Source organism: Fundulus heteroclitus, chromosome 1 (genome assembly GCF_011125445.2).
Source record: "Fundulus heteroclitus isolate FHET01 chromosome 1, MU-UCD_Fhet_4.1, whole genome shotgun sequence".
In the NCBI taxonomy this organism is placed as follows: domain Eukaryota; kingdom Metazoa; phylum Chordata; class Actinopteri; order Cyprinodontiformes; family Fundulidae; genus Fundulus; species Fundulus heteroclitus.
Window position 1 is genome coordinate 5,829,119 of NC_046361.1, and position 50,597 is coordinate 5,879,715.

General features: G+C 40.2%; 2 protein-coding genes across 2 annotated transcripts; both read left to right on the forward strand.

Moving 5' to 3' along the window:
* Positions 1-24,608: 24,608 nt before the first annotated feature.
* Positions 24,609-29,762, forward strand: LOC105934238 (keratin, type II cytoskeletal 8). The gene is made up of 8 exons (XM_012874136.3): positions 24,609-25,131; positions 26,722-26,930; positions 27,499-27,559; positions 27,635-27,730; positions 28,031-28,195; positions 28,290-28,415; positions 28,509-28,773; positions 28,862-29,762. Exons 1-8 carry the CDS (start codon positions 24,739-24,741, stop codon positions 29,131-29,133), a joined length of 1,587 nt encoding a protein of 528 aa, XP_012729590.1. The 5' UTR covers positions 24,609-24,738; the 3' UTR covers positions 29,134-29,762.
* A 12,596-nt stretch (positions 29,763-42,358) lies between these two features.
* Positions 42,359-50,193, forward strand: LOC105934236 (keratin, type II cytoskeletal 8-like). Its single transcript, XM_012874134.3, has 8 exons — positions 42,359-42,694; positions 46,833-47,041; positions 47,142-47,202; positions 47,310-47,405; positions 48,517-48,681; positions 48,774-48,899; positions 49,001-49,259; positions 49,344-50,193. Exons 1-8 carry the CDS (start codon positions 42,368-42,370, stop codon positions 49,541-49,543), a joined length of 1,443 nt encoding a protein of 480 aa, XP_012729588.2. The 5' UTR covers positions 42,359-42,367; the 3' UTR covers positions 49,544-50,193.
* Positions 50,194-50,597: the final 404 nt, after the last annotated feature.

Consider the following 50,597-nt stretch of genomic DNA (forward strand, 5'->3'; position numbering starts at 1 on the left):
TGATTACAGTTGAAAATCTTTTCAGATATGTGCATATCAACTTTATTCTGTTTAAGACTAAAAGTTTTGCCTTTTTTTGTTGCAAAAGACCAACAGCTCAGTCAGACTGGATGGAGAGTTAATGTTGTACCACACTCTTTCCAATTTCAGATGGTTTGAACACTGCTCTGTGTGAGATGTTTTCTATCCTAACCGTGCTTTCCCTGAACTTGTACCCCACTTAAAGCTTGGATCGGCAATTTTTCCGGAACTTTCCCCAAGTCCCTTTTTGAATAACCACGCATGCACAAGACCGTCTGACCTTGCTCTTCTGCTATTTGTTATATCCCCTCTGCTTTACAATTATGCACCATTTTATGTCAGTCAGGTCAAATCCCAATAAACAAGTTTAAGTTTGCAGATGTAATATGACAACATGTGCTGATTTATTCATAGTTTTGCAAGGCACAGTACAGAAAGCTTTTTTCTTTGTTTATGTGTTTTGATTGTTGTTGTTTTTCATTTGAAATCCCATGTTTTTTTCATCTCCAAAGCTTTGACCCAGCACAGAAAATGTTCACACAGCAGATCAACTCAGCGCCAGAGGGAAATGCCTCCCTTTCAGGCAGCCTTGGAGGGCCGGATTATAGGTTATGGGCAAGAACAAGTGAAGAATTGGACACTTCACATTCTCCCTCTAAACTCATAAATCTGGCTGTGCCTTCACACTAAGCTCTTGTTTTGCATTGACTCCTTCTCTCTCTCTCTCTCTCTCTCTCTCTCTCTCTCTCTCTCTCTAATTCACTCACACTCTCATATCCAATAATCCCATTCATGCTTATTTTGCCCATCTTACTGTTTGCAGGTAAAACAGCTTGTGTCCCTTCTCCTTCCTTCCTCCTTGTAACCCGCCTAGTCTTGCAGTTTACTTTCTGCCCATGATGCTCTGCAGCACCCCCTGTCTGTGCTACTCGTTCTTCTGTCTAAGGCAGAGGTGTCCAAAGTGTGGCCCAGGGGCCATTTGCGGCTCTCACAATTATTTTGGTTGGCCCTTGAGCACAACTCAAGAGTGGCCTAAATTTGGTTTTATCCGCTCAGACGACTGATACAGATACACACTTTAAAACATGTGTAATTTCCATTGGTACGAAGACTTCCACAAAAATAAATAAAAAAATACACAGATTAAAATATTCTTAAAATGAAAAATGTGAGGTGGAGCAAAGCTTTTTTTCTTTTATCAGCCTTTTTTGTGTTTAATTAATAGTAAATAGGACCACAGACTTTTCACCAAAAAGCAGACTTTTATTTAACTTGGCAAAATAAAACAAGAATGAACATAGATGATGTACTTGTTGCTGAAAAGACACATACACACACGCGAAAAAGAAAAAACTAGAAAAAGATGATGAACCCAATAAGTTTAGGATGTAGTTTGTTGTGTTTTGTATTTTTAACTGGGCAAACATGTAAGAGCCTTTTATGTTTTAAATCTACAATGATTAACAGATCCCTGTTCTACTGAAAACAGACTAATTAGATTGTTTCATTAAACTGTTGTGTTTAGTTTATTTCCGAACAGGTTACAATAATACATATTATTATTATTATTATTATTATTATTATTATTATTATTATTAATAATAATAATAATACTAATAATAATAATAATAATAATAATAATAATAATAATAATAATAATTTTTTGGGTGGCTCCTGAGTACTTTCTGCTTGACTTGTTGTCCCCCATGGCAATCTGTTTGGACACTCCTGGTTTAGAGTAATTTGAAACTAATGTTTAAACTATGAATGAGACATTTCCACCATTATGGCATAATTTAGCTTCAGTGAAGCCATGCCTGAAACATGGCAAATAGTTATGTTCACCTGTATATTCCTCTCCCTTTGACCCTGAACTCCTTTAATTCACTCCATGGTGGCCTAATAGTCTGTGTGACCATTAGGCCACCACTTCCCCTTATGTAGACCTATATAATACAAATTAATTTGAAAGGTCTTCACCGAGTGAAAGCAAATATCCTGACGAACCGGGTGTGCTGGAAGCAGTTCTGAAAACGTATGGTGAACATTTTTGTATGATTTCAAAAGTAGTCTATATTTTCTTCTGGTTACTCAGCTAGTTTCCTTAAAGAAACCTCAGACTGCATTTAAATCAGACATTCAGCATTATGGTAAGTCTGCAAATCATACTTCCCCATCCATTCAACCGCACAGCTTATGTGATGCTAATTTCACCAGGTTTGACTGCCCATAACACTCTACCAGGTCTTTCCGCAGAGGACCACATCCATCCAACTGTCTGTCCATCCTCTTCCACTTACCTGAAATCAGATCCCCTCTGGGGGGAACAATGTGGTCTAACCGACTGTAAATGTGAGAAATATTAGCAATGTCCCCTGTGTTACAATGATCTTATTAACCTTTTTAATCAATATAAGGTTACCTTCAGTCTTCATGTAGTAAGGGTTACTCTGTGGTTTGAGTTTGCAGCTTTCAGTCCTTTGCCTATCATAGTTTTTAAATGTATATCTGCGCCTCAGCCTTCATGCAGAGAGAGTCAGGCCCTGCTCATATTTCTTCATTATCTCGACGTACCAGAGTTTGTTCACCCTACTGTACTTACAAATCACAAGTTCATCCTGTTGCAGCCCTCTGCTGTCATCTTCTTTCTGCATTCCTTCACCCTCCGCCGGTCACTCCTTTCCATCGACGCTTGCTCCTGTTTCTTGTCTCTCTTTTGCTCCATTTGACCGTTTTAGCACATTCCGATCCTCTTCCATCATACCTGTTTTCCACACAGCCAAGATTTCCTCTCCCCTGAAGGCCAACATTTGGACAAAGACTCTGTGGTGCTACTTTGCTGTTCCTAGCTACTGCACACAGAGGAAAGTGCCAGTTAACATGGTTTATATGCACTGTGATTTTTTTTTTTGCAAGCTCATTTAGTGTTTATACTGTTTTTACTTATGCTCCTGGGTTTAAGAACGTATCAAAGCGCAAAATTCTTGTGCACCCAAAAACAGCCCAGAACCAAATCCTGTCCACATTTACTCACCATCTATGAGTCAGTTGTGGTCTGGACAGGAAGCGTAACGCCAGAACCGAGGCAAAGATTTGGAGATGTTTAGATGATTTTTAACCATATTTTTTTTTTCTCTTCCTCACCAAGGAGTTGCCATGAGGGAGTGAGTCACGCCAGCGTTATTTCCTCTTTGTGAGCGCCAGTTGTTCAAATGCGCCATTGTCTTTCTCTGTTATTGTTCTCCCATAATTTTGTTAGCGGACAATTTTTGCTTACTTTGGAAGGTGTTAAAAGCCTAAGTGCACAACCATATTTCAAGCTGTGTTTCTGGAGATAAAGCCCGTGTTTGATATGCACTTTTACTGCCTGGGAATCCAGCGACGTTTTACAAATATGTGCTGAACTGTGAAGTTTTATTGTGACAAGTTACTGCTTTTTGTGTCATTCTTTATCCAGTCAGATGAATTCATCGTACCTCTCAATCAAAATCACACCCCCGGCAGCTTAAGTGTGCATCACAGGCTCAATAAACGAAAACTAGTAAAAAAAGGAAAATTGTCTTGAAATCAGTGTATGTGCTCTTCATCTGAGCAGGTAATTATCTTAGTATCTGAGTATTTTACCCCTAAAATAAGATATTTAGATATGCTTCATTTTAAATAAGATGATGGAAATGAGTTGCTCCTTAGTTACCTGCTTAAATCAAGGACAAATACACTCATTTCAAGAAAATGTTAGTTAATTCTAGTTCATTGTTGGAGTGTAAGGCTCCAGAGAGCACAAAATAAAAGTTGTATTGTTTTTTTGTGTCAAACTGACCCCAGCGCAGTGGGAACAATAGTTGTGCGACTGACCTGTGAGTTTAACTGAAGTGTCTGATCTCTGTTGTTGAAGCTGACGGCTTAAATTGCACGTGACTAAATGGAAGCCAATCAAGTTCAAAGAACCACAGGGCTTTTCCCCCCCAGATTTCCCCAACTTTCACCCGAGATAATCGGCCACCAAACTGTGACAAATTCCTCACCCTGCAGTAGATAAACACAGCACTCCTCCAAGTTATGTAACAAGTATATTTGGACTCAAATATGTCGCTGCATAGTGCTGCTGAGGTTTATGCGCCTGTCCAACGTGAATTATGACTCTTCTCTCGCTACACTCCCAGAGTGCAGCGTCGGTCTTTCATCTCAAACTGATAGTTCAACTTGACCTCTTGGACATTTTTTTTCTCGCTTTGCTGTTATCTCTTGTCTCAGCAAGGAGGATTTTTCAGAAAGCGTGTGTCTGTAGCCCAAACCCACTGCCTAAACACTTCTGGAAGACTGCATAGAGAATACTAATAGCTTCATTGTAGCAGCTGAACATGGCACTAGTTTCAGGTCTGAGGAGTGTTGGGAGAATCCTGATCCAGGGTTCTCGAAGTTTATTGGAGCGACAAAACAGATAAAGTTTGCACAGAAATAAAGTTTCAATTTAAATGAGGGAATTGAAGGCGCGCTGTATAGAAAATGATGCGCAGGATGCGTGCTTCCTACACCTAAGGGCGATTTAGAGTTAAATAGTGCCTAAGCACAAAATATTCAGACTTATAGTAATATGGGTGTGAGTCTTTTCCATAGAGTGGACAGTAGAAAGCATGGTTGTGAAATGCTGCACCCAGGTAAAAAATGTTTTGACTTTGATGCAGTGCATGGGATTGCACGCTTGGTGCTGTGTTCAGCTCTGTGCAGCAGCAGAAATGCCATTGTGCAAGACAAAACGTTGCGGTGTGCCCCACAGTTTCCGGTGTGCATGATGCCTCACACATGCAATACATGCATATATTTACTGTCACGGCGGCTCTTGTACTGCGGTTGGCCTTTTTCTTTGTTTCCCTCGGCTGCCTTCCTGATCGCTGGCATGATGGGTTATATCAGTCTACTATTATCTATCTGCTATTTAAGCTGTCAGGTTTCCTCTCCTCTGCCAGTTTCTTTTGACTTCTGTAAACATGCCAGCTCTCTCTCGTTGGACTTCTGGATTACTCTCCTGGAGTTATGCTTTTCTGGGTTTTTGACCCTTGCCTCGTTTTTAACTATTTCTGGATTATTCTCATAAGACATGTGGTTTTTTTTTTGTGTTTTTTTGTGTTTTTTTTTACCATTTCCTCGTTTTTGACTATTCTTCAGGATCATGGGCAACCAGTTTATGGACCTGTTTTATCTGAATAAAGTTCAAGTTTATTCATTGGATTCTACATTGTTTTTTATATTTATTTTAGGAATAAAACACTAAATATCATAGATTAATAATTTTAAAATAATCTTAATTTCTCTCTTTAATTATTGTGTCAAGAGATATAAGATAAACAATTTAATTTTAAACTTTCAAGGTAAACCACATCCACACTCACCCAAGAATCATGTTTGCATGGTAACCGTCTCTAACAGAGGCTAAACAGCGTCCTAAATGCGGAAAAAACAAACTGAAACAGATAAAAAAAGAGAACACAAGTCAAGCATTGCGGTACTGAGAATAGTGAGCATGTCGTCACCGGTTTCAGTTTTCGGAAGCGATAAAAACTGTATTCTTAGATCTCTCTGCACGAACATGGCTCTGTGACAGATCCTTGGATGTTTATGTTTTTATTTTGAAGACCGTGCATTTTAGGAACTGCTTAAAACAGGTCTGTAGTCAGTTGCGCGTTTTCTGAGTAAATGGCTCTTGAAACAGTGTGTGAGGCTTTCTAAAATTGGACTGGAAACACACTTCCTGATTTAAACCGCACGTACTTCGGAAGCAAACACTTTCAGGATAAACTTCAGGTTAGCGAAATAATTGATATATTTTCATGATGAGACTCTGAGGTCGGATTCTTCTGTTGTCCATCTTCTGTTTCCTCCGCGATGGTCTCCATGTGGTCCAGTTGCTCAGTTTGTTTTCAGGGTAAATCGGAATCAAAAGGAGCCGGACCACACAAACTGGTCGCACTGTTCAGACATACTTTGTCTGAACTAACTTTAAAAGAATTTCTCTATTCCTTCCACTTCATATTTATGAGCCATTTTGTGTTGGTTTATTCATAAAATGTTAGTTTAACATATTAATAATGTATCATAGTATTAGTTGTAATAACGTGATCAAATATGTATGTATGTATGTATGTATGTATAGATAGATAGATAGATAGATAGATAGATAGATAGATAGATAGATAGATAGATAGATAGATAGATAGATAGATAGATAGATAGATAGATAGATAGACAGTAATTATACAATATGATCCACCATGTTATGTGACTCTTTGGTGTGACACACGGCACCAACACCAGGTGGCATTTCGTCTGCGAACCCAAAACACCCCCAGGTCCCACCGTCACGTCGAGGGCGTCACTCAGCAGTCAAACATTAGCGCAGGTCCAGCGTAAAACAGTACAATCAAGCTCTGAATATTATCCTCCCTGGTGTGAGTTTAAACACGGACACACCCGGCTGCCTTCATAAAGGCTGAACCGGGGATAGCGCAAGCTCGGACAGGACAGCACGTACCTGTGTTCTGAGCCTGCCATAGTAAGAACATAGTTTGTTTGATTAGAGGAGAAAAGAGGGGATTAAAAGATAATAGATGCATACAAAACCCCTCATAAGATTGTTTTTTTTTTCTCCTCCTCAGATTTCGAATACTGACTCACACGGCTAACGCTGTGACAAACTCTTTCACACACAGTGAAAACATGCAGTGGAACAAACAGGCCACTTACCCTCTGCAGAGTACTAATCTACTGTCTACTGACTGAGGCCTGTCTGCAGGATAATGTTACACAAAAATGCTTGGCTGTTGGGATACACGATTGTCTCATGCAACTTGTTCTGACACTAATCCCTCTCTTTGTAACATGCATGCTGTTTATTCTTAAACAACAGCCTTTTTGAATACATCAGTGTTAAACAGACCCCCCCCCCCACCCCTTCCAAAGAAAAGCAAAAAAAAAGCCTTCAAGGAGCAAATCTATTTAAACTATAACTACATTATGTGCTTGTTGAGATTTAATATTCTAATTTGCCCAACTTCTGGCTTTCGGAGCGTTTTATTTTCTTAGAGAGAGAGAGAGAGAGAGAGCCTGCTGTTGATCACATGTCCCGCAGTGACTCACTGTCACACTGTGTAACAAAAGTGCGCATTATGAGTTGCAAAAGTATGAAAAAAAAAAAGTTCCCCCATGGATCAGTGCGAGAAGAAGTTAATATGCAGATAGTGTGATAGTGAAGCCTAGCCGCTCATAGTGTTTGGGACTTAGTCTCCACGGCAACGTGCTATACTACCCCTATAACTGTTATCTATAGTTCAGATGCGTCAGATTTTCATCACACAAGGACGACACACACACGTTTCCGGTTTCTACACAGGAACCGCTTACTCACCACGAGCTTTTATCTCTTGACTTGTAATAAGGAGGCTTTCTCTGTAGTGTGAGCCTGAAGAACGTGGCTTACAGACGTTAACTGAGTGGTGGCCTAGTGGTTAGAGTGGCACGCTTGCATTCTGAAAAAAGGCTGCAAGTATCCAGTCTGAACCCTGCATCTGCCACTGCCCCTGAGCAAGACCCTTAGCCCTAGATTACTCCCCTGGCACTGTACTGGCTGCCCACTTCTCCCCAAGGGATAAAATAAAAAAAACTCTCACATTGTAATAATATAGTTTGTCAAATAACTATTTATATGAGTGATGGAAAAAGGGATGGATTGAAAGCCGGGGATTGAAATTGAAGCCAGACATGCCAGAGGAGCTGGAAAAGTTTTTCCCTGCTCTGATCGGCAGGTTTCGCGGTGGCAGGCTTCTCCTGCTTTTTGTTGATCAAAAAGAATTAAATCTCCCATTCATTCTCAGTAATTTGAGCCCAAATGCGGACTTGGTTCCACAAATGAGGTTACAGTATGTCCAAAGACATTCATTGACTTTCCATGACTCATCATGGGCAATGCGGGGTTTAGCGTCTCGTTCAAAGACACTTGGACATCTGGGGTGTGGGAGTTTAGGGACAAACCTCACCACCTACGTAACTAGATCACAGCAGTCTACTACCTGCCTGTGATGCCCTGTGGTACAGTCATAAAGAAACATGAGTTTAGTGACAGTCTGTATCGCTTTTCCTTAACAGATGAACTAAAGATTTCTTTCACCAAATGCCACAGAGTCAACTACAGCGGCTGTACTACTTGGAGACCTAAGGACCATGGAACCGTTTTACCTCCCACACAAAACCACACCTCCGCCCACTCCTCTGAGTCTCTCCCATGTATGGAGGAGAAAGCCAGAATACAATACTGCCTCCTCCCTCCTCAGAAAGTGCTGACGTGTTTCATCTGCCATTTATTTTGACCATGCTTCCATAAGGACGGGCTAATGCTGTCTTTTTTGTGAATGGATCTGCCACGCACGTCCGTCAGCAGCTTTGTCGTAGTAAGAGTCACACAGAGGCATGTCAGCTAGTAGACATGTTTGTTGCATGTGGCAGAGAAGTATTTATATACAGATGTGCATACTCGCAGAAGACGGTAAAAAAAGACACACACGGATGTTTTGTTCAAGATCTCACACCCGATACGGCCCAACATTGTACCAAAAAAAAAAAAGTCTTCTTCCATTTATAGCTGTCACCAGGCCTCTAGGTCATATTGTCAATAAGCTGTGAACTGCAGATGAGCTAAAGTTGGCATTTTAACACTCTGATAAATACCACCTGATGGGGTAAGTGTCACTTATCGCTACCAGGTTCTAATGTGCTTCTTGAGTTTTCCCACTGCAACCCAAAACAGCCTTTTTTTTTTCCAGGCTCTGTGCCTGTGTTTTTCCTGTTACTTTTTCCTTTCCGTGCTCTTTCTCAGCACCACTCAGACATTTGGTTGAAATGTGCTGGCATTTGAAACACACTGTAGGCATTGTTCTTGGGCTCCATGGGGTGGTCCCATTTCACTTTATGATCCCGGTGGAAAATTGCACTTTTCAGTAGTAAAAAATGACATATGCAGTGATAAAGTACAGAGTATCTAAACATCTATTTATTATTGGGTATTTCAAGAAAAATTCAATCTGTGGCTGTACATTTTCTAGTCACGATAGAAAGTTCCATGTGACAATACGTTGTGGAGGTGAAGGTTATATGTTAATGTTCCATGGCAATTTTTGCACTGGCTCCTAGATTAAATCATTTCATAATGTCCATAGAAGTTGCAGATCTGAGTTCACAGCACACCCCAAACCCGGCAGCTTATCTCTCACAATAAATTTTTTTTCTGCTGCTTGAGTAAAAGAAGGAACAAAGTCCGAGGACCACTACCTTGTTCTAGAAGTTACACATTACAAGCGGGTGCCGCCCTTCTAGGACAAGCTGCGATCCATCTCTGGACCAGATCATCGTGTTTGCACCAGATTTCATTTAAGATGAACAAATCTGGATACCGTAACAACTAGCAGTGTCCCATGAGATCTCGTGATGCTTAAAGGGCATGAAATTTCTGACCAAAGGGAAGTTGTGGTTGCTGTGTCTTTGTCTGGTGTTTTACGAACAAGCTATTATTATGGCCTCATATACCCTTTTTGCTGGAGAAAGAATCGGAAACAGAATCACACATGAGATACAAACCCAGGAAGTTGGCTTCTTTATTCATCTTTATTCAATGGACATTTTTAACACTTTTAGGCATTATCTTAGAGTCGGACAAGCAGTGAAGCCACATTATATAGATTGAATTACTCTACATATTACAGATTCTTTATGACAAAGATTGTGAATGGAAAAACATTTACTTAACTTGTGAAAACAAAATAGAATGGAATAGAACTGTCCTTTATTGTCCCTCAGTGGGGAATAATAATAATAAATGCAAATATTAATACTGTACATTTACTGAAATTACCATCTATTAAAATACACAGATTTAATAAACATTAAAAGAAACAGATTTGAAGACATGTGCAACTGAGTATTGTGATTAAATGTTTTACAAGAAGTTAATGTATTTTTGTTCATTAAAAAAAACAATAGGCTATTTACAACAAATGAAAAAACTGCAAAAATAAGGTTTGTTGAGCGCTTTGATGGTTATACAGTCTAACAGCTGTTGTGGGAAGGATCTGTGATATCGCTTCTTTGTGGGGGGATAGGAGGATGGGTTTTCATTTTCGCCCAAAAATAGTGTAAAAAAATCGAATCCCATTATGAGTTGTGAAATGTTTTTAGTGTTTTCTAGAAGCTGAAGGTGTTTACATACCACAGGAAGCAACTATTCAAAGATTTAAAAATCTGGGCCCTTGTATTCATCTGGGCCCTGGTGATTCGTTGATCAATCTCCATAAGATAGGGCAGCTATAGCAAGCATGAAATGGTGTATTTTTAATAAGAACTAGAAGGGTTTTTTCTCTGAACATTAATGTAGCTTGCCATTAATGTAGCTTTGTGAGCAGTTTTACTGTTGAGTCTGAAGCAGTGTTGTTGTTGCTGACCACGTAGCTTCTTCCACTGATGAAGAGTTAACCAACGCCTCGCTAGCTGCTGAGTTTAACAGAGAAGCTACCATAGCCAAAATAAAGGCCTGAATTTTTAGCAATAAAACAATGACAGATTATTCTCTCACAGCCTTTAAATGTTATAACTGGTGTAGAATCACTCCCAAGTCAATAGAAAAGTGTGACTGCAACTAATTATAGAGAGATTTCACAAGCAGAGATGTTGCTGTTAAATCAACAGTTTTTGGCTGCTTTTATTGTGCCTTGAATAATAACAGATTCAAAACCAGAAATGTTAATTTAAATTAGGAATTTACTCTTCCCCCAGTGATTTTATTTTACAGTAAATGTTAGCAGAAAATATGAGTTATAGATTAATTTTAAACACGGGTCTATGTGACATCTGAAATAATAATATTGAAAAACTAGGCAAATTAAAAATGCTTAACATTATCCCTTCACTACATTCCATTCATAAGTACCTGTTAATTTAAAAAGTGCCATCTTCCTACCAGGAACAAATGTTTACCTCCATAGTTTATTTTCGCCCTGGTAAACGCATCAGAGATGCATGACTGGAAGAATAAGGCCCCAGTGTCACTTTATGTTGCCAGATTCTTTTAACTAAACCAGATTCTTAACCCAGGTTCCTGGAAAGGTCTCTGGTGTGGTAACATGTATACAATTAATTTTTGCTGTTTCCACGTAGCTGTTGTCAAGCTACTTCCATTTACATTACATGGTTTCTGTTTAATATACATTAATGTGTTTACGGATCCTGTGAGTGTAGTGTTTTATGAAGCAGCACAAGATTTGCACTGTCATGCATTTAACTAAGCGCTAGCTCTGTGGTAAAAGTGAAATCTCAGCTAATCGGAAACAGTCAGAGCAAAATTCTTTTGTGCATTTAAAGATTCCCAGATGGAGTTGAGATGGTAAATCAAAAAAATTGTGAGTTCATGGAGAAATATTCTGTGCTATGCATATATTCTTTTCACCTTTCGCTGTTCAGATAAAATTTAGTGCCTGTAAATGGTTGTCCTTTTGTTAAGATAAAACGGAAATCTGAAATTGAGCTAATATATCACAGCTTAAATGACATAAAATACATATAATCATGACTAAAACACAATTCTCATAAGACGCGTTCGCCTTTGACAAAATCATTAATAAACAACGTGATTGAAAAAGATGCACATCAGCTCCAGTATTTACACATGAGTTTCCTTAATTCTGGCTTAATCCTTGGATAAACCTGATTCTTTAAAATAGAAGAGAAATACAGACAAATCCTGTATCGTCCTACAGTGGGGATTCAGGTGTATCAGAGGCAAGGGACAAATTCACAATATAAAAAAAAAAAAAACTGAACGTAAGAAATTAAATACGTTTGCAATTGAGGAGGGTGATTTTAAGAAATGCACAAACCATATATACATAGTTATACAGAAAACACACCAACAAACAACAAGAATGTACAAATACTAATAAAAATGTAAAAAATTATATTATGGATGTAAACTCTTACTGAATTTGTTAGGAGCAGTAATGGGTGTAAAGTCCAGGACCTGCTGGGAGGAAGGATCTGTGATAACGCTCCTTCGTGCACCTAAGATGCAGCAGTCTGTCACTGAAGGAGCTCTCCAGCTCTGCTACAGCTCCATGCATGAAGACATCATCCAACAGTAACGTTATTTTTTTCCACAGTCCTTCTCTCTTCCACCACTTGCACTGGATTGAGGGGACATCCTAGGACAGAGCAAGCCTTCCTGGTGAGCTTATCTAACCACTTCCTCTCAGCTGTAGATAAGCTGCTGCTCCAACAAACCACACCACAGTAGATGGCTGATGCCACCACAGAGTCAAAGAAGGTCTTCAGGAGTGAACCCTCACTTCCAAATGATCTCAGTCAGTCCTGAGTCTCAGCCTTCCCATAAAGAGTATCAGTGTTGGGACTCCAGTCCCGTTTTTTTGTTCAGGTGAACACGCAGATATTTATAAGAGTCCACTACCTCAATGTCAATTCCCTGGATGTTCCCCAGTGTTGGTGTGGTGGGTCAGCACCTGTGCAGATCTACCACCAGCTCCTTGGTTTTCAGCTGTTGATCAGGAGATGGTTCTTTTGGCACCAGTCCACTGCCTGCACCCTGAGTCATCCTCTCCTGTGGCGAGGCTGGCTACAGCAGAGTCATTAGCAATTTACAATACTAAATACTATACTATTAAATGTTCATGCTAGTAAAACTAACAGTATGTCATTGAAACACGTTTTAACTGAATAAGTCAAACTTTATAGTAACTATACCTGGATTTAAATAGCAAAACTCAACGTTCAACTTTATGATGTATGATGCAAGCACATAGATTCAGAGCAGCATTTAATCACAGTGAAGTATGAAAGTTGTGAGTTCACAAGCATCCTCTGGAAGCAGAAGGTCTGCCTGTTGCTAAGTGACGTAACAGCTCTTCTTATACATTGGCTTCATACTGAAATGATGAATAACGGTGAACCACAATGTGCACACTTGAAATATATCCCCCAGTTAGAACAGGAAAACATCAACTTTTCCCGGTTATCTGAAACATTTACAAAATGTGCTCATCACCCTTGTCCTACTATGAAAATCCTTATTTGATCAGCGTGTTTTTTTTATTCTATTTCAGATGGGTAACAGAAACCATTCACAGCCCCAAACAAGGAGGAGCACTGTGAGCGCTTAATTAGAAACAGATTCAGCACAGTTTTCTCCTCTTGCACTTTTAGGCTGTAAAAAAAAAAAAAAAAAAAAGACTTAATTTTCGTCTTCATTTGTGCCTTCTGTTTTCGAAAATGGACAAAGTCCACCCGCCCCTTCTGGCACTCACTCACTCGCCCTGACACGGTTTCACAGAGTCCCATTTCCTGTCAAAATCCGTTTATCTTTCGCTGTGTTACAGTCTGCACAGGGGCTGTTTGTCTTATGACTCAGGCTCCAAAAATGTGCAGAAGGCTTGAGTCCTGAGTCTGGCTGAATTAACATGATATTTTTGTTTCTCTCTCTCTCTCTCTCTCTCTCTCACAAAGGCTCCGCGTTTGAATCCTTCTGTCCAGCCAGTTGCCAGGAAGAGAGGTGACTACAAATCTCCAGTGACACATGCTCGAGCTACACAGTTTCCACCGCATAGCTACCCGTCCCACAATATGGAGGTACACACTGTATGGTACTGTGTATTTGCGTTTCCGTGGCAACCACGACATTTCCATGGCAGTCACACATGCATCTGCATAAGCCATTACCGGCCTGTGGTAAACCCCGCTGCCATGGCAACAGTGGGTGTGGCTGAGGGGCGGGTTGAGCGACAGAGGAGAACTGTAAGGGAAGGATCACATGAGGACACACACACACACACACACACACACACACACACACACACACACACACACAGAAACATGAGAGATGCGTGCGGTGTGAGTTGATAGAAAGAGAGCGGCCAAATTAAAATGCATCTCTGATTTAAATAAGAGGAAAAAAGGTTTCTAGCGCGCAGCCCACACAAGCAAAGTCTTTGTTTTGTAAAGACGAGGAGAGCAAATCAAGTGAGGAACCAACTTTTTCAGTGGGCATGAGTAAAATGGGCTCAGGGCCACGGAGCTAAGTGGTACCAGGTTTGTGTTTGCACAACCTCCACAGTTTGAAATCCATGCTTTATTTTACTTTGTGAAGCTCGGTTATAAATATCAGATGGCGTCTGACAGAAAAGATGAATTTAGTATTTGATCGGTGCAGAACAGATGTCTAAGATTAACATGGGATTTTTTTAAAAAGTTCTTTGTTAGGCACCCACCCCCCCAAGCCCACCCCTCTCCCCCATGAGCCTGCAAGGACAAGTGGGTCTAGACAATGGGTGGACGGATGTCTTGGTAAGGAGACATCTTAACCAAAACTTCCAAACATGTAACAGTTGAACAATAATTTACATTCCTTGAAAAAGTATGAATGAATGAATGAATGAATGAATGAATGAATGAATAATTGATTTCAGATAATCCAGTGAAATTTGCACATGCAAACATTATGTATAAATAATCTATTTATTCATATACCTTAAATGTCTTCGCATTGTATCACAGCCGTATAGTTTAATCTACTTTATTATGAATCTTTACATGGCAGACCAAGGCAATGTAGTGCATCATTTTCATATTGAAACCCCCGTATGCTTACATTTATTTGGGGATTTCAGATTCTCTCTTGGACTTTGGTTAGGATAATCTTGTGCACGAGACCTTTGATCTTTAGGGTTGCTGTCCTGATGGAGGATGAACGTTGACCAGCGTCCACACATGCTGATGGTGTTTTCAGAGTCATGTGCTATGTCCATTTCCTTTTTCTTTTTTTATTTGATATTTATTTTGGTCTCATCTAAACAGAGCGTCCAACGTGGATTCATTGAAAAGACAACAGTATTGATTTGTGTGCTCTGAAGCTGTTATTGTTACAGGATCATTTTCTAATACAGAAGAGTCAGTCTATCATTTAATTTCAGAGATATTACAGTTATCTTTGTACTTGTTGAGGTGTGTTATTCGTTATTTAACTATTCTTTCTACCCACATAGAGAAAGGTATATGTTAAAGTTAGGGCCAAGTGTTCTCTTTTTTGTAAGGCAAAATATGTTCAACCCAAATGATGGGGTTTTAGGACAATCAACTGTGGACTATAATTAGCTTTTACAAGTCTGGTCTCCTTGTACAGCCACCAAGGACAGGGATTTGTGATAAAATATTCTGTAACCACATTTATAACCCATTTTATGTCCTAACATTAAATATGTCAAAGCTAGGATGTGGGTCACAACAGGTAAAGTGAGCTGGATTTAATTCAGTTTTTGCTTCTAAACTATTTGTCCAAATGTTACATGTTTCACTACATTTTCTCCATATGCATTATTCTGAATCTTCATAAATGGAAAGATGAGATACAGTTACAGCTATGGTGCATAAGTATTTCAGTACAGCAAAACCAGCTATTAATAGCCATTCTGTTTAGAACATTTCACTTTCAATCTCTATGAATGCTGAAGAGAAATGTTCCAAATGCAGCCAAATCCTGCATACATTCGGTAAACAAGATTATTATAAAGATACAAAAATATCCCAAATTATGGCTCACCAGCCAATTAAAAGAACGTAAAACAAATAGACGAAGATGGGATACATCAGATTCAAAATAATGAGTAAGGGGAACGTAGATTTAAAAAACAGAGCACCTTTTTCATCATTATTTTTAGCAACTTCTGTCATAATTTAGAACAAACTACCAACATAAACCTATATCATTTGGCAAACCTCTTGAACAATGCTGGCAGTTTATATTTTGCACATCAAAGCAAAGATCTTTTGTTAACGCGCTGAGCGTCAATCAAGTGCCAACCGCTTCCGCATAAAAAAAAAAAGAAAAAAAATCGCAGAGCCAGCCAAACCTGAATTACTTAAAAACAGTTGGTGAACGGCGCTGGGACAGGTTTGTGAGAAAGTAGTGTCGCTCAGTGCCACACTGTGAGAGGACAGGGACCTTTTCTGAGTGGGCAGGCTCACACTCCTCCGCAGGTGCTGCTGATTACCTGCCCAGACGTTACCTGGGCAACCACGGGGCGCTGGCATGTGGGGGTTATCAGCAAAAGCCAGAGTACAATCCAGAGCTTGACAAGGAATAACAGGCATGCCTGAAATAATAGGCGAGAGGCCGGTGGAGGACGATTTAAAGGCTGGAAACAGCCGCTTTATGACTGCACCTGGACACACCTGCTTAATTATGACTGGCTACAGGACAGTCCTTCCAGCTTCCTGTTATGTGATGAAGTTAGAGGATCAATTGTCTCTGCATATCAGCGCTGAGATTGCTCTCTGTGTCTCTAAAAACACATCAAGTTACAGAGCACCTTCTGAAGGGGTGTTATTTATGGTGTTGTTGCTTGTCACCTCAGGTTAAAACAGGTTACAAACCTATAATTTATGCTAGCTTCACTCCAACGTCTTTCTTGTTCAGTGCTTTTTTTTTTTTTTTTTTTTTTAGCCGCACATGGTCTCCACATCTGTTTGTGCCTGGGACACGAGCCAGAACGTTTGCGTGAATAATCCGACTTGAATATCTGCTGATCTTCGGCAGCATTTCTGCAGAAATCTCTCCAGGAACGACACAACCGTCTGCATGCAGTCAACGGCCAATTTATTAGACACACCTTGCTATTGCCAGCTCTGACCCAATTTGCCTTCAGACTACCTTCACATTTCGAGTAGACTCAACAAATTCAGAGAGGACCTTATTCTTGTTCCTGCCACCTCGAGTAAAGGAACAAATCTCTCTGTTACTGCAGAGTTTCCATAGGCCTCAAGTTGCACGTTCTTACTTTCATGGTCAACTGGATACAAAGGGCAGACAGGAGCAGCCTAACCCCCTATATACTTGCTAGTGACTCCCTTTTTAGAGGATGGTCATATAGTGCGGAAATAAATCAACCTACGTGTTTTATTGCCATTAAACAGGTGAGAAGAAAAGTCGACATTTCCATGAAGGGTACTGTACTGTATGTCACGTTACTATCAGCGGCCATTCACACAGTTAATACCCTAAGAGTTAATCTGATTTAGACCATTACCAAAAATAATGCATTGGCTTATTTCAATTTGCTATTATAAAAGTAGATAAGTGATCCTTTAATTGTTTAGTAAGACAAATTGTAAAATCGGAAATATGGTAGCTCATTTCATCTTATACTGCCGCCCAAGGGGTCCGAAAGGTCAATAATGCTAACATTTTAGCTCCTATTCAGCCATCTGACAAGCTACGCTACATAAATACAAACATATAGGAACGTCGAGTACTCAAAGAGTCTGAGGTTGAACACTTTGATAAAATGATTATTTGGCTGGATTAAAAGGCAGTCCCCCCCTTGTGAAAGCATAAATTAACTGTGAATAACCAGATTGCTGGAGAGCTGAGTTCTGTTACACTAGCCACACTGAGGCCTGATTACTGTAGAACAGAAGACAGCCTTTTGGCAACCTTCTTAGTCGTAGCTGGCCTGCCAAAACTACACCAGAGGGCCTCAGTGTTTGATTCAGGTGGTCGTAAAAAACATCTAAAGCAATATCTGTGAACAAACAATATGAAAGAGGCTGGGGAATAATGGCCTCCAGGCGACAGCTTGAAGACCAAAACCACTACGGACCAAACACAACACAAAGGCCCGTCCCAACATTTGCCAGAAAAACATCAGGATGATATCCAAGATTTGGGGAAAATAACTTGTAGTCTGGAAACGTAAAAGAGGAACTTTTTGGCAGGTCTGAGTCTCATCACATCTGGCAGAAATCTCATCCAGCGTTTTTAGGAAAGCGACATGATGCAGACAGTCAGAGATGGTGGTGAATGTGCGCTTAACCGGGTATGCTGCGCTTCTTCGGGATCTGGACCACTCGAGCCCTCAGGCTCATGAGCTTAAGCTCTAAGCAGAACTCCGAAGAACATCACCAGTGGCTTAGACTTCAGTCAGATTGAACTGTTGCAGTATGACTGCTAGCAGGCTGCACATGCTGGAAGCCCACAGAAGTAGCTCATTTAAAACAATTCTGCAAAGGAGAGAGAGATGGAATCCCTCCCGACTGATTTAAGAGACTATGTGCCAGTTATGATAAAGGCTTAATGGCAGTTGTTACCAGCTGGTGTTGTATAATCATTATTATGGTTTAGGGGGTAGGAGAGCCTTTTTCCTTTTGCAAATGAAATCACAATTTGAACCTACAGTTACTCAGGTTGTCTTTCTCTATATTTAAAACATTTAAGTGTGACAGAAAAGGCTAAAAGAAACTGTTCAGAAGGTGAATACATCTTTGTATTTGAACATATAGAAGTCCTTCATATGTTCAAGGTGAACATGTCCTTAAGACGCTTTGCAAGCAACTCCACGGATGACGGGCTGTGCTCTTTTCAAAACGTTCAACAGACCTACGGAGCTAGAAAATAGTGGGAAATCCTGTAATTGAAAACTTTAAACACCTGTTTTTTAGTTCTTTGCTTTGTTTTCTTTTTAAATCATTGTCTGAAGATATGACAGCAAGATCATCTGACACTAGTTTACGGCAGCCAATAGAAAGGAACCCTTCCTATATCTCAAAGCTGCATTATAAACAGCATGCATACAAAAAGAATCATGCATATAAATCACATTACTGTAGTCAAGTAGCTAGATAAATGCAGCAGAAGTGAGCCTCATTTTGGCACCAGCAGACAAACAGCACTTAACTCCAAAACAGAGTTTGAGATTGTTTTCAACTAACATCTGGATCTAAGAGCTAAAGAAAAACAGTCAAAGAAGAAAGCCCCAATATGTCTGCTGAGAGACATACGAAACCTGATTTGATGGCTTTGGGTTTATCTGAGGTTAGAACAAGGTTTAAGTCACAAAAATGTGACGGTCGAGTACTAAAAGCAGCTGTGAGAGAGGAAGGTTGGTACATGTATTATCATGGGAGCGTGAAAGGTAAGAGCATTGTGCAAATGTTGAAGGACTGACTCGATCCGTCCCATCACCAGAGGAGTTGCCTGCTGGGAAAAGCAGAAAATGAGTCACATATTGTAGCCCAGGGTTCCACAGAAGCCAGGGAGCACCAAACTAACGTCCTCCTGAATGCTTGAAATATTTCTACTACGACCAAAGTTTGGGTCCAGAGTCCAGTTCGCCCTGAACACTCTGAACGTGATGAAGGACACTCAAAACAAGATTCCCTATTAACCAAACAAAGAGCTAAACTCTACAACATTTCAAACTGCAATCTCTGAAGTGGCTTTGATGAGGAATGAACTGTACTATTATTCTACAAGCTTCCTGCACATTTTTCACATTAAAAAAAGCTACTCTTTTCCTGACTCAAAATTCATTCCACAGATTTTAGCTCTTTTGAGTCTCATTTAATGAAAATGCAAGGTATTTGTACATTACACAGGCGGTCACTTGTTGAATGATGGAAGGAAGGAAGAAGGGTGATTGGACGGATGGACGGATTGATGGATGGATGGTCGGATGGATGGATGCATGGAACTAAAAAGGAGTAGCCAAAATGGTAAAGGTGATAAATTACTACTTTTCCAGACATGGTAAATACTTAAATAAAATTCCCTGTTTCTCCAAGCCGTGTGGGAATCCTGGTTGCAACCCTTTGTTTTGTTATCAGGTCTGTTAATCAGTGTATACCCCTTCCCTCTGCAATCCTTTCAACACCTTTGCATACATAAACATTACTGTTTCAGCAGAAGAGCAGTAAATCTGCCCAGTACCCCTGGCACCACACAACTTATGTGACCATTAAGGTTAAGGCAAGCGTTACAGCTTGCTGTTTCCAGAAGTTTTACCTTCTGTTTTAAAAACATGGAATCCATCCATATATTATCGCTAAACAGAACAGATTTGCTTTGGTCTCACGCCACGCCAAAATTTGACATAACCTGTTGTTCCAGGGGGGATAAATCCAGACAGGTTTCCCCAGCCTGACAGGGAGGGGTCGTTTTTCCACTTAATGGTATAGAAGCCTTATTGTTATACAATGGAGCCTTGGAACAAGAAAGGTTGCTCAAGGTGCTAGGAGATTGTACTGTATCCTGGCAGGAAGGGCTGCAGGACCACCTCAGGATCAGTTAGCATTAAACCAGCTTACCTGTTTCTACTGTAAACGCTGTAGCTGCAGAGATTCAAATAAACTGATATTATTGATGTGAGAGTAGAATCTTTTCTTCATTTGTTTTCTATAGATCTTTGACTGTTGAGTCAAACTAAATAATTTACCCCACCCTTTTTGTGTGTTTTTTTCTGGTCAACAGGAGTGCAGGGGTGGGTGGGTAACACACACCCTAAGACACATTTGTGACACACCGTTTAGGTGCTCCGACAGCTCCTCTGAAATGTTTCAAGGCTGCTGTGGGAGACTGGGGCCAGGGTTTAAAGGTCCACCTCTGTGTACACACCCTTATCATGCTGTAAGTGTTCTACTCAATGCACTGCTAAAGGACACATCAGCCGCCTGCCCGGGATTAGCCAACAGACTGAGTCAATTCTTCGGTTCATCGACGTTGCGATGACAGACAAACAATCCAACCATGTCACATGTCCTAATGGAGCTATGATTAAAGCTGTCGGAAATGAGCACCGTCAATGGCAGGCGTAGTCGGATAGTTCTTGAGGTGTGAAGTACTGAAACGCCGTGCTGAAAGTGACGCCCAGCATAAATTCCCACACAGTCCCAGATGCTTGTTGCAGCTTTGATCGTTTTACTTAGACCTGAGACTCAAGGTATGGATCTGGACAGGGACCATTAGGGGCTATTTGTACAGCATTTATAATTAACTGGACAGATGCTTATTTATCTCCAGAGCAAACACCAGCACCACAAAGTGGACGATTAGGCACCTCGGAATGGAAATAAAAACATCCTCATTTTTAGTTTATTTCAAGTCTCAACTGTTTGACTAAAGATCAAGGCAGGTTTAATTGACTTTCAAGGGTCTCCTAAATGATTCATACTGGAGAGTATGATGCTTATAAATAATATTCCTCTAATATTAACTTAAGTGTAAAGTTTAAGAGATGACCTGGGTTGTGCTGGTTGCACATGGATAGCCATTAGCTCGCGACCCATATGGAGGCCTTATTCCTCGACACTAGTGGCACTAGTGATGACCCAACGTTCTCATACCAGGGCAGAAAATAAGATACACCTTCAAGGGTCTTGCTTCAGGTAAAACTAGAACAGATGACATATATGCATGTGGTCGTTCCCACGAAATGAGCAACTGTAGTTTTAGTTTTGGTAGTAATTAGTCGGAATCCACAATCCGTCATAGTTTGGTGAGTCGGGGGTTGCACAGCTGCAGACCTGTCAGGATGTCCACACAGGTCCAAAAAACGGACAGCATAGCAACAAAAGCAGGGGGCGTGGCCTCATGAATCACATTGAGTATGTGTTTGTGCGTTGCTAACCTAGGAACACATGGCAACGGGAGGAATTCTTGATAGAATCCTAGCCGACAGCGGTGTTATGTTATGTTATATTCAATGTGCTGTAAAACGTTGGGTTCTGCCATCCATGTGGATGTTTCTTCGCCTATCCAAACACGTGCACACACTTTCATGGATAATAGCATTGTCTGGAGGCTTTGAGCACTAGAAAGAGTTTGAAATGTGGATTTGGCCTCCAAATTCCACAGATGTCAATCCAAACGAACATCTGTGAGATATGTTGGACAAACAAGTCCCCTCCATTCAGGCCCTCACCTCGCAGCTTACTGGACTTAAAGGCTCTACGGCAGATATTTCGGTACCAGATACCACAGCACACCCTCAGGGATCTCGTGGAGTCCAAGCCTGATGGATCAGGTTTGTTTTGGTTGAAAAAGGAGTTTGAGTATTGGCATACGATCACAAAATAATATTTAACCCTAACCCAGAAACTAAAAAGAGTGGTATTTTAGAAGATGGAAGAACATTTCACCAACAAACAGAATGTCTTGACGGTAAAATACTCAAAATGAATTCTTCTGCAGGGTGTGTAAACTTTGAGCAATAAACTGTTTCCTTTGGGAGAATTTTTTCTTCTTCCACAAAATACATTGTATTTATTGGAGAACAGCTTAGAATGAAGGTGTGTTTTGAACCATTGACCTTGAGACAGACTAAAATGACTTCAAATTAGCTTTTAGAGGGATTAGAGTTTCACAGTCATCCAAAGCATGGCTCCCAGTTCATTGCAAACATGACAGTAATTCAATTCAGTGAGCAGAGAAACACAGATAATCTAACTCTGACCAGCTGCCTTTCCGAACCCGACAGGACATCATGATTCAAAGCCAGCTGATGTCACACAATCACGCTTTCACTGCTGTCATGTGAATTTCACAAAGCACAGCAGGAAATTCCCTTTGGCTGCAACTTTGTTACTTTAAAGACTGTTCTTATGCGACAGACGATCAAACTCAGACTTGGGTTGGATCCGTATCGCCATAAATCTTTTTTCAGGATGACTGAGTCGATCCCTTTGAAACGTGGTGCAGTCACGAGCATCCCGCTCAAGAGCTGGCACACCGTTTTTACTCCTTGAATGATAATACTGCATTCGATTTTGGGAGGTTTCAATCATGACAATGAGGCCAAAAGGCACTGCCGGCCAAATATTGGCAACAGAGGATGGAGGGAAAAGGGTATGGTGGAGGGCGTTTTATCGGTAATGCCAAGACTCATGACTCATCCTAGCGAGGGACTGGAGGAGGAAATAGAGGAGGGTGGGAGGGGACGAATGCAGGGCTGGTATTGGTGGGCATGGACTCATGCAGGACCTTTCCTGGTGAGAAACTTAGCAAAGGTATATTGGAAGCAGAAATGATGGCAATGGGGGCTTTGCTATTGAAGTAGGGCGATAATTTGTGACATATTTATGCTGTGAATGGGGGTGAGTATGAATCATGAAACAGTGTCCATGAAGTGCAACAATAAATATCAGTTTCTCCCAGAGAAAAGGGATGTGATTTAGGCAGATACACCTAAGCAAGTACTCTTCTCACTAAGCATTATAGAAATCCAGACACTTCAGTCATATTTTGTACAAAAAGCATGCTGGTTAGTGGTGTTCTCCAGGTTTTCAGATGACAGCGAACCAATTGGGATTTGGTTTCAGTCAGAACAGGGCTGGGACATGCACACCTGTGTCACAGCAGACGTTTTCTAAGCGTCAAATGGTCAAAAATGTCAATACCACTCTAGAACTGTCTCGCTATGGGTCACATTTGTTATTTGTAAAAGCTCTAATGTTCCCATTAGCTCATTACATATAAAGAATTTGTACTTTCTCTGGATGTTGTCACCTGAAACGTCTTCACCTGACTATAAGTTTGTACAGAATTCTGCCATAAACAGAAAACTGCCATTATATTTATAACAAAAGTAGATTAAATTATTGTTTTACCATTACTATAATTGCAAAAAAAATACATTTATACTTAGCAGAGAATGTAAAGAAATTTGTGTTTTGTCAATTATGTATTGGATATAAAGGTACAATCAATATAATAATAATAATAATAATACTTATAATAATAAGTTTCATTCAAGTTAGTGTACTTTAGCATAAATCCTGAACTTCACACAGTTGGTGCTAGCAGCCTGGCTAACTCTATCAAAAGTTAAGGCAATATAAAACCTAGCAATTCAACTACTTTTTTATTTATTTTTAGTTTCAGCTTAACCAAAGAAAGGAAACACCAACTTAAGTGCCATTTAGGGATATAGTACTTCAAAACAGGGATATAGTACTTCAAAACCAAGCATATCAATAAATATTTTTCATCAGGCTTTCGCAAGATTATTATTATTTCTCGACATCATGAGAAAACCACATAAAATGTATTCATAGCAGGATCAGCTATTCTCATACCTCTCATATCTCTGATACCAATATGCCTGCTTTTTCATTTTTAGGTCCTCTGATACGATGAAGACAAATTCAGATGCTGAATACTAACATTTAGTAGGTGTGCTGAGCTAAGTCTAACATTCTCTGGCTTTTAATTTCATCATGCAAAACATTTCAAACTGGTTGTGCTGGAAGGCTAGGTAAACCAGATGTACACCTGTGTGTTTCTGGTCACTTTCTACATTTCTCATTTGATGTTGCAAAACATCAAATGGCGTTTCAGGTAAACGACCTGTGCCCTGTAACCATAAGCACACCTGAAAAGCTGACAAACATCAGTTTGAACTACTTCCTTTAATAACTTTCTAATATGGAACTTTCTCAAATTTGGTCTGCTCTCCAGATTGTGCATGTTGTCCTGCATTTAAACACTCACACCCAGGGGTCACAGAATAAGATAGAGCGGTATCACTTTGTGAATGCCTGAAACAGATTTCTGTATCAGCTTAGAGAAAACATGGAGAAGAGGAGGTAGTAGTTTTGACTGTCTGGGCAATGTGTCAGAGAGGTGTAAAGTTACAACCCGGCCCTCCCTCTCACCCAGATCTGCAGCTTGTACAAGTCCCCTCCCACTGCAGAGGCAGGGTTTAAAACTCCTCGGTAGATTCCCCTCTGTCTATCCGCCTCGGTCTCTCCCCTCTGCTGGCCTGCCTGTCTGCCTGCCTTGATCCGAACGCAGATCGCTCTGACCATCCAAGAACTTCTTCCATTCAAAAGAAAAGCTACTTCACAATGTCTTTCAGGACCTCAAGTACTTCCTACAGGAGCTCCAGTGCCCCGAGGAACTTCAGCAGCAGCTCCTATGCTGGACCAGGTGGCATCACCTCCCGCAAGACCTTCACAGTAAAGAGCTCCTATGGAGGTGCTGGCAGCAGGGGCTACGGAGGAGCAGGCATCACCAGCAGCACTGCATACGGCCTCAGCTCGATGGGAGGTGCGGGAGGCTTCGGTATGGGCTATGGAGGAGGCATGGCTGGTCAGGGCCCCATCACTGCCGTCACCGTGAACAAGAGCCTGCTGGCCCCCCTGAACCTCGAGATTGACCCCGCAATCCAAGCCGTCCGTACCCAAGAGAAGGACCAGATCAAGACCCTCAACAACCGCTTTGTCTCCTTCATCGACAAGGTAAGAGCCTGTGACGTTATGTGCGTGATAGTTTTATCTTCAGATTGATGAGAAATGCTTTGCTGGGGCGTAAAGTCCGGTCAAACGGTGCAAAAGTTGTTTGCAGTTGTGACATTGTTGTTCAGCTATGGATAGAGACCCATATGTTAAGCACATGCCCTGCAACGCTGACTTCCTCACTGGTTTTGCATAGAGAAAGTTGATTCATGCTCCCCTGTTTGCTTTCCTGGCCTCCCACAAATGAAACGCAGGCTACGCAGGGTTTGGCTCTCTATCTTCTGGTTCTGGCTGTCAAAGTGCCAGATGTAAATGAGAAGCAGACATGAAGAGAAGAGAGAAGAAGAAAAAAAAATGCCTAAGGGTGTGTCAGGGCAGAGCTCAGCGCTTGTGATATGAGTTACCTTGGGAATGGTCCGTCCCTGAGCTGGGTGTGGCTGCTTTCTGCTGCCCTGTCCCCCCCCCCCACACCCCACCCCCACCCTTCCCTTATACCACACACTCGCTCACAGAGTCACTAAAGACTTCTTATTGTTACCTTGACAACAATACCCGTTTTTCACAGCGACATACTCCATAAGGAGTGTCCTCTGGCCATATGAGTAGATTAACTTTTAATCTTCCAAATCACCTGTGTATGTGTCTTGGGTGTGTACACAGAAGAGTATCCGTCCCTGAAGGCCTCACCAGTGGGTTAATATTTAAAAGGGCCTGCTGGTTTCGTGTTCTGGTCATTTCCAGCTGACTGGCAGCGTATCAACTCTCCTCCTCAGCACGATGATTAAATGAAGATAAGAGGTGCTTTGCATGATTCAAAACTGAGTAGATTAGCTTCAGTGAAAGTTTCTTTGGTCCGTCTGCAGCATTCTGAATTACTCTTCTGTCTGTACTTAACTCGACTCCAATTCAAGAGAGTCCGAGGTCATTTTTAACAACAGAGTGCAAGGTCCGCTGAGTCGTCTTATCTGCTTCTGTCTTGTCTCCATTACTTTTCACAAGAATGCAAACTCACCACCACAAAGCAACACTTTCAGGCCACCCCTTCATCACTTTCTGCTCTCTTCTCCCTCATCAAGCTCATATTGTACGGTTAAATATTTACCTTTCTGCATCTGGCAGTGGGAGCAACTTCACCACACCCCTTTGTGTCTATCCCAGTGGAAAAACAGGACGCTGTGAATGAGAAGGGTTAACTAGCTCTAATTTTCCATCGCTGGCTTTTTTTTTCCAACCACCTAAATCCTGTCAGGATGCTGGTATATCAAGGAGGCCTTCCTGTTAGCCAGCATGGGACAAAACAGCCCCCCCTTACCTCGGAAAACAAATGACTAAGAAGAACTGGGACTACAGAGTGCAGTAAAAATGCACCCAGATGGTTACCTGCAGAGCAAGAACCTAAAACTATGTTATGTAGAGACACCACATATTTCTAGAATCTTCTGCTATATTTCTCATTTTCTGATAAGACAATCACTTAACAGCCAATAAATGAACATGTGAGTCATTGACTATGTCTTCATTAGTTCTTTCTTGACTGGAATGTACATCCTAAAAGAATTAATACAAAAACATTCATCCTCCTCTTATCATCAGGTCCGTTTCCTGGAGCAGCAGAACAAAATGCTGGAGACCAAATGGAACCTGCTGCAGGGACAGACCACCACCCGCTCCAACATTGACGCGATGTTCGAGGCCTACATCACCAACCTGCGCAGACAGCTGGACAGCCTGGGCAATGACAAGATGAAGCTGGAGGCCGACCTCCACAACATGCAGGGCCTGGTGGAGGACTTCAAGAACAAGTGAGTGTCGACAAGGTTAACACGGGCTGGCTTTACGTAGAACTTCTCTGCTTTAGACAAGTTGGTTAGTATAGGGAGATATCAGTCTTAACGTGCTATGTAATTCTTGTCTGGGCTCCTCCCTACATCTGTCCATTGTCTTGCGTCATACAAACTTCAGGGAATTACAACACTAAGGAAGCATGTTACAGACGCCCAGTACATTGGAGACAAAACTCATTTGACCCAGTTGGCTGTCAACAAGTATTTCCCCTGCATAGAGTAAGCTGAGAGGGTCCAGATATGCTGATAATAGGGCTACAACAGAATCTGGCGAGAAACTGACATTTGCTAGTTATCTAAAGATAAATGGAGCATATTCTAGAGGTAAAAAAAAAATCAGTAACAACTATTTCACTTCACCCTGAGTTAACCCTCTGTGAGGCACATGTCCCACAGAGGTGCAGGAGGCACTGATGGGCTACTACTGCCACCTAGAGTTGCATCAGATTAATGGGATGAAAAGAACATGTGATGAGATTTTGGGAGCATTCAAACCCATGTGACGAACCGTATTTTCCTTTCTCAGGTATGAAGATGAAATCAACAAGCGCACAGAGTGTGAAAATGACTTTGTCCTCATCAAGAAGGTAAAGGTCTCTAATGTTCACTCAGAAAATCAGCTGTTCTTTGACGTACCATTTAAACAAACATGTCTTTTTAAGGATGTGGATGAGGCCTACATGAATAAGGTTGAGCTGGAGGCCAAGCTGGAGAGTTTGACAGATGAGATCAACTTCCTGAGGTCGATCTACGAGGAGGTATAGTACATACTTTCCTTCTTGGTGTTATATTTGTCTTAGCTTCTAAAGGCTCAGAGCTCAGTCAGCGTTGTTGTTGATTTATTATTACAGTCATGGCATTCCTGTGATTTTTTTGCGGTTTAATTTCCAAGCATGGTTCTCCTTTGATGCATCGTCTTTGAACATCTGTTGAGCATTTTAATCTGAGTCTTTCACCATCTCTGGAAATGTATTAGTGGGGTGGGTTTTCCTCAAGAACGTGGGTTGATTAATCCTTCTCTTTTGTTCTCTCTTTGACTTTTGCTTACATTTCCTCAGGAACTGCGTGAGCTGCAGAGCCAGATCAAGGACACCTCAGTCATTGTGGAGATGGACAACAGCCGCAACCTGGACATGGACTCCATTGTGGCTGAGGTCAGGGCACAGTACGAGGACATTGCCAACCGCTCTCGTGCTGAGGCAGAGACTTGGTACAAGACCAAGGTAATGAAGAACTTGTTTGCTACATTTAACACTTGATAGGTTCAACAATAGCTTGGACAGTTTCTGATAAAATCTTTTATTGTGGCTACTTTAGTATGAAGAGATGCAGACCTCTGCCACGAGATATGGCGATGACCTGCGAGCAACCAAAACAGAGATCGCAGACCTCAACCGCATGATTCAGAGGCTCACATCAGAGATTGATTCCATCAAGGGACAGGTACTGAAAGAAAATTTACCCAACATGCAACAAGATTTAACATCACTCTGTATCAGTATTTTATCAGTTAAACCTTATACTGTCTTTAATTAGCGTGCCAACCTGGAGGCCCAGATTGCTGAGGCGGAGGAGCGCGGTGAGATGGCTGTGAAGGACGCCAAGGGTCGCATCAAGGACCTGGAGGACGCACTGCAGAGAGCCAAGCAGGACATGGCCCGTCAGATCAGGGAGTACCAGGATCTGATGAACGTCAAGCTGGCTTTGGACATTGAGATTGCCACCTACAGGAAGCTGCTGGAGGGAGAGGAAGACAGACTGGCAAACGGCATCAAGTCTATCAACATCTCCCAACAGAGCTGTAAGTTGCCTTAAAATTGAACTTTGATGCCTTTCAGAGTTTTGAGGTTTCTAAATTATCTTACATGTATCTGGTTTGATCTCAACAGCAAGCTATGGCGGTTTCCCCATGGACAGCATGAAGAGCAGCTACTCCAGCGGATACAGCAGCGGATTCAGCAGCGGTTACGGTGGCAGCAAGGGCGGCTACAGCAGCGGCGGCTTCAGCAGCGGCAGCGGCGGCTTCGGCAGCGGCGGCTTCAGCAGCGGCAGCGCTGGCGGCTACAGCACCACTCAGACCAAGAAGAATGTCGTCATCAAGATGATCGAGACCAAGGACGGCAGGGTGGTGTCCGAGTCCTCTGAGGTCATGGAGGATTGAGCTGTTCAGATTAGAGGTGCAGCTACCTGCCTGCTACGATCTCCTCTGCCTCTCTGGTAGTTTTATACCCACAGCTCACCCACCTCAACTATTGTACTAAATCAGTCTGAAGTAAAATGCTTTCTGGCCACTCTCCAATAGAGCACAAACCTGTTTTTAATGAAGCAATAAATGATCCTAACACTACCAAAGATCTGAGAAAGGGACCAACGAACTCATTCAGTATGTCTGATGTCTGAATGTTTGTACTAAAAGAAGTAGCTTTGCATCAAGCAGTGAATTTCAACTTGGGCAAATTGCAAATAGGGAAAACATTTGAAAAAAAAAAACCTTTGAAGCACACTCCTATGAAGTCTATGCAAGTGCTAATCCAGACATGAAGGGCTGTAGTGTTGCATTTAATGGACGGTGATCTTGTCAAAGGAATGTGAATTTACTGAAACAGAGCTTCAGTGTTGTTGGTTAACCTTTGTCTCAAAATTGCCTGCTACAGAAGGTAGTGCATGTCTTCCCTGTGCCTGTTCTGTAACTGAAACTGTTCAAGCCTTTAGGAAGCTGCCCGTGTCACACTGTTGTCCTGAGGTGCTGTTTTTGCTACCAAACTGAATAAAAATGTGTTTACTGAATGACCGGATGTTTGAGTTTCCTCTTTAAAAGTGACTCTGAGAAAGCATTAATCAATATAGTTACATGAATCAGCTTATGTATTCCAAGTCAGAGGAGAGTGACAAGTTATATCTGAGAATGCAAAATCAGAATCTGGAATTTATGGAGAATTAATCAGAATAAATGTAGAAAAATCAATCCTAAAATAAGATCTGTTCCTTAATTTATCTGATCACAATGACTCAACATAAAAGAGAACTGCTTTTATCGCTGTTATATAAGTGTTCATGGAAGACAGTCAATTACAATATTAACATGAACTAGTACACATTGACAGAAATAACCTCCTGTTAGTATAGAGCTTTTAAACATAGAAGAGTTGATTTTTTTCCAATGATATATCTTGATTAGGAGCAACATATAACAATAGTTGAATAATGCCCTATTACCCATGACATGCCCTGATATAACTCTGCCTTGCAGTGCTGATTACTGATTGCATGGTGCTTGCTGCAGTTGCTACAGAGACAAAAGTGCCCACATTAATAGTTATTTACTTATTATTTGATAATGCATTAGTTCTGAAAGTTAAGTTTGTAAATCTTGCTGTGATTCTTGAAACATCTTTTTTAAACTCCAAATAAAACATACTTATGTAAACATAATAAAAACAATACCTTTAAATATAAAACAACAAAATATAGGCTGCAGATGCTGTTTAAGTTGCCTTTACACCCTGGTTAAATTATTGTAGTAATACACTCAACCAGTAGTTGGAGTCATGAGTCTTTTCCAGTGTTATTTTTTCGAGTTAGAAGCTGAGAAGTTTGTAAATTATTTAAGTACATTACTGGTTAACACATTTGTGGTATTAACCCAGACTTAATTTACATCTTATCCACAACAGAGTAAGCTGTTAATTTTTGATTTAGAGATATTAAATGGTCCAGCTCCATCAGGAGAAGGTAATCTTGCATTATTTATCTATAAGGAGTCGTCTGTATCCAGTGACCTTCAGTCAACTTTGATTGACGTTGACAGCTCTTGAAACTGCTTCCAACACATACCTTTCTGAATTAATTACAACATATGATCCCCCTGAAGCCTGTTCCTGACACGGCGGCTCCTTGCAAATCAAATTTTTTTCAATTGTAATCCTGGTCTACAAAAGTAACAAATTACATCTAAATTGGCTCTGTGTCCATATGTGAAAATGTAACTGTCGCACTGTAATATTGGATGTAAATACTGTAGATTGCATTACACTATCATATTTTTAATCAAGCAAATAAATCATTATAAGGTAATGATAGCCTGTTAAAGATTTTATATGACACCACCATGTTTCATGATGACTTTTGAACTACCCACAATCTGTTCTGTTCCATCAGCTGTTCCATTTGCTTTGAACAAATTACAAACTTGCTAAAACCTACTTATTTAATAAAACTACATAGGCATTTAGTGAAGTATTTAGTTTGTTCTCCTGACAGGTTAATGCATGTGTTGCATCAGATCCTAATTCTTTCTAGTTTGATTGGCACCAGGTTCATCCAGTCTGCTATCCAAGCACACACACGAGTTCATAGCTTTGGTAAGTGGTTAACATAATTTTGTAAAATCTGGGCAAATTGTAATGTTTGAATTTAATCATTGTGGTGTCCTGAGAGGGATCTTGTTTACTGATGAACTTATATCTTGTTCTGGCCACCAACACGGATATCACACTTTTAGGAAAGCAAATGGCCTTCTACAGCAAACACAAGACACTGAAGCTTTCCTGTCACACATAATGTCATAGTCTGATCCCGTCTGTCACCATCATAAAAGTTGCCGTAATCCTGTTCCACATCAAAACATTGTCTGTAACAGACTGGGCAGTCAGTTCAGACTGCTTTTATAGACAAGGTGGTCTATGGCACCATCTACTGGGTGAGGGGTGCCCTATTGAGTCCAGTTGTTCCAGGCAATCATTAGTTCCTGATTTTCCTAACTAGAAACAATGAGCCTTACTTACATTGCCTGACCTCACACTCACAGCTGATTTGTTTATTTATTTTTGGTTTTAACAATCAAAGGAAAAATACAGAAGTCAATAAAATATTCTGTTCAAGCTCGTTCTAAGTGTCTCAGACACTGCTGTGGAGAAATAGAAGGTTTCTTCTGTTTTTACGTTTTTAACAAATTGACATGTTTCCCCATCATCATATAACTTAATATCAGACAAAGATAGCTAGAAAAGGCTCAAAATGCTGCTTTCAAATGATCAATTTATTTTCTGAGAAATAACAACTACAAAAACCAAACCATTTAAAATGTAAGTCGCTCCTGTCATGCATCGATCTGGTGAACCCGAATTCACACAGAGCCTTGTTTTAAGACAGTTTATTGAAGATGGTGGAAGGTGGATCTGAAGAACCAGAGAGCTGTACCGGTCTGGAGCAGGTGAGTGGTGAAGGTTGAAGTGGGAAGAGACTGAAGGACCGCAGGTGCTGCTCAGAGAAGCCAGGCGAGCGCAAGTAGCCAGGTAGCCTTCTGGGCTAAGGGAAAGCACAGAAGTTCCAGGGACAGTCAGCAGCACTGCAAGAGTTATAGGTGCTGATGGACAGCAGGCAGGCCACGAGGAAGATGAGAACAGCAGGCTCAAGGTGAAAGGAACGACAAGAAGGCAGCGAAGGACGTGAGGCGTAGACTGGAGCAAGAGGTGAGCAAGAGGTGAGCTGAGAGAGACGTTCCAGCAATCAAGGGCTGGCAAAGGAGCCCTTAAGTAGGTAGAGTGGCAGGTGGAATCAGTTTCCTTTGATTATTGACGGCAGGTCAGCTCCGTTCCAAAAAGAAAAATGTGCAATAATTCTCCACATTTCTTAGAGATATGGAGTTGAATATTCCTGTCCACACCCAGGTCTGATTACTGCTAGGATCAAGCAACAAATTTCTTTAACAGAATCTGTCTGATTAGGTAAAGTTGGCTAAAAGATCTCAAAAGGAAACTCAGGAAGAGATGAGTCATTAGCTCCTGTCAGAAGCTAATGACCCACTTTGTTAGGCGGATCATCACAAACCTAGGAGTTAAGATGGATGCAGACCTTAAACTTAGCAGTCAAATTAGGGCAGTAGTCCTCCAGCTTCTTTCATCTGAGGCACTTAGCTAAAATGAAGTCTTTACTACTAATGCAGCTGTTTGAAACAGTAATCCATGCTTTTATTACATCCAGACTGGATCACTGCAACGCATTATTTTTAAGGAATAGTGAAACATCTATTAGGCGCCTGCAGTGTTCAAAATGCTGCTCTTAACTGGAACGAGAGAATCTGAGCACACACACCCCCCCCCATTTAAAGTCACTTCATTGGTTACCTGTGCATCTCAGGATCCATGTGAAAGTTCTTTTATTTGTTTTTAAATCTCCAAATGGATTGGCACCCTACTTCTCTGAGCTCCTACAACCTTATGTACTTGGCTGCTTCCTTGGGTCTGCTGACAGCAGCTCCTTAAAGTGCCAAAAGCAAATTGTAAACTTTGAGGTGACCGCACTTTCTCCGTAGCCACTCTGAGGATGTGGAATGAGCTGCCAGCACATGTTAGACAGGCCTCACCCCTCTGCTAGTTTAAAAACCTTCTCAAAACGCACGTTTTTCCGAAGCGTTTTGTACTTCCTGAGAGATTGGCTTTTATTTTATTTACTGTTCTCTTTTAAGCCTTCTTCTGTTTCCTTTTAATTTATTTAAAATTTTGGAGGATGCATTTTAAACTTCTTTGTTCCTCTTGTCTGTTTCCTGTATGTTTTTATCTGCGATATGTCCAGCACTTTGTAGAACCCTGGTTTAACTTTAAAGTGCTTTGCAAATAAAGATGATATGGTTGGTATCAGTTTGAAAAAGAGGTTTACATAGCCAATTCCAAGGCATCAGGATTCCAGTGAATTACAGTGAGAATCATTAGCCACAAAAGGAGGCTAAAAACCACTTACTATTTCTATTGGCTGTCTATATAATGTTATTTTCCCTAAATTTTCTCTCACTTGTAATTGACATAAAATAGGACTTGCTTAGTGATCATTTGAATTCCCATTCATAGGACCAATGTTCTACTTTATTAATTGCTTTGTTGACGTTCTATATCAAGTGTGTCACATTCTTAACCCTTATCCATAGGGTCCCATTCTCTGCATAAACTGCTGAATTTACTCCAACATTTAGATTTGAATAAAATGGAGCTAAATGCGGAAATTCAGACTGAAGAAACTCATTGCTTACCTCCATCAATCAGGGACTCATTCGCCTCCGACGCAAGCCAATCAGCTTTGAACTGCTCCTCCTCAAAGCCAATCAGTGTCCTGGATCCGTCTTAAAAGAACTTTAAATCCAGCTCAACTTCTACCCAGCAAGCAAGCAGTCGCTGTGCGATGTCTGATCTGGACTCAACCCATGACCGGTTTCAACCCACCTCCATCCCCTTCTCCACCATCATAGCAGCTCCATCTGGCTTTCCTATGTGCTCCTACAACCTTGTTCCTATTAGAGTGTAATTCCTCCTGGACTCTACAGAATTCACTGTCATATCTCAATCGGTCCGGCAGAAGACCGCCATGTTGAGCCTGGTTCTGCCAGAGGTTTCTTCCCAAAGGGGAGTTTTTCCTCTCCACAGTCGCTTCAAGCTTGCTCATCATGGACAATCATGCAAACCTGTGTTTATCAAATTGGACATCTAGCTCAAGCAGATCATCATATGGACTAAACAAACTTCTTCTATCTCCACTCCACCACCAGTTTCAGGCCTGGGGGATCATTCCTATTCTCATACACCTGCTTATGCATATTGAAGTATAATTCAGCGTGAATGTTTCCTGCCGAGGTCTGAGCGCCAAAGTCTTGTAAATTTGGAATTTATTGATACTAAATATTGTATCAATAAATTCTTCTAATTGTCTCTTCTTTCTGTGTGAGTTTTTCAGATTGAAATGTCCGTGATCAGAATGTTAATTAGGACTGGACTAATTGAGCTCCCTTGAGGTATTTTCTGCATTTACTTCTCTTGAAAGATTTCCCCAATATTTACTCTTATCTTTATATATCTTGCCATTTATTCCCATCTGACTTAATTTTATGAGCAGTCCATCTCTCCATAATGAGTAATATGCTTTTTTGAAATAAAAAAAGCATATAATCATTAGACACATTACTAACTCTAGATAATGCATCTATTGTCGATTGCCCTGTTCTGAAGCCACATTGAAAGTCATTAATTAGTTCTCTATGTTCAAGAACATATCCTAATTTAACAATTTAACAATTATTTTATCTATAACCAAACAATTATTGGTTAACAATTATTTTATCTATTTGCTTAATTGGGGTGTTCAGGCTATATATAATTATAATTATTTGTGGCACTATTATTGCTCTTTTACAATTAATTGAAATGGAATCTTTGCATATTTTATTGAAAAGCTTTAATACTATATTCAGTGAAGCTTCCAGAAGTCGATGAAACATAGCATACCATAATTGATCGTCCAGTGGAGCTGAGTATTCTGTTCCTTTTAATACTGTTTTAAGTTCTTTCATATCTAGTGTTGACATAAAGGTTTGTAGTTTTTTCCTCATACTTTTATGTTCTATAGGTTTTTGGATCTTCTGTTGTCTATGTATATCTCTGAGACGTTAACCACTATGAACTGCAGCAAATGTCTCACCAAGCAGATCTGTCTTATCTATATTTAAAAACATTATCTCCTGATCTCTTGCTAATGCTGGTATTTGTTTTCCCGGTCATTTTACTAAACATTGACCATAGACTTTGTAGTTTTATTTCTGATCTTATTGAAGAGCAATATTCGCTCCATGTTGTCTTTCATTCTGCCTTCTTCTTTTTATAGTCTATAGGCTTTTCAACTGTTAATTTTTTCTGTAATGTTTTAAGTGCCTTGGTACACTCATAAACCACTCTGCTTAATTAATTATTCCACAATGGAACTACTTTTTTTCTTAGCTTCTACTATTGTTTTGGTATGCTATATTTTGGAGCATTTAAAATATAATCTGTTACCTCATTGGTACATTCTTCTATGTTTCCATCTAGCGTTATCAACTAACTTGTTTTCTCACAATTTGTTTTAAATATTAGCTTTGTTCATACACCATCTTGTTAGTATAAATTCCTCTTGTCTGAATATACCATCATTTATTATTGTACTCAATGGATAATGATCACTCCTTAGAGTAGATTCCTGCCTTACCTTCCATTCACATAAACTCACAAGATAATCAGAGACTGATGTAATATCCAGACATGTAACTTAACCTATGGTTATATTAACTCCTGTACCCTGTTCATTGTTTATCCAGACTAATAACCTGTCATCCATCAAGATTTTTATAAGGGTTATATAAAAAGAATATTTTAATGTTTACAAAATTCCTCAAATAAAAAAAATGTCTATATCAATACATTTATGTGGAAGTGTTTTTTTTTTCTTTCTTGTAGGCCATTCCCTGTTTTATAAAAGTGGCACATCCTCGTCCACAACCATTACTTCTATCCTGTCTTTCTACACAATATCAAAGAATTTTGAAGTCTAACTAAGATTTTAACCAAGTCTTTACACATTATATATCTGGCACTATTTCTAACTTCTAAATTTCTATTTCTACAATTTTTACTGTTTTAGTTCTTCTCCATTGACGATTAAACTCCTAGCATTCCATTGAACAATATGTAGAAGCAGTAATTAAACTGTTAATGCTTGATTTGAGCATTTTCTGGCATTTCAGAAGTACTTAGAAGAATATCAATTTGGTCTAAGCCTAAAAGTAGCACTTAGTGAAGTCATTGGAAGAAAATCTTAGAATTGTAAACATTTATTTGTTTAATAGCATAAACCAAAGTATTTTAGCATGAGCACACGTATTTATTTACATATTTAATAATATGCCGTGACACGTGTCTGTATGTCTAATGGCATAAAACAAAGTAGTTCAGTGTGAAATCACTTTAAATCAATGCTTTAAAACAGCTTTTAACTGGGAACTACATTAGAGTAATTCTTACCTGGTCAATCTCAACGTTGAGGGGGACCAGCAGGCTCTTATTCACAGTGACCGCAGTGACGGGAGTTCCACTGACCTCGGCCCGTCCTTGGAGCAAGATGGAAGTGTATCCAGGGCTAGGCCTTCGGCCAGCCTCTGGCATCCCTCTGTGGTCATGTGCTCTGGTATCATTGAAGACTCTGCCTGCATAGACTGCTCTGCTGATTTTTACACCTCCTGATCCAGCATAAGTTCTGTTGCTGAAGCCCCTTTTTTTTGTCTATTAGATGAAGGAAATTAGGATTCCAGAGTGATCTGATAGAGGTAGACAGACAAGCAAGAGGCAAGTAAGTGGAGACCAAAATGGGACAGATAGAGGTTCTACGGAGTAGCTTTAAACCCTGGTTATGCTGTGGGAGGAGACTTAACTGTACTTTGGACAGCAGCGATTTACGTTCAGTCATAATAATTGCTTCCTCTGTTCACTGATTTCTATAAGTTGATACAAAAACAGTGATACCCTTGTCCCTGTATCTGAATCCTCTGAGTATAGGTTCAGGAGATCAGATCATCTGTTTTAGATAATCACGTTTATTTACATTTGTTATTTACATCAATCCAAAAATAATAATGAAACTGTTTTTAATTAGGCTACTGGTCAAATTATCTCAAATTAGCAAATCATTTGTAATGATAGCTTCAGCAATTCACTATCTCTATCTTAGATAATGTAATATTTTACTAGTGCCCACCAAAGATTACAAAGATTATTGCCCATCATTGGCCTTAACTTTTAGTTTCCATATTACATTGCCATTTCTTAGAAAATGTACTCTCCAAGTCAGGGCACATCTGTCGTTACATCAGCAGTTCTGTGCCTTGGTGAGCAATGAGGATTTGATCTTCCAAGAGATGACCCCAAGTAACATTGAGCAAAGTTTAACAGTCACATTGCTGTGGAAAAATATATGCCCTCCTTACATTTCTTCAGGTTTTGCTTTGTTGTTTCTAATGATTGTCATATCAGATCCCACCACACCAATAAAGTCAAACTGCTTAAAAGCAATAAAAAAAAAAGTATTGATGCTTTGGGATGTTCCACTGTTTTTTTATATTCTGCAAAGCTACAATAACCGTGTAGTGTGTGGTCAAATATCACACCTGATATCCAGCTCTATACACACACATAAGAACACACACACACACACACACACACAACACCGCCACCACCACACCACTGCAGTCCCTATGAAGACAAAGAACATTTTTATTTAGTCATACCGACAGGAGTAGAACAGAGTTGAGCGCTGTGATGCATGGTAGAGCAGGCGGGATAGGGAAGGACTAGTGTATAAGGGGCTATGGCGGTGTAACGCCATCAGCAAAGCCAGTTGTGCGTTTTCCATCATGTTTGGAGAATTTCATCAGTCTGCCTTTGTTTGACTTATGATAAACAGCTCTACATTACAATGTCACCAGGTGACTCTGAACTCATCCATGCACTGAAAGGATGCTAAGAACAAACCGATGCATGGATGTGGCAAGACTTTCTCCAGCTGAACAGAAACAAAACTGAAGTTATTATCTTTGGACCTAAAGAGGAACAAACTACTGTCAGCACGCAGCTTCAGTTATTACAACTACAAACTAGTGATCAGGGTTGAAATTTGGATGTTTTTGATGGACTCAGACCTGAACCTTCAAGGACACATAAAGACAGACACAAAGTCAGCCTTCTATCACCTGAGAAACATTTCCAGGATTAAAGGACTGATGTTCCAATGAGATCTAGAGATACTCAACTTTTTCTTTTCTTTAGTTGCAGTGATTACTGCAACTGTGTCTTCACAGGTCTGCCAAAAAATAAATAAAAATCAATCAGACAGCTGCAGCTGATCCAGAAAGCTGCTGCTCGCATTCTCACTGAATCCAGGATGGTAGAGCACATCACCCCAGTTCTAAAGTTTTTACACTGGCTCCCTGTAGCTAGGAGAATAGACTTTAAAATACTTTTTTAGTTTATAAATCACTGAATGGCTTAGCACTAAAATACATTACAGAGCTGTTGTTGCTGTATCAACCCTCCAGACCACTGGGATATTCTGGTTCTGGCCTATTCTGCATACCCAGAACCTGCTGCTGAAATGTGTTATACAAATAAACTTGACTTGTGGTGTCCTCTTTCCTCTACCCGCTGGAGCGGAGTTCTACTGCTGTTTTCCTCACAACATACCCATATATTATTGGGATCATTTTCATAAATGGCTCCAGGATTCAAAGCCTCGAGCTTTAAATCTTTGGCATGCAATGAAAAATGGGCTACTGCTCAGAGTTTGATCTGCTTAGTTTTGATCTTCAAGTTTCAGTTTAGTATCAAGAAAATGCATCAACCTCGAATTCACCTATATTTATTATATCTATCTTTTGTTGGTGGGAGTTCTAAATGTCCCAACCTCTACTGGTACTAAATATCACCAGTGATTCATTGAGATGGATGTAGTTCCACCGAGCTCCACATGGCTCCACAAAATGGACGAGCCAATCAGGATCTTCGTAGATGTGACATATCAGATAAGTGACTTTTTTGATTCAGACAACAATGGCGGCTCACAAGTGATAATATTGATGCTGCTATTTCATCAGTGTTGTCCAATCTAATGAACATTAATTCTTTAAAAGAACACTGAAGACTTTTGTTTGTGGAAACAATGTTTTTGCCCTTCTCCCGACCAAGTTTGGCAAGAACTTGTAAAAATGACCTTGAGTCCGTAAAGATGATGGACAAGTGGTTTATCCAATCATATGCAAGGATTTTGGATAAGGCCCCTCCTTCTGAAGTACTTTTCCAGTGGAGGAAGCCCAGATGTATATGTGGAGCCGTGTGAAGCTCGGCAGAGCTACATCCACCTGGCGAGAGTCAGATTATAAAACTAAGGCAGCAATGTCACATCGTCCCATACATTATCTAAATGTCCTAGATCTAAACTAAACTAGATGTGCAGAGAGGCATAACAACAGTTACTTGTTGTCTCGCTCAAATGGACAGAGGATGTGTTTACCACGCGTCTTCCAGCAACGTGCTGAACAGGGTGAAATGTTGCTAGGTATGAGATGTCTGTTCCCCACAAGCTCCAAACTTCTACTGGCCTTCAAGGAAATATTTAATTAAATAAATATACTGCAGAAATAATCAGAAAGTTAATTATTGAAATTCCAATTAAGTTTCGTAGGAAACAAATTGGAAAGTATATTATATGTCTTAATTGCCTGGCCTAATGTTTCAATTATTGTTTTAAACTAAATAATACAGAGGTTGGGAACGGCCTGGGTTCAGTTGGGATGCCTCCCTACTGAAACTGGTACCCCCGCCACCCGACCCCGGATAAGCAGAAAAGAATGGATGGATGGATAGATGGATGGAATACAGAGGTTAAATCTGAACAAATTGTTGTTTTTAATGGTTTTATATCTCCCACCCACTGTGCTGCTAAACTGCTAGCATTTCTGCTGTGTAACCTTTACAGATAATCCATTTGTGATGTGTTTTTCTATTTTTAATAAAAAAGTCTGGTACTACAGAAGCTATTCCTATTTTACATCTGTTTTTGATGCATCTATATAAATCTGACCATACTAATAAGTGTTTATATATTCTTGTATTGTATTTGACTCTAGATTGTATTTCTTATCCTTTTTCTATTTCATTAAAGTTATGTCTACTTTGCTTCCAGTGAAATCCAGGGTCGTATAACTCCTTTACCTTCCTCTTCTACTTGAGGCTTTTGGCAAAAAATTGAACGCGTGCATTACCACAACCTATTGGTAGGGAGTGTGGAACGAAATTTCTATTCTCTAGATCTAATTGGAACTAAAACAGTAAAAACTGTTTAGGAATTAGAAATAGTGCCAGATAATCCTGTAAATGTTCTTCAGGTTATAGAAGGCTGACTTTCAAAACTGTCTTTATGTGTCCTTGAAGGTTCAGGTCTGAGTCCATCACAACACCCAGATTTCAGCCCTGATCACTAGTTTGTAGTTGTAATAACTGAAGCTGCGTGCTGACAGTAGTTTGTTCCTCTTTAGGTCCAAAGATAATAACTTCAGTTTTGTTTATGTTCAGCTGGAGAAAATTTTGCCAATAAATTAAGGGTTTAAAAGTGATAGATTTGTAAACTCATTTCCTTACTACTCCTTATTCCTCCAAGCGGCAGACAGTTTTTCTCCTGTTTGACCAAAGCCCAATGCTACTTGAAAAGTCCTGCCCTCAGTGCAAGATCTTTTTCCTGTGAAAGTAAAGCCCAGGGAAACTGAAATGCCCCATGTGGAAATGTGCATTGGGAAAGGGGTCTGATGACAAAATACAAAATATGAACAAAAATAAACAGAAGCAAGACCTTTGACAGAGATTTTAACATTTTACTAATTCAGAGGAGCTGAACTGGACCTCCTTTTAATATTGTACTCCCCCTGGAGTTCTTACAGGCTGAGGCTGAATCACAACTACAAGATGCAGTCACACAAACAGCCACCATCACCAGTATGTGCACAAAGCATTGGAAAACACATAACAGACAACATTCGACTTGGCTCACTGCTATGTCCTCCATCAGTCATGTGCACCTTTTGAGAGGTGTGATATTTGAGTACACACTACACTGGTATTGTAAATTTGCAGAATATAAAAAACAGTGGAACATCCCGAAGCACCAATACTTTTTTTTTAATTGCTTTTAAGCAGTTTGACTTTATTGGTGTGGTGGGATCTGATATGACAATTATTAGAAACAACAAAGCAAAACCTGAAGAAATGTAAGGATGGCATATATTTTTCCACAGCAATGTGACTGTTAAACTTTGCTCAATGTTACTTGGGGTCATCTCTTGGAAGATCAAATCCTCATTGCTCACCAAGGCACAGAACTGCTGATGTAGCTACAGATGTGCCCTGACTTGGAGAGTACATTTTCTAAGAAATGACAATGTAATATGGAAACTAAAAGTTAAGGCCAATGATGGGCAATAATTGTAATCTTTGGTGGGTACTAGTAAAATATTACATTATCTAAGATAGAGATAGTGAATTGCTGAAGCTATCATTACAAATGATTTGCTAATTTGAGATAATTTGACCAGTAGCCTAATTAAAAACAGTTTAATTGTTATTTTTGGACCGATGTAAATAACAAATGTAAATAAACGTGATTATCTAAAACAGATGACCTGATCTCCTGAACCTATACTCAGAGGATTCGGATACAGGGACAAGGGTATCACTGTTTGATATTGCTCAGACAGATTTCTGTATCAGCTTATAGAAATCAGTGAACAGAGGAAGTAATTATTATGACTGAACGTAAATCGCTGCGGTCCAAAGTACAGTTAAGTCTCCTCCCACAGCGCAGCCAGGGTTTAAAGCTACTCTGTAGAACCTATATCTGTCGCATTTTGGTCTCTACTTACTTGCCTGTCTGTCTACCTCTATCAGATCTCTCTGGAATCCTAATTTCCTTCATCTAATAGACAAATAAAACAAAATTAAAGAAACTTCGGAATGTCTTTTGGGGTCAAAAACAACAGAAAGATCAGCTCTCCTCCTCAAATGGACTTCAGCAGCAGAACTTATGCTGGATCAGGAGGTGTAAAAATCAGCAGAGCAGTCTATGCAGGCAGAGTCTTCAATGATACCAGAGCACATGGCCACAGAGGGATGCCAGTGGCTGGCCGAAGGCCTAGCCCTGGATACACTTCCATCTTGCTCCAAGGACGGGCCGAGGTCAGTGGAACTCCCGTCACTGCGGTCACTGTGAATAAGAGCCTGCTGGTCCCCCTCAACGTTGAGATTGACCCCACGATTCAAGCCGTTCGCTCCCAAGAGAAACAACAGATCCAGGTGCTCAATGACCGCTTTGCCTCCTTCATCGACAAGGTAAGAATTATTCTAATGTAGTTCCCAGGTAAAAGCTGTTTTAAAGCGTTGACATTGTAAAGCAACTCTGGTTAGAAAGCCTCGTGTTTTTCATTTCATGTAATTATCATTCCATGAGTTCTTTGATTTTTGTCTCCACATCCTCCTACTATACATTTCAAAATGTATTTTTTAATTTGGGTAGTGCAGTAGACCTAATAACTAGTTGGGTCAAAAAATGTGAACAGTATTTCTTCCAAACATAACGTAACTGTAGATTTGGCCTACTAGAAAAAAAATACTTTAAATTTAACAGGGAGCAAGAAGGTCCTGGATTTAACTCCTGAGTTCCACATCGGGGTCTTTCTTCATGTTCTCATGCACTTAGGTGTGAGTGTGTGCATGGTGGCTTGTCTATGTGATGCCCTCTGATAGACTAGTGAACCCCAACTCTCGGCAATTGACCGCTGGAGATAGGCATCACCCCCCACGGCCCTGCATGGATGAGCAGGTTTATAAAAATTATGAATAATTTAGCATATTTATAAAATTCCCAAAAGTTATTCAGTCTTATTCACATACAAGCTAGAATTGACAAGTTACTAGTGATGTTTAGTAGCACCAAATTCCTTTCTCATTCAATACTGAGGAAAATACAGACTGGAATTGGCGATACTGATCCGATACCAATACTTTGTGCAAATACACCTAATGTGCCTGGTAAATATACAACAAATGTTGCTTATTTATGAAAATGATTGGTTCCAATTGAAACTGAAATATTTAATTAAGTAAATAAATGCGACAATTATTGCGCAGTTGTCAGTGCCTGCATTTTGAGATACCAACTTAACATTTAAAGCAAATTTGATTGAAATAATAAGATTTACAATCAATACGGCAGAGATGTGGTTATGATACAGGACGCTGTCACACATGAAAACATGTTTTACCGCTAAAATAAATTTTTCAAACAACATATTTCATAAATCTATTTAACAGACAGACATATGGCATATTGATGTATAAATAAGTGATTTAACACTGAACTACTTTGTTTTATGCTATTAGACATACAGACATGTGTCACGACACATTATTAAATATGTATATAAATACGTGCGTTCATGCTGAAATAATTTGTTTTATGCTCTTAAACAAAGACAATTTTACAATTCTGAGATTTTCCTCAAATTATGTCACTAAGTGCTATTTAGGCTTAGGATTCTTTGTGAATACGGACACAGGTATTGCAGGTATCGATATTTCATTAAAAATCCACACATCACTACAAGCTATTCCAGAACTACAAACCAGTATTAATCATTATGTTAAGGATGTGGTGTAGACCGATGAAGAACAAGCGATGAAGACAACTAACACACCACCAACATCTCTGCACAACCTTTACTGATCCATCATTGGTTTAAGGATGCTGCTGTTCCAACAAAATACCAGCTGTTGTCTGCTCACAGGCAGGTTTTTAATCTCCTTCTGTCAGAACGATGATTAAACATAGATAAGGAGAGATAAACCTTATCCAGAGTTTGTGCTATCTTTCTGTTTCACTGTATGTCTGCATACTCAAGTAAAAACTCCACCCTATAGAAACCTGTTACGTTCTCAATGTCAGTGATATGTCCCTGAGTTTCACTTTTACGCCTTCATTATAGGCAACAATGTCCCCTGTACACTTTCAGTCACCCCTGCCACCACTGTCCTTCTGATCTTCTCTTATCAAAACCTATATTATACAGTTAAATATTTGTCATTCTACATTCAGAAGATAAAACTTTGCTGCTAATTTTTTTCCATCCCAGTTGAAACACGGGAAGTAGGGGAAGGATTACCTGCAGACTTTAAAAAGGAGAGTAGACCACAACCCCCTTCTAGTGCTTTTAGATATTCTGTAGCTCAGTAGTTTTTGATGTGTACTTTATTGTTAGAACCTGCTCCGCTTTAGTTTCCCCTTTCATCTATTTATTAAATTAAAACCTGGATGATGATCATTTTTATACACTTACATTTTCAGAGGAGAAACTTTCTTTTTATCATGACTGTATACCAGGCAGGCCTTCCTGACAGTCGGGAATAACCTCTGTTTAAATTTAACAAATAAATGCAACAAGTATTGACAGTAAAAGAGAGGTGTGTAGTAAATAATGGTAAAGTTTTATATTCAATAGAAAATGAATGGATTCTAAGATTAGAATACATTCTGCATCAAAGCAGATAGCCTTACTTTTTGACAGATTTTCTTAAAACTAAAACAGAAAGTGAACAAAATAACATGCAGTTTGGAGATGTGTTCCAGGACTGAAACATATGCTACTTTTCAGTTTTGACTTGTTGGATAACCAAATTCAGGTTTGATTGCATTGAATCGGAACTGAACTTCCTGCAGGTTAAATTAATATGCAGCTCCAACATGAAGTTAACTATTTATAACATCTAATGTTATGACATGTCATGTACAAGATTGTTTCTTCTGTTTTTGAGTCATACTTACATGTATTAGATCATTTAGCAAGTTTTAATAGCGAACTGCAATATTCCGGATAACTACAAAATTAACTTTAGAATTTTTAAAAGTTCCATCCATCCATCCATCCATCCATCCATCCATCCATCCATCCATCCATCCATCCATCCATCCATCCATCCATCCTTTTCCAGACGTCCCTCTCCCCAGCCACTTGGGCCAGCTCCTCTTAGGGAATCCCAAGGCGTTCCCAGGCCAGCCGAGAGACATGGTCCCTCCAGCGTGTCCTGGGTCTCTCTCTCGGTCTGCTCCTGGTGGGACGTGCCCGGAACACCTCACCAGGGAGGTGTCCAGGAGGCATCCTGGCATCTACGAACTCTTCCAATACCTGAGTTTTTTCCTCAGCAACCAGTCAAGCCGCCTGCCGCTTTGGCTCCTGGTGCATGTCAGCTGCTTCCGGAGTCGCACAGGCCAATAAAGCCCAATAGGACTTCTTCTTCAGCTTGACAGTATCCCTCACCGCTGGTGTCCACCAGCGTGCTCGAGGTTTGCCACATGCACCGACAACTTTGCGGCCACAGCTCCGGCTAGCCGCCTCAACAATAGAGGCCCGGAACATGTTCCACTTAGACTCAATGTCCCCCGCCTCCCTTGGAATGTGTTCAGAGCTCTCCCGGAGGTGGGAGTTATAGCTCCGTCTCACGTGGACTCTGCAGACGTTCCCAGCAAACCCTCACAATACGTTTGGGCCTACCAGGTCTGACCGGCTTCCTCCCCCACCATTGAAGCCAGCTCACCACCGGGTAGTGGTCAGTGGAGAGCTTTTCTCCCTCTCTTCACACAAGTGTCCAAGACATGCGGCTGCAGCTCAGATAAAACAACAACAAAGTCGATCATTGAACTACAGCCTAAGATGTCCTGGTGCCAAGAGCACATATGGACACCCTTATGCCTGAACATAATGTGGATGTGAAATGTAATCTACAGAAAGAAAAAAGCAAACATGCTGACAGTCCAACATGAATATAGAACTTAGAGGGTCTGGGAAGGTTTATTTTTTTCAGAACCTTACCAGAATTTGTCATTACTAATCAGACCATACATTCTGCTCTCTGTCTGAAAACAATGAAGGGGAATGTGTACTCACCAGTCTGTGAACTTAAACTCACTTGGAATACATAGCAGGGCAATGATCCAAAGCACTACAGTAGGCCTGCCTCTTAATGACTCTGACAAAACACATTTAGCAAGGCTATGTGACACACTTTGTAGCAGAACTGAGAAAATCATAGACAACAACATCTGGAGTTGAGGTTCCGGGACTTGGATACTGATCATTTACAAATACATCAAATGGGTCACAAATACCATACTTGAGTTTGAATTGAGACATGACCAGAAATAACCTAGCAATTCAAATGAAATATAACAACAGAGAGCGTATAGACGTTAACTGAGCTAGATCTAGTGAAAGCTTTGGTAATCACAAACCACACACTCTTAAAGAACAGTAAATAAGTAAGTAGTACAAATTTTGCAAACATTTGCATCTCACAAGACAGGAAAAAAAAAATCACAAGACAAAGAACAAATAAACATGCCAGCATCTATTTGCACCTTTTGGAGAAAGTTGATATGACTATTTATTATTGATTGTTTTTTATCTCTCCACATTAGGTCCGCTCCCTGGAACAACAGAACAAAATCCTAGAGACCAAATGGAGCCTGCTACAACAGCAGACCAGCGTCCATTCCAACATCGATGACATGTTTAAAGCATACATCTCCAACCTCCACAGACAGCTGGACAGCCTGGGCAAAGAGAAGATGAAGCTGGAGGGCTACCTGCACAACAAGAATGACCAGAAGGAGGATCTCAAGAAAAAGTGAAAGACTGCTACTTCCAGAAGTGTTCCCCCTAGAAAACATGAGATGAGACTTTTTATGAAATGTTCAAAAATAATTTCATAACATTTTTCCATGCAGGTATGAAGATGAACTCAAAAAGCGCATGGAGTCTGAGAGCGACTTTATTCTTATCAAGAAGGTAGGGACTGTAATCAGTTAACTAGACTTAAACTTGCTGCTTAGATAACTTGTAGACGTTCATTGTCATCATTCAGCTTCACTTCCTAAAGAGCATTTTTCCTCCAGGATATGGATCAAGCCTTCACAAGTAAGGCTGAGCTGCAGGCAAAGTTGGATATTCTGACAGATGAGGTTGATTTCCTCAGGGTGATCTATGAGGAGGTATGGCACACACTTTATTCTTTTGTGTCCATTTTGGGGAATTCTTATTCTGTTAACCCGTTCGGCAAACATTTTTAATAGTAATTTTAATAGTAATTCCTTATTTCATTTTTATTTGGAGCTTGCTTCTCATCTGCAAAATGTTTTTGCTGTTTTGTTTGCACATCTTGACACAAGTCCTTTTCCATCTCTGAAAATGGTTTAAAGAGCAAGACTTTATTGGAAAACTTAACTAGTTGGTTAATAATATCTAACAGATACTAAAGGGTATGTTTAAAAAAAGTTGCCTGGTTAAGAAAACCAGTTTACTCGATTAAAGGGTTGTTGGTTGCTGGAACCAGGAACCATGACTAGTAATACAAACTATGTGTTTTCAACCACAGTGGTACAATGTCCACTGATGGAGGTTGTGTGAAAAACTTTGTACGATAAAAATCTTTAATGGGGTGAATTAACAGCTCTTTGTTGTGACTGTCTCTGTGTTTCATACACAAGAGAGCCAGCTTTGATTTTCATATCAGGGTTTTCAAGAAACCACTGACTTTCCTTCATGGAATTTCAACTTCCAGGATCCCTTAGGTAACTTTCCATTTGGAAATGTGGAAGTTTAAACATGCTAGAATGTGCTAGTTTGTGCTGTCCTAGCTATAAGCTTTTAAAAATCTTTTTTTTTTTTTTAAATAGGCTTCATGTACAGAAACTTTGAGAACTTACAGAGAGAAAAGCCTGATAACTGATAAATATGTCTTCAATCAACACATCAGGCAGGGCTCTTGAGAAGATCACTAAAAATCAAACAGCTATTCTGACTTTCAGCATAACTGGATTCTAATGTAAAACATTTATTGCTGTATTTATGTCTGGCCAGAAGTTTCAAATAAGTAATGTAGCCCTTGCACAAATCCGACAATGATTGCTGGTATTGTTAATGTGGCCGACGGTGGCCAAAGGATTAGGGAGTTTGTCGTGTAACTGGCGGGTTGCTGGTTTGATCCTCAGCTCTGACTGCGTCAGTCGTTGTGTCCTTGCCCAAGGTGAAAAACCAAAATGTTAAACCCCAAATAGCATGAAAAGGTATAAACAAATGTTGATATTGGTTTAATTTCCTCAGGAACTGCGTGAGCTCCAGAGCCAGGTCAAGGATACCTCAGTCATTGTGGAGATGGACAACAGCCGCAAGCTGGACATGGACTCCATTGTGGCTGAGGTCAATGCGCAGTATGAGGACATCGCCAACCGCTCACGTGCTGAAGCAGAGACATGGTACAAAGCCAAGGTACTCCATAAACCAAAAAGTAGTTAACTGTTCACAGGTTCAGCTAGAGGTGCACCAATTTGTGATAACTACTTTCTTTGGTTCTCATTTAGTATGAGGAGATGCAGACCAGTGCCAACAGATATGGAAAAGACCTACGGGCTACAAGAACACAGATTGCTGAACTTAACAGCAATATTCACACACTGACATCCAAGATTGGTACAATCAAGGGACAGGTATTGAAAGGCGTTTTCTCAAAATTCTGCAGGGCTTCCCACCAGTTTAGACCGTCAGGTCAAAACCTGTTGACAGTGTTATTTAATAAATTGCATTTTAGTGCAGCAACCTGGAGGCCCAGATTGCTGAGGACCGCGGTCAGATGGCTGTGAAGGACGCCAAGGCTCGCATAGAGGAGCTGGAGAGGGCACTGCAGAGAGCCAAGCAGGACATGGCCCGTCAGATCAGAGAGTACCAGGACCTGATGAACCTCAAACTGGCTTTAGACATCGAGATTGCCACCTACAGGAAGCTGCTGGAGGGGGAGGAGGACAGACTGGCAAACGGCATCGAGGCTATCAAAATCTTCCAAAAGAACTGTAAGTTGAGCTCAATTGGACAAGGAAGATTGACACAGTTTATACTCTGCCTAATTATTTAACACCTGATTTGATATACGACAGCAAATTACACTGTGAAGAAACACCCCGGCGGATTCAGCAGCTTCTCCAGTGCTGGTGACGGCAGAGGCCTGGAGAACTTCAGCAGTGGTAGTGACAGCAGCTACAACAAGATTCAGACCCGGAAGAACATCATAATCAAGACCATTGAGACCAGTAATGGCAAAGTGGTGTCTAAATCCTCCGAGGTCATTGGTGATTGAGCTGGCTAGATTAGAGGTGCAGCCACAGTTGGGGCCAAAATTATTCACCCCCCTGGCAGATTTAAATGAAAATGTCTTTCAATCTAAAATTAGGATAAATTTAAGAAAAAGTATTTGTTCTTTATATACACTTTCACGGAAAATCACTTGTCAAACCTTATATCCTTTTCAAAAATGCAAAATCATTATTGTCATTGCAATAGCAACAAAAACCTTCTTGCACCTGCCGATTAGTTTTCTGCATGTTTCCACTGGTTATCTTTGGTGATGAGCTCTAAGTCATGGAGGTTGCGAGACCTGCTTGACATCACCCTGATCTTTAGCACTCTTCACCTGTTCTATATCAGATCCAAGTCTGGACTCTGGCTGGGTCACCCCAAGATGTCAATATTACTTCCGGTCAGCAGGAACATGTTGGTGGAAGGAAAAACTGACTGCTGGAGATATTGATCATTTTAACCTCAACTATAAATGTCTGCTCTGATCTCCTTTGTATCTCTGGTTGTTGTATACAGCTCACCCACTCAACTGTTGTAGTAATTAGGACGTTGCTGTGGTGATAATGTTGTCCCTAGTACACACCAACCTGAATAAAGATGTGTTAATTAAAGGAAAGGGAATTTGCTTTCATTTCAGAAGACATTGTGGAGAAAAAAAATATCAACTTTAGGAAATGTACCTGTATTATGGGATTAAACAGGAGAAGGGTTTTTTTATTGTTGAGAGTTGAAAAGTGATTGAATTGATTGTCTTGTTTTTATTAATTTTGAGAAGATATTTTCATAATAAATTCCATTTACCTACATGGTGCCAGTTGTTAGTACTCTGAAAACGTGTAAATCAATGTGTCTCCAAGAACAACAAGAAAAAAGGACTTTTTAGTTGAAATTACAAAGGGTTTTCAGAAGATATCAGTTATGACCAATTTCCTAACTGACCATTCTTCACTAATCCACAACTGAGAGATTTATCTTCTGGGAAGAGTAACCATATATCACATTCAAATTGAAAATCGGGGATTGGTCTTTAATGTTTCACAGTCAAGATTGTTACA

Coding starts and splice junctions, on each gene's coding strand:
- LOC105934238 (XM_012874136.3), top strand. CDS start 24,739: ATGTCTTTCAGGACCTCAAGTACTTCCTACAGGAGCTCCAGTGCCCCG. Junction 26,931..27,498: donor GTGGAGGACTTCAAGAACAA/GTGAGTGTCGAC, acceptor TTCCTTTCTCAG/GTATGAAGATGAAATCAACA. Junction 28,416..28,508: donor TTGATTCCATCAAGGGACAG/GTACTGAAAGAA, acceptor GTCTTTAATTAG/CGTGCCAACCTGGAGGCCCA.
- LOC105934236 (XM_012874134.3), top strand. CDS start 42,368: ATGGACTTCAGCAGCAGAACTTATGCTGGATCAGGAGGTGTAAAAATC. Junction 47,406..48,516: donor TCAGGGTGATCTATGAGGAG/GTATGGCACACA, acceptor TAATTTCCTCAG/GAACTGCGTGAGCTCCAGAG. Junction 48,900..49,000: donor TTGGTACAATCAAGGGACAG/GTATTGAAAGGC, acceptor ATTGCATTTTAG/TGCAGCAACCTGGAGGCCCA.